Raw genomic sequence first — 72,089 nt, forward strand, 5'->3', positions numbered from 1 at the left:
GTATATTCAAGAGGCGTATCGCCAATTACATGACACATCCATCTATACCCCCCTGGATAGGGATCCCACTAACATAATCAAGAATATGATCAAAGATACCCTCACAAAATACTGCGAGGAGGGTGTATTAGATCAAAAGACTTGTGAATACCTTACTAAACAGAATCCTATTACTCCGGTATTTTATATCTTGCCAAAGATCCATAAAAATTTGGACAATCCACCAGGCAGATCTATTGTCGCCTCGACAGAATCTGTCCTATCACCAATTTCAAAATTTATAGAAAAGATCCTCACACCTCTGATCCAACAAACCCGTTCCTTCCTACTGGATACGGGTAAATTTTTAGAACTTATCCAAAACCTCACCACTATTTCAAAAGAAGCGTTTTTGGTGACATTTGATGTCAAGGACCTATATACATCGATACCGCACATTGAGGGGATAAAATCGGTCAGGACCCTACTCACATCCTCCAAGATGGATCTAGTACAAATTAATCTCTGCTGTGACTTACTTTCTATCATTTTGACTAAGAATTTTTTTCTGTTTGAAGATCAATTCTTTTTACAAACGCGTGGGACCGCCATGGGCAGTAACGCAGCACCTCCATATGCTAACTGCTACATGGCTGACTATGAGGAGAGTTCCATTTACACCAACAACCTATTCCAGACCCATGCCTTAGTGTGGAAGAGATATATCGATGATATATTTTGTATCTGGGATGGCCCAGAAGAAACGTTGAAAACTTTCTTTCTTTTTCTAAAAACATCATGGCCTGGTCTTGATTTTACAATGTCGTATAATCAGAAAGAGGTTAATTTCTTAGACACACTAGTCTGTAAGAATGATGAGGGAGAACTCTCTACAGACCTCTTCACAAAACCAACAGACCGCAACAGTCTCCTTCACTACCACAGCTTCCATCCCACCAGAATGAAAAATTCCATTCCCAAATCGCAATTTAAAAGGGTCCATAGGATAGTCTCTGACAAAACTAAACAGACACAACGATTGGATGAGATGCGTTCCAAATTCCTTGAAAGAGGCTATCCGCCCCCAACTCTAAACACATCAGAAACCATCCCCACTACCAGAGCCAATGCTAAAGATCGCATTCCGTTTGTCCATGACTACCATCCCCTGTCATACATTCTACATAGGTCCATAAGACGCTACTGGCACATCCTAGGGACAGCTCACCCTAGGATTAAGGAATTTAAGGAACCTTTCCTTCCCTGCTTCAGGAGACCACGGAACATTAGAGACAAGTTAGTTAGGGCTGATATAGGCACAACACAACAGACGCCAAAACAACGTTTTCTCACCAACCCGAAATATGGGACATTTCCTTGTTTGCAATGTACACAGTGCAACAACGTCACGAGAGGTTCTACCTTTTACCATCCCCACAATGGGAAACAATACAATATCAAAGGATACTTCACTTGCGACACATCTTTTGTGGTCTATTTACTAAAATGTCCGTGTGGATTGTGTTATATTGGAGAAACAACACAATCCATAAGAGACCGAATCTCCAAACATAAATCCACGATCAGATGCAAAAATACATTGTTGCCTATTCCACATCATTTCATAACACAAGGACATACTGTCGCCCAACTCAAGTTTCAGGCTTTGGAGCAGGTTACACCGCTACGTAGAGGGGGCGATAGGGTGAACCTGCTCAAAAAGAGAGAAGCATATTGGATCCATGAATTGCAGACCTTAACCCCTATGGGTCTAAATAGAGAGTATGATATTGGATCTTTTATGGCTTGATGAAACAATTTCATTGTTTTTCTAGTCTCTCTGCTGCATTGTTATGTATGTGTAATCTACTCCTCTATTCATTGTACTAACTATATATTTCTTTTACAGAATCGTCTATATTAATTTCTTGTGATCAAGATCAGCACACCCACTCTCACTCTTTTCAACTGTCACCAGGAGTATAAACTAGCGGTACACCATCACGCCTGTTTAGGATGGCACATTCACTTATATCCTGTGTTAAACGCCACCTTACAGACTCACTATCGTAGTAGCAGGTTATTATTCTCTCTGCGCATGCTCCGGGTGGAGCGCATATCTCCGCCCACCTTCCCTAGATGGAACGCACTATGTTATACAGGCACCCGACGTCACTTCCGGTCAGACGCTTCCTGTAGCGCGTCTCCTTCTAGCGCGCCTTTTTAAGGCTGCCCGGGTGAGCTCTCCTCACCTTCTGAACTAGCGGTGGACACCGCGTCCCATACAGCCTATCACCGGGTAAGTTATGTGTGCGCACAGCAAGTATTTCGGAGATCGCACAAACCTGCTTTCTTTTGCATTATGGCTATCATTATTTTAACCCCATAGTGCCGATCTCAGGCCCCTTTATCTACTGCAGCAAGCAGGGTAGGTAACGCCTATTCCTCACTACTCATTGTAGTCACATCTCGGCCAGTATAATATAGGAGTCTTGTGTTATTCCTTTTTCGTGCCACCACAGGTTTCCGCTCACTATTACTATTGTGACCCCCTATAATCTGGGATTCTTGAGAGGGTAGGTACTTGTCCATTGCATGACACGTCGGTCTCACTAATAGCAGTAACACGCTCATTGACCTCACTCAGTTAGAGCACGTCTCTTATCTTCATGCTAGGATTTACTATGATGCTTGGACATTTAATTTGGTTATCTTCTTATAAATCTCGTGCTCCTGTACATAACCATACACTGCTAGGTTCATGTATTAATCTGCCTATCTTTGACCCACATATGGGTGTAATATGTAAATACTTTATTTTGATTTTGTTATATATATTATTTTTTCTGTTATAGTACATTGATGAAGGTCTATGTTTGACCGAAACGTCTACTGAGCAGATGTGCCAGACATGGGATGTGAGTGTGGTTGCCTAAGCCCAGAGCTGCCACCAGATTTCGGCCATTGTCACACACTACCATGCCTGGCTGGAGATTCGCTGGCACAAACCACACGTCGCTGTGCTGCTTGATGGCATTCCAGAGCTCCTGCGCTGTGTGGCTTCGATTCCCCAAAGAAATTAATTTCAATACGGCCTGTTGACGTTTGGCCACTGCTATGCTCATATTGGTCATAACAGGTAAGCGTTCACGGGTCCATGTGGAGGAAGACTGTGACGGCTCCTGCAGCGCTGATTCAGAGGAACTGGAGTATGAGGAGGAGTCAATGTGTACAGACTGGATTCCTTCCTTCCCTGGAGTTGGCAGAACACGTACAGTGCCACTCTCAAGATCTGTACCCGGCTCCACAACATGTACCCAATGGGCAGTGAGGGAAAGATATCGTCCCTGTCCATGGTTACTGGTCCACGCATCGGTGGTCAGGTGGACCTTGCTACTGACAGCATTTAGTAGCGCATGTTTAATTTTTCCCTCCACATGCTTTTGCAGGGCAGGGACGTCTTGCCTGCTGAAATAAAAGCGGTTGGGCACGTTATATTGTGGGACTGCCAATGCCATGAAGTTACGGAAGGTGTCAGTCTCCACCAACCTGAATGAGAGCATTTCAAGGGACAGTAGTTTTGCAATGCCAGCATTCAGAGCCTGTGCTCGGGGGTGGTTTGCCGAGTATGAGTGCCTTTTCTCCGATGCCTGTGGTACCGATGGCTGTAGACTGGCCTAGGAGTGTGAGGATGACAGGTAACTTGGTGCTGTGGGTGGAATGACACTGTGTCTCTGTACAACAGTGACAGAGGTTCTTCCATGGCGATCCTGTGAGGAAGCCGAACCAGCTGTGTGTGAGCTGGAGGAAGAGGCTACAACACGAGCTGAAGAGGTGGTAGGTGGCGCTGTAGGTTGGCTTAGGTCTTCAGTGTGTCTTTGTAACTCCACCATGTGCTTGGTCCGCACATGTTTCCACATATTTGTGGTATTGAGGTTGCTGACACTTTTCCCTCTTTTCACTTTCTGATTACACAGCTTGCATTTGACAAAGCAAATGTCATCTGCAACTGTGTCAAAATAGGACCAGGCACTGCAAGTCTTGGGAGCGCCCAATTTGGGTTTTGGAAGAGGCATGCTCCTAATGGGTGCTGAAGTGGAGGCTACAGGCAACCGAGTCTGCCCCCTCTCTCTTCCTCCTTTTTTGGCCATTCGGGGAATCTCTTCCTCAGAGCTGCTCCTACCACCTTCCTGTACCACACGCCATGATGGGTCAAGGACCTCATCATCTACACTACCCTCTTCAAATGACTGCTTCTCCTGGGTAGTCTCGACTGCACAGTACACACCAGAAAGTGGCACCTGAGTCTCATCATTAGATGCGTAATGAGTATACCCAAAAAGATAGAACATGGCCTATCTACATGACACTTCCAAAAAACCATGAAATCCAACATATGTGAACACGGAAGCAATAGTCATAAATCTAGTACAAAAATTCTTCATTATAGAAAATAATTCTCTTTAACCACAATAGTATAAAAAAGTCATATAAAAAATGGAGATGCACATGCAAAACCACAGTAGGTGCAGGTACGATACCACATCTAGTTGCAACTCTTAAATTTGCATACATGGATAAAATGTATATATTGGACTATTGCACATACATTTAGAGGACAACTGTACCAGATTAATGGCTAGTAGTAAAATATATAAGCCACCTTAGTGATTACTGGTAGGGACCAGAACAGTGCTATACACCCTATATTTAGATGCCAGTGCAAACTAGTATAGTTCTGACTACGCCCTATCAAACAGTCTTCACAATAGTAGCCGTACAATTCTCAATAAAAAGTGCTGCTGCATATACAATACATGTCTAAGCCTGACTCCATGTTGCATCCAAATGGTAATGAATAAAGGTGATACGTGACCTGTACGTGCTGTGCTGAGCCCCCATGTTCGCATATGTTAGATGCGTAATGAGGTGTGCTGACCATAGGCACTGGCCCACCCGCCTCTTCAGATTCAGAGAGACAAAGCTGTTGCGCATCACTGCATACTACCTCTTCTTCAAATTCTCGAATGCTGCTTGGATGGCCCCCTCTTTCCAAGCCAACAGATTCAGAGAACTGAAGCAGAGATGTCTCCTGTCCAGGGCTCTCTGACTGCCTGGGCAATTTGGCAGGTGGTGAAGAGACAGATGGGTGCTCTTCAGTGCTCTGGACCTGAGAGGATCTGGAACTAATTGAAGTCGATGCGTTAGCTCCCATCCATCTGACAACGGCTTCAATTTGTTCGTCCCGCAGCAGTGGGGTACGGCGAGCTCCTACAAAGCTGCGCATAAAGGACTGTTCCCTGTTAAAACTGGGGGATGCTGAGTCACTGGTGCCCGCAGCAGGCACAGAATCCCCACATCCTCTCACTGCAGAAACTCCACGCCCACGACCACGTGCCTCACCCCCTGCCTTCTTCATCTTGGTAGACTGATAAAGATAGGCAGAAAAGTACTAAGGGCTTAGTGTGCTTATTCCTGAACAGCTGCTAACAGGTATAAGAAACACTAATTTTATAAAGTGTGGACTAGACTTTAATATGAGCTAATGTGGCCTACACAACTGTAAAGTGGAGTGTTTGGTGTACTTTATTAACTTTTTTTTTTGCACAAAAAGACACTGGATGTGCCCAAAGATGTAAAACCGATAGTATCACAAACTTTTTGTAGCTATTACAATGCAATGGATGAGGCTTTAAAAAGGTAGGCTAATTCTAATCTGGATGGGGCTGCAGGGCACAAGCCAGCAGAAAGGCTTCTCTATCTACTCCTATATAGTGTTTGCAAGCAATCTAGCTGGATATGGATGGAACCACACTAATAGGAGAAATCAGGAAAAATGAGCAAGACTAATGCAAAAAAGGACAATGTATGAGGCAGTGACGCACGCTGAGCCGTGAACAGCGCTGCAAGGCAAAAGAAAGCTTCTCACACAGCGGGTGCTAAAGTAGCCTGGGTAAAGCACAATAAAGCAAATCGCAGCTCAAACTGTCCCTCAGAGTCAGAACAGCAGCGTCCTGTCCCTAAGTAAATTCACAGCAGAGTGAACCCAAAATGGCGGCGGCGGCTTTTATAGTGCATCATGACATCATTTCAGCAGGCAATGACAGCCATGCCATTAGTTAACATGCCTAACATGTATAACAGGATGTGCCCACACTTCTTAGGATTCCTCATTGGCTGAATAAAATCAAACTGGCTCATTGCATTATAGGAACTTCCGATTCCAGTATTCGATATTCTAAAAGTATTGGAACTGAGTATCGGAACTCCGATACCGCGAATATCGGCTGATACCCGATATTGCAGTATCGGAATACTCAACACTATTAAGGACAAGTACTGGTACTCTCCCCTTGCGGACATCAACCACCCCTTTGGCTGTCAGGATTGTAGGCCTACTGTCTGAATACACAGGTTCTACCAGGGTCTGGTAATCTTTACCTCTGAGGCCTATTACTGCCCGACACCATATTAACATTTCACTCCTGGGGGTATTGCAATGGGGATTAGATTACTCACTGTGACACGTCCAGCTTCTCCACCAGACAATTTTACCTGTTGTCTCTGCGCCAGTGCTCTGATTTCTTTTTGCAGGACACGATGCTCACTGGTACCAGCAGTCTCGGCCACCTGTTGTAACAAGACAATAACCTCAGCAAGACAATGTTCATTGACATTAGTACCTAAGGTCATCATGGGGTTACATTCATGTCGATCAATATCAACAGTCATCAGTCCTTGGGCCTTCAATTCTACCTGCCCCACCTTAATGGTGACCTCCTTGTACCCCAACTGTGGCAAAGGCTGACCATTACTGGCTACTTTTGTCAAATCACTATCTGGGCCACGGATGTCTGAGTCAGCCCAATAACGTTTATGGACAATTTAAGGCATAGTCGTCACCTGAGAGCCAGTGTCCAATAAAGCGCTCATCGGGATGCCGTGGATCACAATGGGGAGAACTGGTCATCCTCTGACGAATTTGTCCCGCCAATTTTGTGGGCCTGGTCATCTTATTCCAGGTGGTTGCCCCTCTGACCCAGGGGTCGCTCGTTTAAATAGCAGTACCTTGCAATATGTTCTGCCTTGTTGCAGGGGCAGCAGATGGGTCCTCCGTCCTGATGATATCGGTTGTTGTGTCTTCCTCTCGTCAGCGGGATCCTCTTCTGTCGTCTCCAGGGGATGTCTTTTGGTCTGGAAGACAGCTTGATCTCCTTTGGGGGTTCCTGTAGGTACTGAACGGTCTTGGCTAGTGCAGCTACGCTTTTAGTCAGTTCCTGCACCTGGAGGCATAGTCCTGTGGAGAGGTCATCATCCAGGATCTGAGCGTCGGCCTCAACAGATACCTTATGGCAGGGTTCCACCTCCTGGTGGTACATGAGGGCTGGACGCCTAGGGGGCACTGTGAGGTTGAGCTGAGGCTCATGCAGCACCCGGATGGCCCTGTCTTTAAACTGTGGAAAGTCCAGGTCAGTGTTTTGCAAGACCAGGATGCGTAGCTGAGTCCTGTGGGTGTAAGACAGGAGCCCTTCAATGAACTGTTCCTTTAAGAGCCTGTCCCCATCCTGCACGCTGTTAGGGTCAACCTGTTTGATGGCCCGTAGTGCCTCTTGCATATTAAGGGCATAGACCCGTATGCTATCCTGTGCCCATTGTTTGCATCCAAAAAAACCTCATTTTAATTTCTGCAGCGGTGGGGGTGTCAAAAGTGGTTTTAAGTTTGGTAAATATCTGCTGCACAGTTCATTTTTCCATATTTGGCCAGGATTTTACTTCTCCTAAGGCTGCGCCAATCAGTTGGCCAGTTAGGATGCTGACCTTTTGATGTTCTGTCAGGGAATAGACCTCAAATAGGCTGCAGAGCCTTTCCTTAAAGTCACTGAGTGTATGGCACTCCCCTGAATATTGTGGAAGCAAGGCCGCTCCTGGTATACAGGGCATGGATAGCGGTATTATGGGAGCCGTTACTGTGGCAGGGTCCATCCGGCTTGTAGTAGCTGCAGGCACTGTCGGGCCTAGTGGCATTACTGGACCCGCGGCTACGACCACCGCGCGGGTGTGGGTGCATCATTGGGCCTGCGGCTGCGACAACGCTAATTCTCCGCCTGGGTCAGACATGTCCCCTTGCTAACCTTGTAGAGGCCCAGTGTCTCTCCTGCACACCGTCTGCGGCGGTTCCTCCTGCGCATGGTGGGGTGCTCCCTGGTCCTCCTTCCAGCACTTTGCGGCATCCTTACATGCGGCGTTGCTGCACGGCCTCTTCACTTCCGGCTTTTCTTGGCATGAAATCCTGTTCATGACGCCAAAAGGATGAGTCGCCCACCAGGGCAATGGGGATACTCGGTACCGAGTCCGGTCGCTCTTAAAGGGGATGTCACGGTGCCTGCGACCTGATCCGTGGCCTGGGCACTCAATAAAAGGGGAAAAGTCTTTAAGGGGAATTTGGTGATAAAGTCAATTCATGACGCCACCTGTGGCTCTCGGTCAGAGGGACCAATGCTGCTTAAAAGGGTCCTCTGGGGTGATGTTGTTGCAGCAGCAAGATGGTGACGCTTCCCACAATTGAAGTGGGGACCCCAGGGCTCCCAAGGTGTATGGCAAGGATAGTAGGTTGCCGGTAAATAACGGATGACACAGAGTTGCAGTCTTTACCTGGTTTACTGATGGTAACAGGGTACCGGCAACAGGTGCAGGAGTCCAGGCAGCCTGAAAAAAAGTGGTAATCTCCCTTGGCAGGTCTGGTTGGGAGCCTTCCTCTATGCATTGGTTTTCTGGTCCCTTGATACCTGTAGTTCATTGGCAAGGTGCTCTTTTTTCTCTCCTGTCTTGGGACAGTACCTGCACAGCAGGAAGCTAGAGCTGTACTCTAGGGGGTCTCTGACATGGTGACTCCAGGCTCTATTTGCTGCTTTTCCACAGGTATGGTATGGACAATTAACATACAGTCCTATGCCCTCCAGTTCTACTGTGGGGTTATCCACTCATGTACGTTTTTATCATCCTTGTACGTTGTCATGTTTAATATTTCTATGATGAGATTTTTTCACACTTGTGTATTATTATATGTGATGTAATAAAGTAGTATTCTTTTGGATTACCGATATGCTCCTATTGTACTCCTTTTTCTATTAGCTATATGGAGTTGGTTCTTGTGTTTGGTGAGGGGTCTTTTGGCGCTATCTAGCGCCTTTCTCTCCTCTAGTGTTTATATTATGCTGCCTGGTTTTGTTACTATCATTGTCTCTGTGTTTATCACAGTTTTTTACAGGCCTATTATGGACTTCAGGGCACGCGATTCTACATGGCGTGCTCAAATTAATGATACCTTCAAGGATGGTTTTAACGGGGGTTTGGAGGGGTCGAGTGCTGATTTGCAGGAGACTATTGGGCGTTTTAAAGATCTCTTGAAAAAGAGGACAAAGGTTTGGTGGAACCACGCATATTTTGAAAAATATCTGGAAGGGGGACTCATCCCTCGTGGATTGAGAATCCAGGTTTTTCCCTCTTTTCCTATTACTGATGAAGATTTTAAAAATAAGTGGGAGGAACTTTCGAATACCTGCTCCTTTGGTTTTATGGACTTATTGAAGGGCTTGGACTCTTCCAAACTTGGGGAGATTGAAGCAGAGATTGAGGCTATTCAAACCAAACTTAAAAAAGATATGTCTGGGGATGCCATTAAAAAACTTAATGATGATGTGGACATAGAAATGCAGAAATGGGTTAATGAAATTCAAGGATTAAAGGCCAAAAAGTTCAAACGGGATGTTAACGACAAACAGACCTCCAACGTCTATAGATGGCGGGGCCTGGATGATCGGTCACGTCCCCGTTTTAGAAACTTCTCAAGCTCCAGATCCCGCTCCAGATCAACACGGTCTAATGCTCCATCTGAGGATAGGTATACCCCACGTATGGAGACCAGAGGTGAACAATCTGGATCCAATCCACATGCTAAAAAAATCGTCACACGGCAGGCTTCCAAGGCCATGACTGCGGCCAGCAAGCAACAGGGAACAAGTAATCGTACAGACCTTCAGGTACTAAATCTATCGACACGGTCCCTCTCGGATGTCCAGATTGAGGTTCTAAGCAAGGGGTTAAATTTCTCTCCGACTAATTCTTTTGATTTTTTCTCAGCTGTGAAGGACCTCCATCTGTTCTCCCGGAAACTTGTTTTAAAGAAATTACATTATAAAAACCATCATGCCCAGGGGCCTGCATCTGAGGCGGAGAGGGAGGCATTGCAGGCTTTGGAAGATCTCTTAGAGGAACAATCCAGTACTCCTCAAGGTAGGTTTCCGCCTGCATGCATGCCCAGATCGACTAGGTTCCCCCCTTTGTCTCTGTGTCCAGCTGTGGACATATTTACTCGATTGGTCACTGAAGATTTTAAACGTCTATCTTCAAGACGTAAATTTGACAATCTCTCATTCAAACAGAGAAATGCAATTAGGGAGTTACAGTCCTTTAAGGACATTGTCATTAAGCCAGCAGACAAAGGGGGGAACATAGTCATCTGGCCGTGCGACAAATATGAAAAAGAGGCCTTCCATCAGCTGAGGGATACTACTACCTATACGAAGCTGACTTATAATCCTCTATCTTCCTTCGCTTCTCAGCTGCAGGCCATCCTTGGGAGGGCTTTTGATGAGGGGATCATAGATAGGAAGGTCCTGGAGGGTCTGACGGTGAGGTCGCCGAAGGTACCAACCTTCTATTTGCTTCCAAAGATCCACAAGGACGCCGTCAATCCACCGGGGCGTCCGATCGTGTCTGGTATTGAGGGATTATGTGATCCCATCTGTAAATTCATCGACTTTTACCTTAAGCCACTGGTCGAGGTATTACCATCTTATGTCAGAGACACGACGGACGTCCTTTCACGGGTTGACGGCGTCCTTGTGGACCCTGGCGTCCTCCTGGTCACCGCCGATGTGCAGACCTTATATACGTGTATCGATCATGAACACGGTCTAGCTGCAGTCCGCCTCTTCTTGGGGACCTCCGACTTGGGTGGCCCCATGTGTGAGTTAATCCTCGAGCTGCTGCGCTTTATCCTGACCCACAATTTTTTCATTTTTAAGGACTGGTTTTACCTGCAGAGGCGTGGCACAGCCATGGGCGCGGCCTGTGCACCTTCGTACGCCAATCTCTTCCTGGGCTCATGGGAGAGGTACATTTTTGGCGACGGGGGTGTGCGGGCCGCGGACCGTGTGCTGTGCTGGCTCAGGTATATCGATGATGTCCTGTTTTTGTGGGGGGGTACGGCGCAGCAGCTCGGGGATTTTATGAGTCAACTTAATGAGAATACTTTTAACATCAGATTGACATATAACTTTGATCCGCAGCAGATCGATTTCCTGGACGTCAGGCTGGAGGTCGACGATATGCGTCGGATCCAGACTGACGTCTACAGAAAGTCGACTGCAGTCAATGCTCTTTTGTGTGCCGATTCTGCACACAACTATACCACCATTGGGGCTATCCCGGTCGGACAGTTCCTAAGAATGAGGCGGATCTGTTCTACGGATGAAAAGTTTTTTGCACAGGCTGGTGTACTTGAGGGGCGCTTCATGGATCGCGGATATAGCCGCAGAAGCATTAGACGAGGCTTTGAGAGGGCTAGGAGGACACCCCGTAGGGACCTATTGTACATAAATGATGGCGAACGGAGGAGGAAAACTGACCCAGACAAGACCAGGTTTATCGCAACATATAATCACGAATGATCCAATATGAGGGACATATTAAAGAAACACTGGTCGGTTTTGATGACTGAGCCCTCTCTAGCCCAGGCTTTGGGCGACTTCCCGCTAATGACCGCTAAAAGATCCCCTAACCTTAGTAGCTTGCTGGTCCGCAGTCATTATGTCCCCCCCATGGTTAATCCCTTTGGATCAAGGGGCCCGTCGCTTGGCTCGTTCCAATGTGGTCACTGCCTGGCATGTGAGAATATCGAGAGGGCCACAACTTTTAAATCTTCCAATGGCAGTAAAGAATTCTCAATTAGGCAGCACATCACGTGTAGTACATCCAACGTGGTTTATTATGCCACATGTGTGTGTCACTTAATCTATATTGGACTAACATCTAGGGAGCTACGGGTACGCGTTCGTGAACACGTTAGGGACATACGGGCAGCGCGGGCCTTGGACGATGCCTCTGACCTGAAGACTATTCCCCACCACTTTAAACAATTTCACAACTGTGATGCGGGGTCTCTTCGGGTCAGGGGCATCGAGAGTATCCACCTAGGAGCTAGGGGTGGGAATTATAAGAAGACTCTTGCCCAGCGGGAAGCAGGTTGGATCATTCGGCTTGATACCATGACACCTAAAGGACTGAATGAGTCCTTAAGTTTTTCCTCTTTCCTCTAAATTATCCGTGGGTCTCCACCTATCGTTGTGCTTGGTCCCCTCTCAGATTTAGAAAGTCTTTGATGTTGCTACTGGTTCACCTGCTGTAACATTATAATGTGAAATTCATTTACATTCGTTGCCCCTCCATTCTTTTTACATCTCCCCCTTTTGAGTGGGCCCCGTTTGGGATCCTCTGTGTGTTTTAGGTTTTATTGTGTTTTAATTTGTTATTTATGCATTTCTATATGTTTATTGTTTCTTTTAGTTATTTGCGGCAATAACCGGGTTTTTCTAATCATACGGGCCGAAATGGACCTCTCCTTCAAACTTTATGGGAACGTCACCACCTCATCCTCAATATATAAACGACTACACGAGTTCTGTGTGTAATGTGGCTCATTTCGTTGAGACTGGACAAGTACCCTGGATCCCATGTGGTGTTCTAATTTATTGTTGAATATTTATTTTTGAGAGTTGGTATGCTTGTTTTGTATCCCATATTGTGCCTTTTCCATCCTCCTGTTAGATCCGGCGCTGGGGTTCATAGTAGTGGGAGGCTTTACATCCCTTAGCCGATTGACGGCGGTGGTGCGCATGCGCTGTGTCTCTCTCCTCGCTCCTCGTCGCGGCGTCTTTCTTGCATTGCGCGTGCGTCCTGGCCTTTTTCCCAGGCGCCCTCGCGATGCATGACGCTGTCGGCGACGCGGTGCTTGGTGTGTGGGACATGCGCATGCACCGACGATCCCGTTGCCATTGGCTGGGAGATCACATGTGATGCCTTTTGTGGGGGCAGGCCGGCCCTATTTAATGATGTCAAACCCGGATAAACACTATCTATCCTTGACAAAGCTATTCAACTTGTGGGCGAAACGCGCGTCGGGGGTCGCGTTCGTGGATCGCATCCGGTGCGCCTGGCTCTGGGCCTCTATACTGGTAAGCGCTGCTGAGTATAATCTCTATCACTATCATGCCATTGGGCCTTGTGGATTCACATCTTACATCTATAGCAGCATGCTTTGATTTTTCAGCTGGTGTATTGGTCCCATAGTCAGTGCACACCGGGGGGTTATCCACTCATGTACGTTTTTATCATCCTTGTACGTTGTCATGTTTAATATTTCTATGATGAGATTTTTTCACACTTGTGTATTATTATATGTGATGTAATAAAGAAGTATTCTTTTGGATTACCGATATGCTCCTATTGTACTCCTTTTTCTATCTACTGTGGACCTTGCAGTTATCCACAATCTTGGGCTCCCGGTGCCCGGTTTCTTTCCTCTGGCTCACAGGAGGCCCAATTGCAGCCTCCTTGAGCTTATAATCACTCCTCTCCCTTCACTGTCTGCTCCAGACTATACTCACTCATCCTCCAGACCAGGATGGATATCAGGAAAGTTCCCCTAAAACAGGGTTTTGAGCTCCCCATTCTGGCCTGGCGTTAGAATATGTTGTGGCAGATTTACCTGCCAAAGTGATCCCACTTGTCTCCAGGCATGGCAATACCCTCCCCGAGAGGAAGGCAGCATCGCTGTGGTACCCGAACTCCTGGGGTGCCTCACTACCACCCAATAACCTGCCTTACAACAACATGAAAACTCATATCAGGCATCATAGCCACCAAGCTACAGAACCATATGAACATGAGTTCAGCTCAGAAATGCATTGGGACCAACTCCTGAGGCTCTAAGCACCAGCTCCTAGTAGATAGAAAAGTCACTCAATACTCAAGATCCAGACAGACCAATCTCAGGACAGCCTGGATTGACTACAGGAAAGCCTATGACTCAACGCCACACACATGGATCTGTGAATGCTTGGTTCTCTACAATGTCAATAGGAAATTCCGAAGCTTCCTTAGATACTCACTGGGGCTATGGAGAACAACATTGGAAGTCAACTCAAGACAACTAGTACAAGTGACCATCAAATGCAGCATATAACAAGGGGATGTACTGTCCCCATTGCTGATATCTATAGGCTTGAACCCCCTCAGTCAGATAATTACAGAGACTGGCTAAGGATACAAGTTCAAGAGTGGAAGCACCATCAGCCACCTTCTGTATATGACATTAAGCTGTATGCGAAAAACAAATGAGACATCAATTCACTGATCCACCTGACAAGGATATACAGCCGTCTGGAGAAGTGCAGCCATTTGGTAGTAAAGAGAGGCAAGGTAGTCAAGACCGATCGAGTGGAATTACCAGCTGGACACATAGCAGATGCACATACATGCTACAAGTACCTCAGCATCCCACAGAGATACGGTAACCATTTTGAGGTGGCCAGGAAAGCAGCAACATCCAAATACCATCAAAGGGTAAGACAGGTCCCGAAGAGCCAGCTCAATAGGAAGAATAAAATCCGTGCCATCAATACATATTCCCTGGCAGTTATCAGATACCCTGCTGGCATATGCAGCGCCCCAGAGATCTGGTCATTGCAGTATGACACTCTGCTGCTAAGGGGAGTGATGGTACGTCTGATGGCACTGAAGGAATTCTACTGACCAGGTTTCACCAGCACACATTACACTTCACACTCCGGCCACTAGGAGGAGAAAAAGGCTTTATTTACTGGGCCACTCCTCACACTGGTAAAACTAGGGGTTGGATAGGAAGTTAGTCAGAAGCTGACTGGCTTGGATTCAGGCAACATACCGTGGCAGGGGGTGTTGCAGGGAGAAGACACAGGGTGGTCTCTGTCAGGTGTGGGAACCTGGCAGGTGCCTAGCGAACAGAGCAGAATGTTACGGAACCGCGCCTGCACACCCCGCGGCGGTATCCTAAGAAAGTGACACGAAGGGAAGGATATTGTGGAACAGTGAGAAACGAGATCAAGCACAAAGGAGAGCCAGTAGGAGTCATGCCGTGAGACCGAGGCAACAGCCTACTAAGGCGCGTAGCCGGTGGCCGGAACACCGCGGGAGTAACTGACTCTAGTCCTTACTTCGAACTCCGCAGGACAGTTAATTATAGGTTGGCTGTCTACCTTAAATTTCCTACGAAGACATAGGGGGCAACGTGTGGAGAGGGGCGTCTCTAGGGTCCCGGAAGAACTCCGAGCCTTCCCGTCATATGGGTGCGTCCTAGCCATAACATACCTGGGGGACGAGAAACTAGTAACATCTGGAACAAGCGAGAGAGAATTAGAAAGAATGAACGAACGAGAACAGCAGTTGTGAGGACTATTCCGAATGCTCAGCAGGGTAGCACTACAACACACAGGCGCTAGTGGTAGGCACTGATTTCCACCTGCAAAGGGAACTCTGGATGTGCCCATCGGACCGGCCGGTCTCAGAAAGCCCTGTTAAACATGCTCTGGATTGCGGATCCTGAAGTCTTCAGTAAAGAGGTGAAGAGACTGCAACCTTGTGTACTCGTTATTGTCTGCACCTCACACCATCACTATCTACCTTACTGGGAAGCCCTGGGGACATACTTCACCTGTGGGAAGGTATACCATCCAGCTGCCATTCCATCACCCCAACGGACCCCACAGCAGCGTCGGTCACCCTGACCGAACACCACAGGTGGCATCACGAATCCCTGACAGCCTGTACCACCTTTATTGGACGCCCCTTAGCAGGGTCGCGGACCAGGTCTAGCCACCGTGACAGCCTCAGAACCGAACCAGAGAGGCCCGGTAACGAGAACTCGTGGCCCTGTGTCTGGGGGCGCTTCACATAGTGTGCTGGCCAAAAGAAAAGATGGAAGCTGCAGATATGAAGACATGAAAGCTCTTCACAATGCATGGAGGTCTCCACCATAAATCTAACACCCAAAGATTGTAAACCAACAGAACGGAGGGTGGTCGAGGCTTGATAAGCATCCAGGCCACCATCATGGATGAAACAAGGAGTATCCAGGAATACATCAGAAAAATGGTACCAAAAGATGAGATGCTGAGAGAAAGCCTAAGGCAGCAAAAACAACAGATCTGGAAAGAAGAACAGGAATATGAAGAGACAGACTGACAAGCCGCTGCACGGGATGTACCATCGACAGATAATGGAGGTGGCTGACATGGAGAAATCCTACCAAAAGCTAGACTCCAAAACAGCACAGAGGCACTAATCATAGCCGCACAAGAGCAAGCATTAAGTACCAGATCCATAGAAGCAGGAATTTACCACACAACACAAAGCCCAAGGTACAGACTATGCAAAGAAGCCATCCATAACCTGTCTCCTCCATATATCTCTGAACTAATCTCCCAATATCTTCCCTCACGTAATCTCCGGTCCTCCTAAGACCTCCTTCTCTCCTCCACACTTATTCGCTCCTCACCCAACCACCTCCAAGACTTCTCTCGAATATCCCCCATCCTCTGGAATTCTTTGCCCCAACACGTCTGACTATCAACCACATTCGGATCCTTCAGACGGAACCTGAAAATCCACCTCTTCAGGAAAGCCTACAGCCTGCACTGACCCCGCTGCCTCCTCACCACTACCGAAGCTACCACCTCACCAACACTGGAGCTCCTGCAACCCTCAACCTATTGTCTCTTTCCCCACCATCCTGTAGAATGTAAGCCCGCAAGGGCAGGGACCTCTCCCCTCTGTACCAGTCTGTCATTGTTTACTGTAAGTGATATTTGTATTTTGATTTAACCCCTTCTCATGTACAGCACCATGGAATTAATGGTGCTATTTAAATAAATAATAATAATAATAATAATGTAACACTATTATGCAGCATACGAGCCACCTTTACTGGTGTGTTTGTCACGCCCAAACTGATTGACCTTGGAATGAGCCGACTTGTTCACTCCAATATTTTGCCTGTATGTCCACCTTTTGGCTTCTGAATGAATGGATGGACTTTCTTTATTTTGCATTTTTTGTTTCATATTTGTATTAAGAAGACAAGGATTGTCGTTGGACCTCCATTTGGACTAAAGCGGACTCGTATGTATTTTATTTATTTTTAATTTTTTTTATAAATGAGGGAAAGAGGGAAATTGTTAGCGATCTCTTTTTCAAAGGAAGATTTTTTTCAGTGTATTTTTTTTTAAATAAAGATTTTTTCTTTTGTGTTTTTTTCTCTTTTTACTGGGTTAGTAATGAGGGTGTCTAATAAATGCTTCCCCATTATTAACCTCTGGACTATGTCAGCCAACAAAACACATAAAATCAGTCCCAAAATATTACTCTGCTTGCCAATGTCTAAGGAGGTGGTGGGGACCCCATACCTCCCAACCGTCGCAGATCCAGCGGGACTGTCACGATTTTGACAGTCTCCCTCGCTGTCACGGCCGGGACAAGTATGTCCCGCACTGGTTGGGAGGTGTGGAGAATTTATGACTCCATTACCGATGCCATTTTATAAACGCCGCCTAATAAAAACTAAGTAGGTTTTTATATTCGGAAAAGTGGCCGCCCTCAGTGATGTCACTAGAACATCTGGAGACAAACCTGTGTATTACAGCGCGCGCTCTTGTGTTTAGAATTCTGTTAGGGAATGAACCGCTGGAGATTGATTGCTGGAGACTTCTTTGACTGACAGGCCCATCCACCAATCAGCTGCTCGCCGAGCTCCATGGACAAATTAGAGGAGAAGGGCTGAGCGGCAGATAGGAAGGATGGAACGGGAAGAAGAGTCGGTGGAGTTTCGTAAGGCAAGTGTTACATTGCATACCTTCTCATGGAGCTGCTTACTGAGCATAAAGTTCTGTGTGTGGTGCATCTGCATGTCCCGCCATGGAGGTGTATGGAGTGGAGCCGTGTGTGTATGAGGTGTATGGAGCGTAGCTAAATGTGTACGAGGTGTACGGAGCAGAGCCGCATGTGTACGAGGTGTATGGAGCAGAGCGCATGTGTACGGAGCGGAGCCGTGTGTGCAAAGTGTACGGAGCGCAGCCGCGTGTGTAGGAGTGGCTATGTGTGGCCATTATATGGTACGAAGTATCATGTACGGCTATATACAGTATGGAGCATCATGTGCGGTCATTATACAGTATGGAACATCATGTGCAGCCAATATACAGTATGGAGCATCATGTGTGGTCATTATACAGTATGGAGCATCATGTGCAGTCATTATACAATATGGAGCATCATGTGTGGCTATTATACAGTATGGAGCATCATGTGTGGCCATTATACAGTATGGAGCATCATGTGCGGTCATTATAAAGTATGGAGCATCATGTGTGGCCATTATACAGCATGGAGCACTGCGTGGCCATATTTTTTTGTTTATAATTATTCTTTATGAAACAGTGTGATCAGCAGTGCTAAATGGGTGTGGTTGGGATGTGGATATGGGTGTGACTAGTTATGAATAGGTGTGGTCAGAGGCGTGACCTGAAATTTTCCGCGCCGCAAACTTGCAGGTAAGCTTGCAGTGTTTTAAGTCAGATCCCTGATCTGACAGAGTGCTGTGCAAACTGTCAGATCAGCGATCTGTGATGTCCCCCCTGGGACAAAGTAAAAAAGTGAAAAAAAAAATTTCTATATAATGAAAAAAAAAAAATTATTATCATAAATACATTTCTTTATCCAAATAATAAAAAAAAAACAATAAAAGTACACATATTTAGTATCGCTACGTCCGTAACGACCCAACCTATAAAAGTGTCCCACTAGTTAACCCCTTCAGTAAACACCGTAAGAAAAAAAAAAACGAGGCAAAAAACAGCGCTTTATTATCATTCCGCCGAACAAAAAGTGGAATAACACGCGATCAAAAAGACAGATATAAATAACTATGGTAGCATCATCTTGTCCCGCAAAAAACAAGCCGCAATACACCATCATCAGCAAAAAAATAAAAAAGTTATAGTCCTCAAAATAAAACGATGCAAAAATTATTATTTTTTCTATAAAATAGTTTTTATCGTATAAAAGCGCCAAAACATAAAAAATTATATAAATGAAGTATCGCTGTAATCGTACTGACCCGAAGAATAAAATTGCTTTATCAATTTTACCAAACGTGGAACGGTATAAATGCCTCCCCCAAAAGAAATTCATGAACAGCTGGTTTTTGGTCATTCTGCCTCACAAAAATCGGAATAAAAAGCGATCAAAAAATGTCACGTGCCCGAAAATGTTACCAATAAAAACGTCAACTCGTCCCACAAAAATCAAGACCTCACAAGACTCTGTGGACTCAAATATGGAAAAATTATAGCTCTCAAAATATTTTTTGCAATAAAAAGTGTCTTTCAGTGTATGACCGCTGCCAATCATAAAAATCTGCTAAAAAACCCGCTATAAAAGTAAATCAAACCCCCTTCATCACCCCCTTAGTTAGGGAAAAATAAAAAAAATGTATTTGCAGCGCCCCAGAGATCTGGTCGTTGCAGTATGACACTCTGCCGCTAAGGGGAGTGATGGTACGTCTGATGGCACTAAAGGAGTTCTGACCAGGTATCACAAACACACATGACACTTCACACTCCAGCCACCAGGGGGAGTGGTTCTATCTAGTAGGCCACTCATCACACTCTGGTAAAACTGGGGGTTGGACAGGAAGTTAGACAGAAAGAGCCCGGGAGAGTTCGAGAGAGGACCTGTCAGGGGTGGGATCCTGACAGCGGTCTAGAAAGAGAACAGATCGTTACGGAGCCTGCACTACCTTGCGGCAGTATTCTAAGAAAGGACACGAAGCAAAGTTGATTGTGGAGAAGTGAGAAGCGGGATCACAGTGTAAAGGAGATAGAGCCAGTAGGAGTCGTGCCGTGAGACCGAGGCAACATCCTTCTGAGGTGCATAGCGGTGGCCGGAGCACCGAGAAAGTAAGAAACTTTACGCATTACTTCAACATGGCAGGACAGTTAATTATAGGTTGGCTGTCTCACCTAAATCACCTAAGCAGACAAGGGAGGCAACTGTGGGAGAGGGACGTCTCTAGGGTCCCAGAATAACTCCAGGCCTACCCGTCATACGGGTGCGTCCTAACCATATCATCTGGGGGACGAAGAGAGAGAGAAAGAACAACGAACACAGACACAACAGTTGTGAGGACTATCCCGTGGTGCTCAGCAGGGAAGGACTACAACACACAGGCGCTAGTGGGTAGGCACTGATTTCCACCTGCAAAGGAAACTCTGGATGTGCCTTCGGACCGGCCGGTCTCAGCCAGCCCTGTTAGCAGTGCTCTGGATTGCGGATCCCAAAGCCTTCAGTAAAGAGGTAAAGAGACTGCAACCCTGTGTCCTTGTTATTCATCGCGCCTCGCACCACGCATCACACCATCACCTTTCATTGGGCGCCCCTTAGCAGGGTCATGGACTGGGTCTAGCCACCGTGACGATCCCAATACAGAGACTGAGGGGCCCGGTATCGAGAACCCGTGGCCCTGTTTCTGGGGGCACTCCAACTTGGTGTCACGAACAGGATCTGCTTAACCCCTTACCGGCATCGGACGTACTATACCGTCCGATGCCGGCTCCCCTGCTTTGATGCAGGGCTCCGCGGTGAGCCCGCACCAAAGCCGGGACATGTCAGCTGTTTTGAACAGCTGACATGTGCCAGTAATAGGTGCGGGCAGAATCGCGATCTGCCCGCACCTATTAACTAGTTAAATGCCGCTGTCAAACGCAGACAGCGGCATTTAACTACCGCTTCCGGCCGGGCGGCCAGAAATGACGTCATCGCCGACCCCCGTCACATGATCGGGCATCGGCGATGCGTCTGGATGGTAACCATAGAGGTCCTAGAGACCTCTATGGTTACTGATCGCCCGTCGCTGTGAGCGCCACCCTGTGGTCGGCGCTCACAGCACACGTGCAATTCTGCTACATAGCAGCGATCAGCAGATCGCTGCTATGTAGCAGAGGCGATCGTGCTGTGCCTGCTTCTAGCCTCCCATGGAGGCTATTGAAGCATGGCAAAAGTTAAAAAAAAAGTTTAAAAAAATGTGAAAAAAATAAAAAAAACATAAAAGTTTAAATCACCCCCCTTTCGCCCCAATCAAAATAAATCAATAAAAAAAATATCAAATCTACGCATATTTGGTATCGCCGCGCTCAGAATCGCCCGATCTATCAATTAAAAAAAAGTATTAACCTGATCGCTAAACAGCGTAGCGGGAAAAAAATTTGAAACGCCAGAATTACGTTTTTTTGGTCGCCGCGACATTGCATTAAAATGCAATAACGGGCGATCAAAAGAACGTATCTGCACCGAAATGCTATCATTAAAAACATCATCTCGGCATGCAAAAAATAAGCCCTCAACCGACCCCAGATCATGAAAAATGGAGACGCTACGAGTATCGGAATATGGCGCAATTTTTTTTTTTTTTTTTTTTAGCAAAGTTTGGAATTTTTTTTCACCACTTAGATAAAAAATAACCTAGTCATGTTTGGTGTCTATGAACTCGTAATGACCTGGAGAATCATATTGGCAGGTCATTTTTAGCATTTAGTGAACCTAGCAAAAAAGCCAAACAAAAAACAAGTGTGTGATTGCACTTTTTTTGCAATTTCACCGCACTTGGAATTTTTTTCCCGTTTTCTAGTACACGACATGCTAAAACCAATGATGTCGTTCAAAAGTACAACTCGTCCCGCAAAAAATAAGCCCTCACATGGCCAAATTGACAGAAAAATAAAAAAGTTATGGCTCTGGGAAGGAGGGGAGCGAAAAATGAACACGGAAAAACGAAAAATCCCCCGGTCATGAAGGGGTTAAGCCTGAAAGAATCAGGTCATGTGTGCCTTAGAACTGTGTTGAATTGTACTTGAACTGTGATCCCTTGCAAAGACTGTGTATTGCTAATTGCCGCCAAAATCCGCCATTGCCGCGCCGAGTGGGGCGCGAGGGGAGGAGCCATTGTTTCATGGGCGGAGCCGGCCGAAAAGAGCGCGGAACGAAAAGGCGCGGTGAAGTGCCGATTACGGAAGTGGAACTCCGACCCCGGGGGAGTTAGCAGGAAGGAAGAAAGGCCATGTCAGATCCAGGAGAAGCGGCGGCCACAGCCGTGGAGGCACTTCCAGACCCCGTAGTAGACACAGCCACGGGCCTGGTACCACCGCCGGAAGCCGCGGGGCCTGCCACTCCCATCGGCCAGCTGGACACTGCTGCAGCCACAACAGCCATAATGCCCTTCTCCATGCCGTACCTACCAGGAGCCACCTGGCTCCCGCGATACTCCGGAGAAGCCCACATGTTCACTGACTTTAAAGAGGGGATTTGCAGCCTGCTCGAGTTTTTTCCCCTGACAGAGCCTCAGAAGGTTCATATGATAACTGGACAGCTCTTTGGCGCTGCTTTGAGAGAAGCGAAGTCCTGGCCCGCCGCGGATAAGAAAACTGCATAGCAGGTCCTTGCAAAGCTAAAAACTACCTTTGACACCCGCACCGCTTCGGAAATTAAATTGACATTCTATGGGTGCAAGCAGAGGCCGCAGAATAGCTTATGGGACTATGCCCTCAATCTTCAGGAGGCACTGCGGGCCATCAAGCAGAGTGACCCCAGCAGCATGCAAGATGAAGATAAACTCCTGAAAGAGCGGTTCATCGACGGGCTCCTGTGCAGTAACCAAAGGGCTCAGCTATATTTCTTAGCCATGCAGAACCCAGACCTGACCTTTGTGCAATTCAAAGATAAAGCCATCCAAGCGCTCCCAGAGCGACAGCCCAGCCATGCTGTACTTCCCAGGCGTCAAGCCCTCACGTACCACCAGGAGGTGGTGCCAGAAACACCCGTCTCTACTGAAGCCGATGCCCAGACTCTGGATGACGACTCCCCTGCAGGACTACGCCTCCAGATGCAAGAGCTGACCAAGAGCGTTGCTGCCCTAGCCCGGACCATCCAGTCCCTACAGGAGGCCCCCAAGGAGAAGATCCAGCTGGCTTCCAGACCGGAGGATGTCCCCTGGCAGCGACAGAGGAGGATCCCGTCGACCAGAGGCCGAGACGACGATCGCTTCCATCGGGATGGACGACCGATTTGCCGCTGCTGCCACCAAGTGGGCCATCTTGCGAGGTACTGTCCTTTAAACGAGCAACCCCTGGGGCAAAGGGCCAACCCCCAGGAATAGGACGATCAGGCCCACAACATTGGAGAGCCAAATACGTCGGAGGGCGAGCAGTTCTCCCCATCGTGATCGACGGTATCCCCATGAACACTCTGTTGGACACCGGTTCCCAGGTGACGACTATGCCCTACGTCCTCTATAAATGCTATTGGGAGGACACCGACATTACCCCTGGCCCCGATGACGATTTCACCATCATAGCTAGTAATGGTCAGTCACTGCCACAAGTGGGGTATAAGGAGGTCACCATCAAAGTGGGGCGGGTAGAATTGGAGGCCCAGGGCATTGTTATTGTTGATATTGATCGATGTGAATGTAACCCCATGATGACTATCGGTACTAATGTTATAGAAAATTATCTTGCAGAAGTTATTGTCTTGTTGCAGCAGGTAGCCGAAACAGCTGGTTACAGCGAACAGCGTGCCTTGCAGAAAGAGATCAGAGCTCTGATGCAGAGACAGCAGGTGGAGTTGACCGGTGGTGAAATTGGCCAGGTCACAGTGAGTGATTCAAACCCCATTGCGATACCCCCCAGGAGTGAAATGTTAATATGGTGTCGGGCAGCCATAGGCCTTAGGGGTTAAAATTATCAGGCCCTGGTAGAGCCGGTGTATTCAGATAACAGGCCTACTCTCCTGATAGCCAGAGGGGTGGTCGATGTCCGCCAAGGGAGGGTGCCAGTACGTGTCCTTAACTGTGGGGAGGAAGAAGTCCACTTGACCAAATATGCCACACTTGCCAAGCTGTTCACTGTTAGTAATAATGTAATACAGGCACCTGGGCCCTTGGTTCCGTCCGAACCAGCGGAGGACAATGGCTCTGCAGGACAGTCAAAAGATTGGTGGCGGGTGGTTCATGAGTATGAGCGGGTATTCAGCAAGCACCCTCTAGATTTCGGGCAGGTAAAAGGGATTCAACATCACATCCCCACAGGAGATCACCCGCCCATAAAAGAGAGGTACCGTCCTGTGCCCCCAGCTCATTATCAGTGTGCCAAGGACATGTTGCGACAGATGAAAGAGGCTGGGGTAGTGAGGGACAGCTGTAGCCCCTGGGCAGCCCCATTAGTTCTCGATAAGAAGAAAGATGGCACCATGGGGATGTGTGTGGATTATAGGCAACTAAACCGCATTACACATAAGGATGCATATCCCCTACCCAGGATAGAGGAGTCCTTGGCTGCCTTAAAGTCCGCTAACTACTTTTCTACCTTAGATCTTACCAGTGGGTACTGGCAGGTTCCCGTGGCGGAGGCAGACAAGGAAAAGACGGCCTTCACGACACCGATGGGCCTCTGCGAGTTCAACTACATGCCTTTCGGATTGTGCAATGCTCTGGGAACGTTCCAGAGGATGATGGAGTGCTGTCTGGGGCATAAGAACTTTGAAACCATGTTGCTATATCTGGACGATGTCATTGTCTTCTCCAAGACCTATGAAGACCACTTAAAGCACCAGGCCGAGGTGTTTGAAGCTCTGTCCAATTTTGGCTTAAAGGTAAAACCATCCAAATGCCATCTGCTAAAACCCAAAGTGCAGTACCTGGGCCATGTGGTGAGTGCCGAAGGAGTGGCACCAGACCCTGACAAAGTCACGGTGATCAAGGACTGGCCGCAGGTCCGGCAATTCCTCGGGTTGGTGGGTTACTACCGGAGGTTTATCAAGGACTTCACCAAGAAGGCCGCGCCATTGCAAGACCTGTTGGTGGGCCAGTCCAAGAAACACAAGGGCAAAAATGCCCCATTCGACTGGAATGACGAACTGGAAGGATCGTTCACCTGCTTAAAGTCAGCGCTGACGGGAGAAGAGGTGCTGGCTTACCCTGAGTGCGACCAGCCATTTGTATTGTATACGGATGCCAGCAATGTGGGACTGGGAGCCGTGCTATCCCAAGTCCAGAAGGGTAAGGAGCGAGTAATCGCGTATGCCAGCAGGAAACTTCGCCCCACTGAAAGGAACCCTGACAACTACAGTTCCTTTACGCTGGAGTTCCTCGCCGTCGTTTGGGCCGTGACAGAGAGGTTCAAGCACTACCTGGCCTCCGCGAAATTCACTGTCTTCACAGATTATAACCCATTAACGCACTTGGACACAGCAAAACTCGGTGCCCTGGAGCAGCGGTGGATGGCCCGGTTGTCCAACTACGACTTCACCATCAAATACCGGGAGGGGCACAAGTATGCGAATGCCGATGCATTGTCACGCATGCCTCACTTGCCCAAAATGGAGGAAGACCCAGAAGCATTTGAAGAGGTGGAACTGCCCACTTTCCATCGCCCCAAGGTGACTCAGTGTTCTCATCAGGTGGAGAATAGGCGCAAGAGTAAACAGGGCGCCCCATCGAACCCCCTGCCCCATCATGGGTGGGCAGAGAACCAGGATGGTGACCCTGCGGTCCGTCGGGAGAAAGAGCTCCTGACGCAGGCAGGATTGCATCCCGGCCCGGATGATCCATCGGAGACATTACAGCTGTGGAAGGAGAGGACCAAGCTGTTTATTCACGATGGAAAGCTGTGCCGGAGGAACATCGACCCACGCACTCTTGAATTGGTGTGGCAGATCGTGGTCCCAAGACAAGATGTGCCCATGGTCCTGGGGGCATACCACGATGGGATGGGACACTTCGGATGGAAGAAGCTGGAGTGGCTACTCCGTGGGAGGTTCTACTGGATTGGCATGAAGAAAGCCATTGAGAAGTGGTGTCGAGAGTGTGGCCCCTGTAGCCTACGCAGGAAGGATCGTGACAGCCAACGGGCGCCCTTGCAACCCATCGTCACCAAACGACCGCTCGAATTGGTTGCGTTAGACCACGTGAAGTTAACGCCCAGCCGGTCAGGCTATACCTACGCTCTCACCATCGTGGACCACTACTCCATATTCCTGGTTGTCGTGCCGTTCAAGGATTTAACGGCTAGGACAGCTGCCAAAACCTTCCAGCAGTACTTCTGTAGACCCCATGGGTACCCGGAGAAGGTACTAACCGATCAGGGGCCAGCATTTGAGGCAGAGGTGTTCCAGGAGTTCTGTGATCTGTACGGGTGTAAGAAGATCATAACCACGGTGTATCATCCACAAACCAACGGGATGTGTGAGAAGATGAACCAGGTAGTAATCGTCTTGCTGAAGACCTTACCTGTGGAGGAACGGAACTTGTGGCCCTTGAGGGAGGTCTAGTAAGTTACCTGTGGACCTGGACATGGGGGTCCTGACCCCCGAAGATATATCGCCAGATGCGGATTGGGATACGGAGAGGCAGCAAAAGTACCGCAAAGTACAGGAATGTGTGGAAAGAAGCCTTGCCAAAGCCAGACAGAAACAAGAAAGGGACTACAACCAGCATGCCCCTGTGGCTCCCTTGTCCCCTGGAGAGCAAGTACTCAAACGGAAGAGGAGGCTACACAAGCTGGATGACCAATGGGATGCGGAACCATATACCATTCTGCCATCTGATTTCGACAATACAAAGGTCTGTCTCATCAGCAAAGATGGAGGGGAAACCTCAACGGCAATATCCAGGGACCACCTTAAGATATGCCCTGATAAACTGAGAGATGAGGAAGCCGACCCTGGGACGACTCCGGCCGCGGAAGGAGAAAAGATGATGCACACTGTTCTTGGTGACTTTCCCCAGTCTTGGACGCAAATAAATCAGGCCATTGTGGTACCTGTCCTGACGTTTTGCCAACTGACCCCGCCAGAACTAGATGTGGAGCCAGGTTATCCAGATCCGCCATCACAACAGACCTCACCAGAAGATGCCATGCCAACTGCTGAACCGGCAAGTCTTCCCTCCGCTAGTGGTGAATCTGCCATGCCCATCGGTAGTAGTAGCGGTTTTGAGAACTCCAACGTGCCGCTACTGCCCAGACTCACTAGGAGTGTAGCTAGAAGACAGTGCACTACACCAGCGATAGCAAACTTAGCGGACCCTGTTAGGCACATAACAGCCCCTGCACTGCGGAGGTCCACACGTAGCACCCAGAATCAGACTCCCCTTCGCTACAAAGCTTGGAGATACTAATGGTAAGTGCTATTGTTTGTGTAAATATCTTTGTTACAAGTTTAAAAATGGACAATGGAGTAATGGACAGTGAATTGCTCCAAAAACTTTACAGGGGCCCCTTTGTTTACCCGGGGTTCCTGCTGCTTTAAAGTGGCACCCAACTGAACTGAGAGTCATGAACTGTGTGTGACCAAACTTTTGCAACGTTATGTTTATTTATTCATAATGTTTCACAAATTTTATATGTTTTATGTTAACATGTATCGTTGTTCTTCTTCCCAGTCCAGAAGTACTGGATTTAACCGGGGGGGGGAGTGCACCGCCCCAGAGATCTGGTCGTTGCAGTATGACACTCTGCCGCTAAGAGGAGTGATGGTACGTCTAATGGCACTAAAGGAGTTCTGACCAGGTATCACAAACACACATGACACTTCACACTCCGGTCACCAGGGGGAGTGGTTCTATCTAGTAGGCCACTCTTCACACTCTGGTAAAACTGGGGGTTGGACAGGAAGTTAGACAGAAAGAGCCCGGGAGAGTTCGAGAGAGGACCTGTCAGGGGTGGGATCCTGACAGCGGTCTAGAAAGAGAACAGATCGTTATGGAGCCGCGCCTGCACTACCTTGCGGCAGTATTCTAAGAAAGGACACGAAGCGAAGTTGATTGTGGAGAAGTGAGAAGCAGGATCACAGTGTAAAGGAGATAGAGCCAGTAGGAGTCGTGCCGTGAGACCGAGGCAACATCCTTCTGAGGCGCATCGCGGTGGCCGGAGAACCGAGAAAGTAAGAGACTTTACGCATTACTTCAACACGGCAGGACAGTTAATTATAGGTTGGCTGTCTCACCTAAATCACCTAAGCAGACAAGGGAGGCAACTGTGGGAGAGGGGCGTCTCTAGGGTCCCAGAATAACTCCAGGCCTACCCGTCATACAGGTGCGTCCTAACCATATCATCTGGGGGACGAAGAGAGAGAGAAAGAACAACGAACACAGACACAACAGTTGTGAGGACTGTCATGATCCCAATGGCAGGGGATCACTAAAGGACAAGCACAGATACAAACAAGCTCTAGGGCGATGGAACCTGAGCTGACCGCGACCCTGAACCTAACACACAAATAAAAGTAGCCGGGGAACGTGCCTACGATGATCCTAGACGTCTCGCTCCAGCCGAAGATCTAACTTCCCCTATTAGAAGAAACACAAACCTCTCTTGCCTCCAGAGAAATCCCCCACAGAAATAGCAGCCCCCCACATATAATGACGGTGAAATGAGAGGAAAGCACATACGCAGTATGAAAACAGTTTCAGCAAAATGAGGCCCGCTAAAGCTAGATAGCAGAGGATACAAAAGTGAACTGCGCGGTCAGCGAAAAACCCTTCAAAAAACCATCCTGAAATTACTTGAACTCATGTGCCAACTCATGGTACATGAGGAGCAATTTCAGCCCACTAGAGCAACCAGCAGCAAGAATCACATATCTGCAGGCTGGACTAAAAACCAAATAAAGCAAAACACCAAAACAGGAAATTCCAAACTTAGCTTGACCAGAAGGTTCTAGGAGCAGGAAGCAGAGGTAACAAGACACACTGGATACATTGATAACCGGCGAGGAAATGCCAGCAAAGCCAGGTTAAATAGGAAACTCCCATATGCTGATGGAACAGGTGGAACCCAGAAACCCAGCAAAGACAAGTCACCCAGTACCATCAGTAACCACCAGAGGGAGCCCAAAAACAGAACTCACAACAGTACTCCCCCCTTGAGGAGGGGTCACCGAACCCTCACGAAAACCACCAGGGCGACCAGGATGAGCCCTATGAAAAGCGCGAACCAAATCATCAGCATGAACATCCGAGGCAACCACCCAAGAATTATCCTCCTGACCATAACCCTTCCACTTGACCAAATACTGGAGTTTCCGTCTGGAAACACGAGAATCCAAGATCTTCTCCACAACATACTCCAATTCTCCCTCCACCAGCACTGGAGCAGAAGGCTCAAGAGAAGGAACAACAGGTACCTCATACTTCCGCAACAACGACCGATGAAACACATTATGAATAGCAAACGATGCCGGGAGATCCAAACGAAACGACACAGGGTTAAGAATTTCCAAGATCCTATAGGGACCGATGAACCGAGGCTTGAACTTAGGAGAAGAGACCTTCATAGGAACAAAACGAGAAGACAACCACACCAAGTCACCAACAAGAAGTCGAGGACCCACGCGGCGACGGCGATTAGCAAACTGCTGAGCCTTCTCCTGGGACAACTTCAAATTGTCCACCACATGACTCCAAATCCGATGCAACCTATCCACCACCATGTCCACTCCAGGACAATCAGAAGGTTCCACCTGACCAGAGGAAAAACGAGGATGAAACCCCGAATTACAAAAGAAAGGAGAAACCAAGGTAGCAGAACTAGCCCGATTATTAAGGGCAAACTCGGCCAGCGGCAAAAAGGTAACCCAGTCATCCTGATCAGCAGAAACAAAACACCTTAAATAAGTTTCCAAGGTCTGATTAGTTCGTTCAGTCTGGCCATTCATCTGAGGATGGAATGCAGACGAAAAGGACAAATCAATGCCCATCTTAGCACAGAACGTCCGCCAAAATCTAGACACAAACTGGGATCCCCTGTCAGAAACGATGTTCTCAGGAATCCCATGCAAACGAACCACATTCTGAAAAAACAGAGGGACCAACTCAGAGGAGGAAGGCAACTTAGGCAAGGGTACCAGATGAACCATTTTAGAAAAGCGATCACACACAACCCAGATGACGGACATTTTTTGAGAGACAGGGAGATCCGAAATAAAGTCCATGGAAATGTGCGTCCAAGGCCTCTTCGGGATAGGCAAAGGTGACAACAATCCACTGGCCCGAGAACAGCAAGGCTTAGCCCGAGCACAAACCTCACAAGACTGCACGAAAGAACGCACATCCCTCGACAAGGAAGGCCACCAAAAAGACCTGGCCACCAAGTCTCTAGTACCAAATATTCCAGGATGACCTGCCAACGCAGAAGAATGGACCTCGGAGATGACTCTACTGGTCCAATTATCCGGAACAAACATTCTCTCAGGCGGACAACGATCAGGTTTAGCCGCCTGAAACTCCTGCAAAGCACGTCGCAAGTCTGGGGAGACAGCAGACAAAATCACCCCATCCCTAAGGATACCAGAGGGCTCAGAATTTCCAAGGGAGTCAGGCACAAAACTCCTAGAAAGAGCATCCGCCTTCACATTCTTTGAACCTGGCAGGTATGAAACCACAAAATTGAAACGAGAGAAAAACAGTGACCAACGAGCCTGTCTAGGATTCAGACGCCTGGCAGACTCAAGGTAAATCAAATTTTTGTGATCAGTCAAGACCACCACACGATGTCTAGCACCCTCTAGCCAATGACGCCACTCCTCAAATGCCCACTTCATGGCCAAAAGTTCCCGATTACCAACATCAAAATTCCGCTCAGCCGGCGAAAACTTTCTAGAAAAAAACGCGCATGGCTTCATCACTGAGCCATCGGAGCTTCTCTGTGATAAAACCGCCCCTGCTCCAATCTCGGAAGCATCAACCTCAACCTGAAAAGGGAGCGAAACATCTGGCTGACGCAACACAGGAGCAGAAGAAAACCGGCGCTTAAGTTCCTGAAAGGCCTCCACAGCCGCAGGAGACCAATTAGCAACATCAGCACCCTTCTTAGTCAAATCCGTCAAAGGCTTAACAACACTAGAAAAATTAGTTATAAAACGACGATAGAAATTAGCAAAGCCCAAGAACTTCTGTAGACTCTTAAGAGATGTAGGCTGCGTCCAGTCACAAATAGCCTGAACCTTGACGGGATCCATCTCAATAGTAGAAGGGGAAAAAATATACCCCAAGAAAGAAATCTTCTGGACTCCAAAGAGACACTTTGAGCCTTTTACAAACAAGGAATTGGCCCGCAGGACCTGAAACACATTCCTGACCTGCTGAACATGAGACTCCCAGTCATCAGAAAAAACCAAAATATCATCCAAATACACAATCATAAATTTATCCAGATATTCACGGAAAATATCGTGCATAAAGGACTGGAAGACTGAAGGAGCATTAGAAAGTCCAAAAGGCATTACCAAATACTCAAAATGGCCCTCAGGCGTATTAAATGCGGTTTTCCACTCATCACCTTGCTTTATTCGTATAAGATTATACGCACCCCGAAGATCAATCTTAGTGAACCATTTAGCCCCCTTAATGCGAGCAAACAAATCAGTCAACAATGGCAAAGGATACTGATATTTTACGGTAATCTTATTCAAAAGACGATAATCTATACAAGGCCTCAAGGAACCATCTTTTTTGGCCACGAAAAAAAAAACCTGCTCCCAAAGGGGACAAAGATGGACGGATATGTCCCTTTTCCAAGGACTCCTTAACATAATCCCGCATAGCAGTATGCTCTGGCACTGACAGATTGAACAAACGACCTTTAGGAAATTTACTGCCTAGAATTAAATTTATAGCACAATCGCAATCCCTGTGAGGAGGAAGCGAACTGAGCTTAGGCTCCTCAAAAACATCCCGATAGTCAGACAAAAACACAGGAATCTCAGAAGGAGTAGATGAAGCGATAGAAATCGGAGGTGCATCATCATGAACCCCCTGACAACCCCAGCTTAACACAGACATTGATTTCCAGTCAAGGACTGGATTATGAGTTTGTAACCATGGCAGACCAAGTACTAGAACATCATGCAAATTATACAGTACCAGGAAGCGAATCACCTCCTGATGAACGGGAGTCATACGCATGGTCACTTGTGTCCAGTACTGAGGTTTATTCATAGCCAAAGGTGTAGAGTCAATTCCCTTCAAAGGAATAGGGACTTCCAGAGGCTCCAGACTAAACCCACAGCGATTGGCAAATGACCAATCCATAAGACTCAGGGCAGCGCCTGAATCCACATAGGCATCGACGGAAATGGATGATAATGAACAAATCAGAGTCACAGACAGAATGAACTTAGACTGTAAAGTACTAATGGCAACAGACTTATCAACCTTTTTTGTGCGTTTAGAGCATGCTGATATAACATGAGCTGAATCACCACAATAAAAGCACAACCCTTTTTTCCGCCTATACTTTTGCCGTTCACTTCTGGACTGAATTCTATCACATTGCATTATCTCAGGTGACGGTTCAGACGACACCGCCAAATGATGCACAGGTTTGCGCTCCCGTAAACGCCGATCAATCTGAACAGCCATAGTCATAGACTCATTCAGACCAGCAGGCGCAGGGAACCCCACCATAACATCTTTAATGGCCTCAGAAAGGCCATCTCTAAACTTTGCAGCCAGAGCGCACTCATTCCACTGAGTAAGTACCGACCACTTCCAAAATTTTTGACAATAAATTTCTGCTTCATCTTGCCCCTGAGAGAGGGCCAACAAAGCTTTTTCAGCCTGAATCTCTTGGTTAGGTTCCTCATAGAGCAAACCCAATGCCAGAAAAAACGCATCCGCATTAAGCAACGCAGGGTCCCCTGGTGCCAATGCAAATGCCCAATCCTGAGGGTCACCCTGCAGGAAAGATATAATTATCTTGACTTGCTGAGCAGGGTCTCCAGAGGAGCGAGATTTCAAAGAAAGAAACAACTTGCAATTGTTCCTAAAATTCAGAAAACGAGATCTATCTCCAGAAAAAAACTCTGGGACAGGAATTCTAGGTTCAGACATAGGAGCATGTACAACAAAATCCTGTATATTTTGAACCTTAGTGGCAAGATTATTCAGGCTGGAAGCCAAACTCTGGACGTCCATGATAAACAGCTGGGATCAGAGCCATTCAAAGATTAATAGGAGGAGGAAGTAGCCAGGCTGCAATAAGGCTAGGCAGCAAACTCTGAGGGAAAGAGAAAGAAAAAAAAAAAAAAAAACTTCCTCAGACTACTTATCCTCCTACTTCAGCCAATACAATTAACACTTTGTGGCCGGTTATACTGTCATGATCCCAATGGCAGGGGATCACTAAAGGACAAGCACAGATACAAACAAGCTCTAGGGCGATGGAACCTGAGCTGACCGCGACCCTGAACCTAACACACAAATAAAAGTAGCCGGGGAACGTGCCTACGATGATCCTAGACGTCTCGCTCCAGCCGAAGATCTAACTTCCCCTATTAGAAGAAACACAGACCTCTCTTGCCTCCAGAGAAATCCCCCACAGAAATAGCAGCCCCCCACATATAATGACGGTGAAATGAGAGGAAAGCACATACGCAGTATGAAAACAGTTTCAGCAAAATGAGGCCCGCTAAAGCTAGATAGCAGAGGATACAAAAGTGAACTGCGCGGTCAGCGAAAAACCCTTCAAAAAACCATCCTGAAATTACTTGAACTCATGTGCCAACTCATGGTACATGAGGAGCAATTTCAGCCCACTAGAGCAACCAGCAGCAAGAATCACATATCTGCAGGCTGGACTAAAAACCAAATAAAGCAAAACACCAAAACAGGAAAATCCAAACTTAGCTTGACCAGAAGGTTCTAGGAGCAGGAAGCAGAGGTAACAAGACACACTGGATACATTGATAACCGGCGAGGAAATGCCAGCAAAGCCAGGTTAAATAGGAAACTCCCATATGCTGATGGAACAGGTGGAACCCAGAAACCCAGGAAAGACAAGTCACCCAGTACCATCAGTAACCACCAGAGGGAGCCCAAAAACAGAACTCACAACAGAGGACTATCCCGTGGTGCTCAGCAGGGAAGGACTACAACACACAGGCGCTAGTGGGTAGGCACTGATTTCCACCTGCAAAGGAAACTCTGGATGTGCCTTCGGACCGGCCGGTCTCAGCCAGCCCTGTTAGCAGTGCTCTGGATTGCGGATCCCAAAGCCTTCAGTAAAGATGTAAAGAGACTGCAACCCTGTGTCCTTGTTATTCATCGCACCTCGCACCACGCATCACACCATCACCTTTCATTGGGCGCCCCTTAGCAGGGTCATGGACCGGGTCTAGCCACCGTGACGATCCCAATACAGAGGCTGAGGGGCCCGGTATCGAGAACCCGTGGCCCTGTGTCTGGGGGCACTCCATATTTATTTCCATTTTCCCAATAGGGCTAGGGTTAGGGCTAGGGTTAGGGTTAGGGATAGGGTTAGGGTTAGGGCTAGGGTTAGGGCTAGGGTTAGGGCTAGGGTTAGGGTTAGGGCTAGGGTTAGTGCTAGGGTTAGGGTTGGGGCTAGGATTAAGGCTACAGTTAGGGTTGGGGATAAAGTTAAGGTTAGGGTTGGGGCTAAAGTTACGGTTAGGGTTTAGATTACATTTGCGGTTGGGAATAGGGTTGGGATTAGGGTTAGGGGTGTGTCAGGGTTAGAGGTGTGGTTTAGGGTTACTGTTGGGATTAGGGTTAGGGGTGTGTTTGGATTAGGGTTTCAGTTATAACTGGGGGGTTTCCACTGTTTAGACACATCAGGGGCTCTCCAAACGCGACATGGCGTCCGATCTCAATTCCAGCCAATTCTGCGTTTAAAAAGTAAAACAGTGCTCCTTCCCTTTCCGAGCTCTCCCGTGTGCCCAAACAGGGGTTTACCCCAACATATGGGGTATCAGCGTACTCAGGACAAATTGACAACAACTTTTGGGGTCCAATTTCTCCTCTTACCCTCGGGAAAATGCAAAACTCGGGGCTAAAAAATAATTTTTGTGGGAAAAAATGTTTGTTTTATTTTTACGGCTCTGCATTATAAACTTCTGTGAAGCCCTTTGTGGGTCAAAGTGCTCACCACACCTCTAGATAAGTTCCTTAGGGGGTCTACTTTCCAAAATGGTATCACTTGTGGGGGGTTTCAATGTTTAGCCATATCAGTGGCTCTCCAAATGCAACATGGCGTCCCATCTCAATTCCTGTCAATTTTGCATTGAAAAGTCAAACGGCGCTCCTTCCCTTCCGAGCTCTCCCATGTGCCCAAACAGTGGTTTACTCCCACATATGGGGTATCAGCGTACTCAGGACAAATTGTACAACAACTTTTGGAGTCCAATTTCTCCTCTTACCCTTGGGAAAATAAAAAATTGGGGGCGAAAAATAATTTTTGTGAAAAAATATGATTTTTTATTTTTACGGTTCTGCATTATAAACCTCTGTAAAGCACTTGGTGGGTCAAAGTGCTCACCACACCTCTAGATAAGTTCCTTAGGGGGTCTGCTTTCCAAAATGATGTCACTTGCTGGGGGTTTCAATGTTTAGACACATCAGGGGCTCTCCAAACGCAACATGGCGTCCCATCTCGATTCCAGTCAATTTTGCATTGAAAAGTCAAATGGCGCTCCTTTGATTCCAAGCTCTGTCATGCGCCCAAACAGTGGTTTACCCCCACATATGGGGTATCAGCGTACTCAGGACAAATTGTACAACAACTTTTGGCATCTATTTTCTCCTGTTACCCTTGGTAAAATAAAACAAATTGGAGCTGATGTAAATATTTTGTGAAAAAAGTTAAATGTTCATTTTTATTTAAACATTCCAAAAATTCCTGTGAAACACCTGAAGGGTTAATAAACTTCTTGAATGTGGTTTTGAGCACCTTGAGGGGTGCATTTTTTTAGAATGGTGTCACACTTGGGTATTCTCTATCATATAGACCCCTCAAAATGACTTCAAATGAGATGTGGTCCCTAAAAAAAATGGTGTTGTAAAAATGAGAAATTGCTGGTCAACTTTTAACCCTTATAACTCCCTAACAAAAAAAAATTTTGGTTCCAAAATTGTGCTGGTGTAAAGTAGACATGAGGGCAATGTTACTTATTAAGTATTTTCTGTGACATATCTCTGTAATTTAATTGCATAAAAATTCAAAGTTGGAAAATTGCAAAATTGGCCAAAATACGCAAGCTTCACGTCAAATAAACACGTTCGGTCTCGCATGAGAGGTGTTCACACCTAATAGGCTGTGAACCAGACACTATGGAGTACCATTGTGTGAACAACGCCCTATGTGGGCCTTTATTGTGCAATTGTATACTGGGCAGTCACCCCCTCCAGGAGTGGGTATGTGGAGAGTGGCTGTTGATCTGGTATTTTGCACCTGTATTGCTAACATCTTGCTTTATGGGCTGGCTGCACCCTGCAGTGCATTTGTTCTAAGATCTGGGCAGGTAAGTGTTGCTGCCTTTTTTTTCTGCTGTTGAAAATTGAATTTTTGTAGACCTTGAGTCTCTAGTGGCTTTGCTATTTAGCTTAGTGTAGGACTCGTAAGCGTGGGGACCCTTGGCGTGGGTTACGAGCTTGCGTATTTTGGCCAAAATATCAACCAATACCTCACTATTTTTGAATATTTTTTGCACTAAATTTTTCGGGGTGCAGCCAAGCGCAAACACTTTCGGTCTCGCATGAGGGGTGTTCGCACTGGGATGCATTGAGAGTGTACTGGCCAGCCGGCCTAATCGAAAAGTAGGGGCGTGACTAATACGCTGTGAACCAGACACTATGCAGTACCATTGTGTGAACAACGCCCTATGTGGGCCTTTATTGTGCAATTGTATACTGGGCAGTCACCCCCTCCAGGAGTGGGTATGTGGAGAGTGGCTGTTGATCTGGTATTTTGCACCTGTGTTGCTAACATCTTGCTTTATGGGCTGGCTGCACCCTACAGTGCATTTGTCTAAGATCTGGGCAGGTAAGTGTTGCTGCCTTTTTTTTCTGCTGTTGATTATTAAAACAGTGGACTCCTGAAAAAATGATGCGAGACACCCCTGTGTTTAATAACCAGCAAAGGCTAAGCAAACAGCTGTGGACTGATATTAATAGGCTGGAAAGGGGCCATGGATATTGAACACCTCCAAGTCTAACAACACAAACCCTCAGCCACCCCAGAAATGGCACATCCATTATGTGTGCTAATGCTGGCGCTTAGCATCATCTCTTGTAGCTTGCTCTGGTGCATTGGCAAGCAGGATAATATTTTGGGGTTGATAGCAACTTTGTAATGGTAGCTGACATCAAACCCAGGGGTTATTAATGGACTGGCGACACCCCTTTTACTAACCTTGCAGTGAAAATTAATAAACACACACACAGCAAAAAATCCTTTAATTATATAAAACACTCCCTGAGTAATCCTTACTAGCGTCAACCTGGAGTTGGGGATCATCATGGAATGTGGGATGCATTTACAGCAGACTCCTTTTGGAATATTTGATTTTTTAAAGGTAATAAATAAGCAAAAGAAAGTCAGGGAGTGCTTTGTACAATTAAAAGACTTTTCTCTGTGTGTTTTTTGCTTTAAATTTACGAGGTTAATAATGGGTGTGTTTAATTGACTAGACGACTCTCCATTACTGACTCCTGGGCTTAATGTCAACTGACATTAACGCCAAAACCATTATCACCTTTTTAATGCACCAGGGCATGTGGGAAGACAGCGTGTGACAACGTGAGAACTGTGATACCCAGCGGCTGCGACCAGTGGTTACTTCAGTAAGATTACTTCCTGTCAAATCCGCTGTTTCCCACTTTGTCACACAGATGACAGCGTGGGAACTGCATGGTGGTTGTGTCCTCCATCCTCCATTCTGGCCAAACCTGACGGACCCGAAAATCCACATGTCCGCCTTTTCCCAGTGAGCATCTTGAACCCACAGGTGCTTCACAGGATTTCACTTTGCTCTTTTAGCCCCAATTTTTTTCATTTTCACAAGAACAGCAGGAGAAAATGGACCCAAATTTTTTTGTGCAATTTCTCCTGAGTACACCGAAACCCCATATGTAGTCGAAAACTACTTTTGAGGCACAGTGCAAAGCTCAGAAGGGAAGAGGCATTCAAATTTTGATGGAATGGTTTGAGGGTGTCATGTCGGAGCCCCTGGCGTGCCAGAATAGCAGAAATCCCCCATAAGTTAACTCATTTTGCAAACTACACCCCAATAAATTTATGTAGGGGTGCAATTAACATTTTGACACCACATATGCCTCATAAAATATTATACCATTGGGCGGTGAAAAAAGAATAATAACATTTTTACCACTAAAAATGTTTTTTAGCTCCAATTTTTAATTTTCTAAAAGCTAGAAGGAAAAATTGACCTCAGTTTGTTGTGCGCCAATACCCGGGAAATAATTTTCAGGTACAGTGCAAAGCTCACAAGGAAAGGAGTGCCATATTATAGTGAAATGAGTAAAAATAACACCAAACTTTGTCTCACAATTTCTGCTGAACGAAGAAATAATTCATGCATGGTTGTACAGTACTGAGGGTCAGAGCGCTATTTGCCTCCTGGAGGTCACAATTTCCTAGAATAGTTTGTGGACTACATGTACAGAACTCTTTAGTGGCAGAAGGGCAAAATCCCCCTTCAAGTTATCCCATTTTGGAAATTATACCACTTTGGGAATTTAGCTACAGGTATAGTGAGAATTTTGACTCTATGGGTGTTTACCAGAAACCAGCAGCAGTGGATGTTGCTGAGTAAAAATTGAAAACTGCACTTGTAGTACTTAGTATGTAGTATTCTCCTATATGTTGTAGTGTCCAGTATGTAGCTGTGCCCAGCTCATACTAAATTAAGCACTACAGAAATGCGCTCATGTGGAAGAAAAATGTGGTTTAGGCTCTCTGAGGCTCAGAATGGAGTGGGGCATTTGAATTTCAGAGTTCAGAGTTTGCTGAGTTTCTTTTGGAGGGTGAGGAGCAATTTTTCTTTTCCAAAGCCTTTGTACTACCAGTAACATGAAAGCCCTCAATATTTCCATTATCAGATGACGGACATGAGTGGGGACCCCCTGTTTTTGTGGATTGATTTGAAGCTTTTGTTGAGAACATTTTGGATCACATTTATCCTGTGCTCTATGCTAAGCACTTACTTTGGAGTTTCCATCTAATTCTTCGATTGACATGTGAGTCGCCCCGAGGGCTAGGGGGTCACTCGGTACCGGGTCCTGCTGTTCACAGGGGGAAGTCATGGTGACTGCGACCCGGTCCTTAGCCCTGGGCGCCCATGTAAAAGGGATAAAGTTTATGTTCGTGACGCCACCTGTGGTGTTCGGTCAGGGTGACCGACGCTGCTTTAAGGGGTCCGCTGGGGTGATGTTATGGCAGCTAGATGGTGTACCTTCCCACAGGTGAAGTATATCCCTAGGGCTTCCCGGTGTGTAGATGGTAGGTGGTGAATGGCGCGGAGAAGAACGAGGACACAAGGTTGCAGTCTCTTTACCTTTACTGAAGGCTTCAGCATCAAAAGTCCAGAGCACCAGATCACAGAGACAAGCAAGTTCCCTGTGTAAGTCAGGTGGGAGCCTACCACTCTCCGCTTTCGGTCTCTAAGTCCCTGCTGCCACTAAGTGTCTCAACAAGGTTTTTAATCGTTCTGCTGTCCTAGGACAGGTACCTGTATGTCAGGCAGCTCGGGCCGTGTGAACTGGGGTCTGTTCTCGGTGACTCCAGGCTCCTAGGTGCTGCTGTGCCTCAGGTAATTATGGGCAAAGTCCTTGTAGAACAATACCCTCTGGTTCTGCTCTGTGTTTTATAATCCACAAAAGCTTCAGGCTCCCGGTACCCGGATTCTTGCGCTGATACTCTTCAGAGGCCTGCTCATGGCCTCCTGGAGCTCTCTCTTTCCTCTGTGCTCCACTCCTGTCTGTCCTCACACACAGACTCCTACTACAAACTGAGCTCTCTCCGCCTCCAAACCAGGACCTTTATTGAGGGAAGCTGCCCTAAAACAGGGCTTGGATCTCCCCCTCCTGGCCAGGAAGTGGAGGGTGTTGTGTGTGTGTAAACCTACCAAAGGAAGGCTTACTTGTCTCCAGACATAGCACTATCCTCCGCGTGAGGAAGACAGCACTACTGTGGTACCCGAACTCCTGGGGTGCCACACATGATTCAGATGATACCCCCAAGGGATTAATTCACTATAAGGAGGCAACAGAGTTACTCTGGACTCTGCCTGGCCTCTGTTCAGCGTTGTTCTTCTTTCTGAAGTGCACAAAACTGTGCACGCCTACAAATACGGACGTGGCCATATCATAGACCAGATGGCATCCACAATGCCTCCATCTGAGTTATTATAGGGAATTTTCCACTTGGGTTTTGTCTCTATCACGTATTTCAGAGATTTGCACAGAAACCCTGGTGTAAGTGCTCAGCGCAGAGCACAGGAAAAATGTAAGCTGAAACCTACTGCAATCTTTAGGAAGCAGAATGACAAAAAGAAAAGAAGGTGAAAAATTGGTTTTATTTATTTTTTATGCCATTCCTCATGTGGTGTAAGCGATTAGACAACTTTATTATTTTGGTTGGTGCGATTACAGCGATACCAGATTTATTTATTTTTTTTCTGGTTGGCTGCTGTCACACACTAAAAAACTATTTTTACTGCTTTGCATTGCCATATTTTGAGAGCTATAGCTTTTCCATATTTCTGTCTACAGAATCATGTGAGGGCTTATTTTTTGCGGTACGAGGTGACTTTTTTTGGTACCATTTTCGGGACATAAAGTTTTTTTATTCCTTTCTATTGCAACTCTTGGGATACAAAATGAACAAAAAACAGCTATTCAGGGATTTTTTTGGGGGGTTTGTTTGTTTTTATTTTTATGCCGTTCAGTGTGTGATAAAATTGAAAAGTCAGCTTTATTCTTCGGGTCAGTACGATTACAGCAATAACACATTTATATAATTTTATAATGTTTTGGAGCTTTTAAACAATAAAAATTATTTATGCTGTTAGGGCTGGCGGAACGCACTGAGTAAATATGGAGCTAATATTGGTGCGTTCGCAACCTGTGGTCCACCGTGTTGGAGTGGAACCTGCTGCTAGTAAATGGTGGCACTATATGGCGGTATTACGCCTGAACAGACACAGGTTCTGTCACCCGGTCTGTATAGAAGTGAACTCTGTTGCTTGACAGAGTCGCCGGGATAAAAGATAACGCTGTGCCCTGTTAACCTCACAGAAGATCACAGCTCCCTAATGGAGCAGGTAGCATATAGTGGTCATACAGTCAGCAACAGCACTCAAACAACTCCTCTCCGCAGGTGCCGGAAGTCTAGTGGCTATCCGCCAGCCCTGAATTCATACACACAAACTCCTCTCTGGAGGTGCCGGAATTCTAGTGGCTATACACCAGCCCTGAATTCATACACACAAACTCCTCTCCGCAGGTGCCGGAATTCTAGTGGCTATACGCCAGCCCTGAATTCATACACACAAACTCCTCTCTGGAGGTGCCGGAATTCTAGTGGCTATACACCGACCCTGAACACATGCTGACACAGACGACAAAGTAGCTAAGCTCATACACACATGAACTTAAGTTGCTACTAGCGCATGGCCGTGCGGCCATGCGAACCTTTTATATAGGATTCTCTCCAGGACCTTCCTAGTGGTCCAACAGGAACTGCTTCAGGACCTGAGCATGTGACCCCGACCTCCAATGAGAGGTCATCCCTTGGGCATGCTCAGTAGAGGAAAAGCAGGACTTAGTGCCAGGAGCATCTGCTCGCCGCAGAACAGTGCTGGTTACAATGGCTGAGCCTGGAAGATCAGCAGTAACCCAGTGCACAGTATCTGCCTGAGCCAAACGCTGGGACTGACGTCTCCCCTGAGCATGCTCCATTGCGGCTGGAGAAAAATGGGAGACCGCAGCGGAGGTGGTTCAAAATTCCCCCTGTGCAGCGGCGGGAACTGGACACCTAACATATGCATCGCTTCATTCTGAGAGCTCTAATTTTTTTATTTTTCCACTGATAGAGCTGTATAGCAGCTGGTTTTTTGCAAGACAAAATTAAATTTTCAGTGATATAATTTTTATTTACATTAGTCTTTTTATCACGATTTATTCCACTTTATGATGAAAAAGCACCCCCAAAATCGAGGGTGAGGTTAGCCCACCAGCATAAGGGGCTTATCTATAGCATTCTGGAATGCTGTAGATAAGCCCCCGATGTATCCTGAAAGATGAGAAAAAGAGGTTATATTATACTCACCCAGGGGCGTTCCCGCTGCTAGTCCGGTCCGATGGGCGTCGCAGTCCGGTCCAGTGCCTCCTATCTTCATCAGATGACATCTTCCTCTGGTCTTCACGCTGTGGCTTTGGCACAGGTGTGCTTTGCCCTTTTGAGGGCAGGGCAAAGTACTGCAGTGCGCAGGCATCGGGCCTCTCTGACCTTTCCCGATGCCTGCGCACTGCAGTACTTTGCTCTGCCCTCAATAGGGCAGACAAAGTACGCCTACACCGGAGCCGTAGCATGAAGACAAGAAGAGGACGTCATCCTATGAAGATGGGAGGCCCCGGACCACGACGCCCATCGGATCGGACCGCCCGCCCAGGTGAGTATAATCTAACCTCTTTTTCTCATCTTTTAGGATACATCGGGGGCTTAGCTACAGCATTGCTGTAGATAAGCTCCTGATGCCGGTGGGCTTAGCTCACCGTTGATTTTGGGGGTGACAGGTTCCCTTTAATTTTTTATGGTGTTCTCTGCATAGGTCAACTAGTGTGACAGTTTTATAGGTCAGGTCTAGTGATGAGCGAGTGTGCTCGTTACTCGTGATTTCCAAGCATGCTCAGGTGTTCTCTGAGGATTTTGTAGATTTTGTAGATTATGTTTGTGTCGCCGCAGCTGCATGATTTGCGGCTGCTAGACAGTCTGAATACATGTGAGGATTCCCTAACAAATAGGCAATCCCTGCATGTGTTCAGGTTGTCTAGCAGCCGCCCGCAAATCATGCGGCGATATAAACATAATCTACGCCCAAAATACTTGGTGAACGCCCGGGCATGCTCGGAAATCTCGAGTAACAAGCACACTCACTACTTTTTTTATTAACATTTTTTTTTTACATAAAAATACTAATTTATGGGTGCAATCCTTTTTTATTATTATTTTGAAATTTTAAAAAATATATATTTTTACAATTTTTTTATTTACTTTTTTTTTACTTTTTTACTCTGTCCCTTTTGTGGGATTTTCACTTTTACCCCTCTGATCACTGTTTCAAGCACTGCTAAGCACCAACATTGCAATGCTTTATAAACTCAGTGCTGCACTGATACAAGCCCATGGTCTGCACATGATCTAATGGGCTTGCCGTAGCCTGCTGACTTCAGGTCACCATGGCAATGATTGGGCCCTCATGATTACGTTGCAAGGGCACCGATCAGAGGGTAGCTGAACACTGGGTGACATTCGCATTTGAACAGCTACTGTGCGTGCAAAATTGCAATGACGTAACCAGTATGTCCAACGTCAGGAAGTTATTCACTTCCATGATGTACCCAGTAAGTCCAAGGATAGGAAGTGGTTAAGGACACAATTTTACAAGTTGACCCCAAAATGCTTTCAATGACTAGCAAAAGCTGCCTTTATGTTAATGTAAAAAATGTTATGCCATCTCAAAAAATTGTGTGAATTGTCATGGAGATTATGACGTGAATTCTATGCAAAATAATTATTATTAATATGATGCTGAAGAGATACACTGCATAAATGTTTTCCTAGAACCTTTGTTGGTATTCTCAAGCTGTTACTCGTAAATGATTGGATTAAATGATTGGAAGAACAGAACTAATATAATAAAGGAAAGATTTAGCATATCATTAAAAGCAGTACCTGTAATTACCTGCAAATGCCAACAATCAGCCTCATTAGCCTGCCATTTGTTAATTAGCGCTGAGCCATCTGTACCTGCCCACTGCCTTCCACCTGTACATGATATCCTGCAGTCCATAGATAGTATCTGAACACTATACTAAACAGTCACATTAATCTCTAATCCCATTTTCCCTAATCACCACCATTATCAGCTCGTTTTCAAACAGTACTTTGTATTTAGCTCATTATCACGTACAGATGAATAAACACAGCTGAACACAATCGAGGCGGGAGAACATTCAGACCCTGAAGGATTCCGGCACAATCTCTTTATTGGTAGATAAATGAAATGAGTGTCCCATCTCCTACTGTGGAACTGCGCAATATGTTTCCATTTATTGGTGAGAAATGTACATTGAATGTGATTTCCTTATTGGAAAAATTCTAATCGCTTAACCCATTTGTAATCATTGGTTGTTGAAGCCTCTCGGGAAAAGATTCTGGACTAATCCTGAAATAATTGTTAAAGGGATTTTCTTAACATCAATATTGAGAAGCACACCTCTTTTCAACCTCACAACTTCCTGGTTACTGGATGGGGAGGAGGATGGCAAGTTATAGATGCTATCCAGCAAGCGATCGCCAAAGATCCTGGACAGCCTCAGTGCAAGGCTATGTGCGCATGTTGAGTTTTTGCTTGCAGAAATTTCTGCAAGGTTTCTGCATCTCTTGGCAGGAAAAAGGCTGCAACAAAACCGCACATTTTTTCCGCAATTTGATGCGTTTTTGGTGCGTTTTTGCATGCATCTTTGTATGCGTTTTTGGTGCGATTTTGTATGTGATTTTGGTGCATTTTTGCTTGCGTTTTTACATGCGTTTTTGTACAGCAATGAAGACTTTTTTGAGCTAAATAAAGATATTTTTAAAAAGTTTTGTGATGTCATTTCTTGGCTCAATACTGCCTTTTTCATGCTGATGCAGAGTGGCATCAAGGTAATGGGATTAGGGCACCTGCTGTCAGTGACAGCAGACATAAGGTACCGTTACACTAAACGACTTACCAATGATCACGACCAGCGATACGACCTGGCCGTGATCGTTGGTAAGTCGTTGTGTGGTCGCTGGGGAGCTGTCACACAGACAACTCTCTCCAGCGACCAACGATCCGGGCATAGACTTCGGCATCGTTGAAACTGTCTTCAACGATGCCGAAGTCCCCGGGTAACCAGGGTAAACATCGCGTTACTAAGTGCAGGGCCGCGCTTAGTAACCCGATATTTACCCTGGTTACCATTGTAAAAGTTAAAAAAAAAACAAAACACTACATACATTCTGATGTCTGTCATGTCCCCCGCCGTCAGCTTCCCGCACTGACTGTGTCAGCGGCAGCCGTAAAGCAGAGCACAGCGGTGATGTCACCGCTGTGCTCTGCTTTACGGCCGGCACTGACAGTCAGTGCAGGGTAGCTGACGGCGGGGGACGTGACAGACATCAGAATGTGAGTATGTAGTTTTTTTTTTTTACTTTTACAATGGTAACCAGGGTAAATATCGGGTTCCTAAGCGCGGCCCTGCACTTAGTAACCCGATGTTTACCCTGGTTACAGGTGAACACATCGCTAGATCGGCGTCACACACGCCGATCTAGCGATGATAGCGGGGTGACCAAAAAAAGGTCCTGATCATTCCCCATGACCAACGATCTCCCAGCAGGGGCCTGATCGTTGGTCGCTGTCACACATAAAGATATCATAGTAACATAGTTAGTAAGGCCGAAAAAAGACATTTGTCCATCCAGTTCAGCCTATATTCCATCATAATAAATACCCAGATCTATGTCCTTCTACAGAACCTAATAATTGTATGATACAATATTGTTCTGCTCCAGGAAGACATCCAGGCCTCTCTTGAACCCCTCGACTGAGTTCGCCATCACCACCTCCTCAGGCAAGCAATTCCAGATTCTCACTGCCCTAACAGTAAAGAATTCTCTTTTATGTTGGTGGAAAAACCTTCTCTCCTCCAGACGCAAAGAATGCCCCCTTGTGCCCGTCACCTTCCTTGGTATAAACAGATCCTCAGCGAGATATTTGTATTGTCCCCTTACATACTTATACATGGTTATTAGATCGCCCCTCAGTCGTCTTTTTTCTAGACTAAATAATCCTAATTTCGCTAATCTATCTGGGTATTGTAGTTCTCCCATCCCCTTTATTAATTTTGTTGCCCTCCTTTGTACTCTCTCTAGTTCCATTATATCCTTCCTGAGCACCGGTGCCCAAAACTGGACACAGTACTCCATGTGCGGTCTAACTAGGGATTTGTACAGAGGCAGTATAATGCTCTCATCATGTGTATCCAGACCTCTTTTAATGCACCCCATGATCCTGTTTGCCTTGGCAGCTGCTGCCTGGCACTGGCTGCTCCAGGTAAGTTTATCATTAACTAGGATCCCCAAGTCCTTCTCCCTGTCAGATTTACCCAGTGGTTTCCCGTTCAGTGTGTAATGGTGATATTGATTCCCTCTTCCCATGTGTATAACCTTACATTTATCATTGTTAAACCTCATCTGCCACCTTTCAGCCCAAGTTTCCAACTTATCCAGATCCATCTGTAGCAGAATACTATCTTCTCTTGTATTAACTGCTTTACATAGTTTTGTATCATCTGCAAATATCGATATTTTACTGTGTAAACCTTCTACCAGATCATTAATGAATATGTTGAAGAGAACAGGTCCCAATACTGACCCCTGCGGTACCCCACTGGTCACAGCGACCCAGTTAGAGACTATACCATTTATAACCACCCTCTGCTTTCTATCACTAAGCTAGTTACTAACCCATTTACACACATTTTCCCCCAGACCAAGCATTCTCATTTTGTGTACCAACCTCTTGTGCGGCACGGTATCAAACGCTTTGGAAAAATCGAGATATACCACGTCCAATGACTCACTGTGGTCCAGTCTATAGCTTACCTCTTCATAAAAACTGATTAGATTGGTTTGACAGGAGCGATTTCTCATAAACCCATGCTGATATGGAGTTAAACAGTTATTCTCATTGAGATAATCCAGAATAACATCCCTCAGAAACCCTTCAAATATTTTACCAACAATAGAGGTTAGACTTACTGGCCTATAATTTCCAGGTTCACTTTTAGAGCCCTTTTTGAATATTGGCACCACATTTGCTATGCGCCAATCCTGCGGAACAGACCCTGTCTCTATAGAGTCCCTAAAAATAAGAAATAATGGTTTATCTATTACATTACTTAGTTCTCTTAGTACTCGTGGGTGTATGCCATCCGGACCCGGAGATTTATCTATTTTAATCTTATTTAGCCGGTTTCGCACCTCTTCTTGGGTTAGACTGGTGACCCTTAATATAGGGTTTTCATTGTTTCTTGGGATTTCACCTAGCATTTCATTTTCCACCGTGAATACCGTGGAGAAGAAGGTGTTTAATATGTTAGCTTTTTCCTCGTCATCTACAACCATTCTTTCCTCACTATTTTTTAAGGGGCCTACATTTTCAGTTTTTATTCTTTTACTATTGATATAGTTGAAGAACAGTTTGGGATTAGTTTTACTCTCCTTAGCAATGTGCTTCTCTGTTTCCTTTTTGGCAGCTTTAATTAGTTTTTTAGATAAAGTATTTTTCTCCCTATAGTTTTTTAGAGCTTCAATGGTGCCATCCTGCTTTAATAGTGCAAATGCTTTCTTTTTACTGTTAATTGCCTGTCTTACTTCTTTGTTTAGCCACATTGGGTTTTTCCTATTTCTAGTCCTTTTATTCCCACAAGGTATAAACCGCTTACACTGCCTATTTAGGATGTTCTTAAACATTTCCCATTTATTATCTGTATTCTCATTTCTGAGGATATTGTCCCAGTCTACCAGATTAAGGGCATCTCTAAGCTGTTCAAACTTTGCCTTCCTAAAGTTCAATGTTTTTGTGACTCCCTGACAAGTCCCCCTAGTGAAAGACAGGTGAAACTGCACAATATTGTGGTCACTATTTCCTAAATGCCCAACCACCTGCAGATTTGTTATTCTGTCAGGTCTATTAGATAGTATTAGGTCTAAAAGTGCTGCTCCTCTGGTTGGATTCTGCACCAATTGTGAAAGATAATTTTTCTTGGTTATTAGCAGAAACCTGTTGCCTTTATGGGTTTCACAGGTTTCTGTTTCCCAGTTAATATCCGGGTAGTTAAAGTCCCCCATAACCAGGACCTCATTATGGGTTGCAGCTTCATCTATCTGCTTTAGAAGTAGACTTTCCATGCTTTCTGTTATATTTGGGGGTTTGTAACAGACCCCAATGAGAATTTTGTTACCATTTTTCCCTCCATGAATTTCAACCCATATGGACTCGACATCCTCATTCCCTTCGCTAATATCCTCCCTTAAAGTGGACTTTAGACAAGACTTTACATAGATACAAACCCCTCCTCCTCTCCGATTTTTACGATCCTTTCTAAACAGACTGTAACCCTGTAAGTTAACTGCCCAGTCATAGCTTTCATCTAACCATGTCTCGGTTATTCCCACTATGTCAAAGTTACCTGTAGATATTTCTGCTTCTAGTTCTTCCATCTTGTTTGTCAGGCTTCTGGCGTTTGCGAGCATGCAGTTTAGAGGATTTTGTTTTGTTCCAATCTCCTCACTGTGGATTGTTTTAGAAATGTTCTTACCTCCCTTCTGAGTATGTTTTCCTGGGTCGTCTTTGTTCGAGTCTAATGTTTTTCTTCCCGTCCCCTCTTCTTCTAGTTTAACGCCCTCCTGATATCGTTAGCGGGATCGTTGCTACGTCACAAAAAGCATGACGTTGCAAGGATATTGTTAACGAAATCGTTATGTGTGAAGGTACCTATAGCCCAATGGGAGCAGCAGTCTCATCGGCCCACGCCAGCTTTTTACTGCAGGTCACCGCTGCTGGTCACAGTGAGCTACGGGATCACGCTGACATCTGACAGCATGATCCCACAGCATTGTGATCGCCAGTATCGGCGGTAGCATTACAACGGGTGACAGCCACAGCTGCGGGGTCATGATTCTGCAGCGCTCTGACCGACAGCCTTACTTTGGGTAGCATTACCGCCGACAAGAACCACCACGACTGTATTTTCCATGCTGTCACACAGATGACAGTGTGGAAAACACCATAGAAAGACGGTAAAACGCAATACAAAAACTCAGCAAATCCACAAACATTTTTATTCCTGCATTTTTGCTGCAGATTTAACTGACGCAATTGAAGTCAATGGGTGCAGAAACGCAAAAAGAATTGACATGCTGTCGAAAAAAAACGCACTGCAAATACGCAAATTTAGTGATTATGTGCACAACACTTCAGGATTGTCATTTGATTACCTTCCATAAGGATACCATTGCATTTTTGGACCATGGACAAAAAGGCAACAAAAATGCATCAAAAACGCATGTGCACATATTCTAAGGGCTATCTCATACTGCCGTATAACAGTGATATCTCATGTTTTATCGGATAGCATTCTGATCAATGTTATATTATGTGGCAATGCAGACCTGTGCTTTTTTTCTCATTCCAATTCAGCATGAGGCTGGAGTCACACGCAATGTATGAAAAATCTGCCCGATTTTGTCTGCTGAGAATCGCACAAATGTTCTCCGTATGGTGATCCGTATCTCATCCGTGTGCAATGCCAGGATGCTTTTTTTTCACACACTTGCAAAATGAGCAAATAGTGGCTGGGCCTTTCCTGTCACCTTCCCAATGCCTGAGAATTTCTTGCAAGTCACACGCATGGTCCGTGTGCTGTGCGTTTTTTTCTCGCACCCATAGACTTGCATTGGCGTTTCTCAGCTGAGATACGCGGACAATCGCAGCATGCGTAATACGGACAAGAAAAAAACGCATGATAGCAGCTGCCCCATAGATTAACATTGGTCCGAATGCTATGCGATTTTTTATCACATTGCACTCGTCCGTATTACAGACTAGTGTGACCCCGGCCTGAGAAACCTATCGCAGCATGCTGTAAGTGTATCCAATTATTGGATCATGCCCAGCCATACAAGTCTATGGGTGTGCGTAAAACATTGCTCTGTACTCAGATGTCATCCGAATGCGGTCCGATTACAGCAGGCATGGGGAAGATGGAGAAATTAAGTTCTCCATGTCCTCCTCACCTGTGCTGTGATTCTCTCATGTCATGTGAAAAAATCGGATCACACTCACATGACACTTATGATATCAGCATAATCGTCCATATTCTCTTGCATGAGAGAATCGACAGCCGTGTGACCCCGACCTAAAGATGACTGTAGCAATGGCATGTGTTCCGTCACCACAACAGTGGTGGCATATCCCCATGACAATGAGCTACACAGAATAAAACTGAAAAAAATAACACATACAAGGAGACAGATTGAAAAAGTAAGTAAAGTAAAATGAAAACGTGCTTATGTTAATGTCTTTTGGATTTACCTACCCAATATCATAAAAATATCTCTATAAGGCTTATTAATGATCAATGTATGGATGGTCAATGGTTTTTATTAAATAGGATCAAATCCAAAAGATTTTTTCTGCTTTCCTCCAGTGGCATTTGCTTCTCTTTTCATCATGCTACAGTACTTATACTGACTAATAATATGGATCCATTCAAGCAAGACGACAGATAAAAATGAGTACGCGTCTGCAGGATCACTTTACTTAAAGGGATTGTATATGGTAACCCTAAAGACACTTGGGTCTGCGAGATCACTCTATACATAGGGATTGCAGATGGTAACATTATAAAATTTGCCTAGGAGAGTTCTACTCAGAATTGTAGGATGTGTTTAATCAAGACTAGGAGCTGAGGTGCTCTTTTGTATTTTAGGTTCATTGTAGCAATCAAAAATTATAGCAAGTGTTCATAAAATCCGCATTACTGCAGGTGACAAAGTGTTATCTGGCGTTCTATTCCATATTGAATATCACAAATCAAGTAAATGTTCATAGTCCTGAATATGAATACATTGTAACAAAAAATCAGAGGCTCTCGTAGTTAGAGTTTGTATCCATAGAAGTCTAGACTTGTTATAGATCTGTACGACTCAGATTTATACTGTAGCTGGGAGTTAGCATGGCGGCATTCTTTAATACTAAACTGACTAACGGAAATTAAATTACAAACTGACATGACTGGAATAAGCCACAATTCCCGGTCTGTTGCTTAGTTTTTAACAACTCAGTGACAGTTAAGCAAACATGGTGGCAAACTGGTTAATATCTGCGGTTTCTTGAGACAGTAACTTTGTGTCTTCCAAAGTATAAAGTATAATTTGTCCAAGGCTTGGCTCTGATCCAGTGATTAGAATTATAGCCGGAATGCAGAAGAATGCAGTTCTTCGTATAAAGAGGTCACTTGTCGCTCATGGCTAAATCTCCACATTAATACTGCACCATTTACACATGCTAAATGAAGTCATTACCTCATCGAGATTCGTAATTTGGGGTAATTTCAACCGGCTATTTGCTGGTTATGGACCAGGAGATGCAATGCACATACAGGAAAAGGGCAATAAAGCTGCAATGTTTAACCCTAAATCACTCACATGAAATAAACAGCCTAAAACAGTAAAAATAAAACTTCTACTACTACTACTACTACTACTAATAATAATAATAATAAAATGGGCTATATTGATACATTCGCATATGACAAGCCAACTAAAGAATGAATGTTTCCTACAACTTTTTTGGTGGCCATCTTATAAGGCTGGAAAATCTATTATCCATAGCTAGTCTACGCTACGTATGGACACAATTTGCTATGGTTTTGCATATCACCGCTCTTCAAAGGTGATTTAGCAAGAGCGAGAAGAAACTTCCATTAACTAACAGGTCAACCAAAACTTATACTAGAAATTATCATAAATTATGATTCAGATCTATGGGCAAACATACATTTTCTAATCTGGTGGACAGACAGCTAAAAGAAGTGTCACATGTAGAGGCCAAATAAAACTATACTGCTTTTGGAATATTTCTGTTGCGTCAACTTAACAAGGACTGTCTTGGTCAAGAATACCATGGAAGAGCCCATTTACTAATAAAGCTAACAAACGAAATTTCAATGATGGATGGTAGATTTGAAGAGATATTCTCAATTTGCCTTTTGTGCAGCTTAGAGCTATACAGTTTCCTTACTTTCTGATTTGATTGGGGGAATAAGGATGACCTTGAATGACAGTTCTGATCCAAAAGCTTGGTCCTGCTACTGCACATTTTATGGTCTGTCTCTGTTCTGAGTTTACAATATTATCGCTATACACTATATTTGCACATAGGGGTAATATGGCATTTGAACAAGCACATACATCAGGAAAGTGAAAGCCGTGATTAGGAGAACTGCTCTGGAAACTGCTCATGGTAATTTACAGGACTGAAAACAACTCAGAAGATGCAATGGAAGGTGATGGAGATGAGGTCTTTGAACACATGCTGAACATTTTGTAAGATAAAAGCTCTTACAGAAGGAGAATGACAGCAGATAGAAAAAAAACAAGTCAATTGCAAAGCTGCTGATTTTCATTCTAACTTACTGAAGCAATTTAATAACATAGTAACATAGTAACATAGTTATTAAGGTTGAAGGAAGACTATAAGTCCATCTAGTTCAACCCATAGCCTAACCTAACATGCCCTAACATGTTGATCCAGAGGAAGGCAAAAAAAAAACCATGTGGCACAGAGTAAGCTCCACATTGGGGAAAAAAATTCCTTCCTGACTCCACATACGGCAATCAGACTAGTTCCCTGGATCAACGCCCTATCAAGGAATCTAGTATATATACCCTGTAACATAATACTTTTCAAGAAAGGCATCCAGTCTCCTCTTAAATTTTAGTAATGAATCACTCATTACAACATCATACGGCAGAGAGTTCCTTAGTCTAACTGCTCTTACAGTAAAGAATCCACGTCTGTTATTATGCTTAAACCTTCTTTCCTCCAGACGTAGAGGATGACCCCTCGTCTCTGTCTCAGGTCTATGACTAAAAAGATCATCAGAAAGGTCTTTGTACTGTCCTCTCATATATTTATACATTAACATAAGATCACCCCTTAGCCTTCCTTTTTTTCCAAACTAAATAGCCCCAAGTGTAATAACCTATCTTGGTATTGCAGACCCCCCCAGTCCTCTAATAAACTTGGTCGCTCTTCTCTGCACCCGCTCTAGTTCAGCTATGTCTTTCTTATACACCGGAGACCAGAACTGTGCACAGTATTCTAAGTGTGGTCGAACTAGTGACTTGAATAGAGGTAAAATTATGTTCTCCTCATGAGCATCTATGCCTCTTTTAATGCATCCCATTATTTTATTTGCCTTTGTAGCAGCTGCCTGACACTGGCCACTGAATATGAGTTTGTCATCCACCCATACACCCAGGTCTTTTTCATTGATGGTTTTGCCCAGAGTTTTAGAATTAAGCACATAATTATACATCTTACTAGATTGTGGCCCGATTCTAACGCATCGGGTATTCTAGAATATGCATGTCCCCGTAGTATGTGGACAATGATGATTCCAGAATTCGCGGCAGACTGTGCCCGTCGCTGATTGGTCGAGGCAACCTTTATGACATCACCGTCGCCATGGCAACCAATATGACATCATCGTCGCTGTGCCCGTTGCTGATTGGTCGAGGCAACCTTTATGACATCATCGTCGCCATGGCAACCATTATGACATCATCATCGCTGTGCCCGTCGCTGATTGGTCGAGGCAACCTTTATGACATCATCGTTGCCATGGCAACCATTATGACATCATCGTCCGTCACTGTGCCGCGGCCTCGACCAATCAGAGATGCGGGATTTCCAGGACAGACAGACAGACAGACAGAAAGACAGACAGACAGACAGACTGTTGTGAATTCTGTTGTCGGGCTCCCTCCTGTGGTCATGAATGGTACTTCGGCTGGTTCTATCCATGGAATTCCTCTGGTGGCTGTGGGTGTTTCTGAGTTTCCTTCCACAGGTGACGAGGTTAATTCGTTAGCTGGTTGCTCTATTTAACTCCACTTAGATCTTTGCTCCATGCCACCTGTCAATGTTCCAGTATTGGTCTTGTTCACTTCTGGATCGTTCTTGTGACCTGTCTTCCCAGTAGAAGCTAAGTGTCTACTTGTTTTTCTCTGGTTTGCTATTTTTCTGTCCAGCTTGCTATTTTGTTTTGTTGTCTTGCTTGCTGGAAGCTCTGGGACGCAGAGGGAGCGCCTCCGCACCGTGAGTCGGTGCGGAGGGTCTTTTTGCGCCCTCTGCGTGGTCTTTTTGTAGGTTTTTGTGCTGACCGCAAAGCTACCTTTCCTATCCTCGGTCTGTTCAGTAAGTCGGGCCTCACTTTGCTAAATCTATTTCATCTCTGTGTTTGTATTTTCATCTTTACTCACAGTCATTATATGTGGGGGGCTGCCTTTTCCTTTGGGGAATTTCTCTGAGGCAAGGTAGGCTTTATTTTTCTATCTTCAGGGCTAGCTAGTTTCTTAGGCTATGCCGAGTTGCATAGGGAGCGTTAGGAGCAATCCACGGCTATTTCTAGTGTGTGTGATAGGATTAGGGATTGCAGTCAGCAGAGTTTCCACGTCCCAGAGCTCGTCCTTTATTATCAGTAACTACCAGGTCATTCCGTGTGATCTTAATCACCAGGTCCATTATTGTCCTGATCACCAGGTCATAACAGTACAGGTGGCCCAAAGTACTAATGCATCTCAATAGAGGGATAAGAGAAGTTCTGAGACCATTTTTTTTTCTTTGCAGTGTGTTTTGTCTCTCTTTTCCCCTTTACATCTGGGTGGTTCAGAACACAGGTGTAGACATGGACATTCAAGGTCTGTCCTCTTTGATGGATAATCTCACTATAAGTGTACAAAACATTCAAGATTTTGTGGTTCAGAATCCGATGTCAGAGCCTAGGATTCCAATTCCTGATTTGTTTTTTGGTGATAGATCTAAGTTCTTGAATTTCAAAAATAATTGTAAATTGTTTCTTGCCTTGAAACCTCGCTCCTCAGGTGACCCTGTTCAACAAGTAAAGATCATTATTTCTTTGTTACGTGGTGACCCTCAAGACTGGGCATTTTCCCTTGCGCCAGGGGATCCGGCATTGCGTGATGTTGATGCGTTTTTCCTGGCGCTTGGATTGCTTTATGACAAACCTAATTCAGTGGATCAGGCAGAGAAAATCTTGCTGGCTCTGTGTCAGGGTCAGGATGAAGCGGAGATATATTGTCAGAAGTTTAGAAAGTGGTCTGTGCTCACTCAGTGGAATGAATGTGCCCTGGCAGCAATCTTCAGAAAGGGTCTCTCTGAAGCCCTTAAGGATGTCATGGTGGGATTTCCCATGCCTGCTGGTCTGAATGAGTCTATGTCTTTGGCCATTCAGATCGATCGATGCTTGAGAGCGTAAAGCTGTGCACCATTTGGCGGTACTATCTGAGCATGGGCATGAGCCTATGCAATGTGATAGGACTTTGACCAGAGCTGAACGGCAAGAACACAGACGTCGGAATGGGCTATGTTTTTACTGTGGTGATTCCACTCATGCTATCTCCGATTGCCCTAAGCGCACTAAGCGGTTCGCTAGGTCTGCCACCATTGGTACGGTACAGTCTAAATTTCTATTGTCCGTTACTCTGATTTGCTCTTTGTCATCCTATTCTGTTATGGCATTTGTGGATTCAGGCGCTGCCCTGAATTTGATGGACTTGGAGTATGCCAGGCGCTGTGTTTTTTTCTTGGAGCCCTTGCAGTATCCTATTCCATTGAGAGGAATTGATGCTACGCCTTTGGCCAAGAATAAGCCTCAGTACTGGACCCAATTGACCATGTGCATGGCTCCTGCACATCACATATCCGCTTTCTGGTGTAGCATAATCTGCATGATGTGGTCGTTTTGGGGTTGCCATGGCTACAGGTCCATAATCCAGTATTGGACTGGAAATCTATGTCTGTGTCCAGCTGGGGTTGCCAGGGGGTACATGGTGATGTTCCATTTTTGTCTATTTCGTCTTCCACTCCTTCTGAAGTTCCAGAGTTTTTGTCGGATTATCGGGATGTATTTGATGAGCCCAAAGCCAGTGCCCTACCTCCTCATAGGGATTGCGATTGTGCGATTATATTAATTCCTGGTAATAAGTTTCCTAAGGGCCGATTGTTCAATTTATCTGTGCCAGAACACACCGCTATGCGGAGTTATATAAAGGAATCCTTGGAGAAAGGCCATATTCGCCCGTCGTCATCACCGTTAGGAGCAGGGTTCTTTTTTGTGGCCAAGAAGGATGGTTCTTTGAGACCTTGTATTGATTACCGCCTTCTCAATAAAATTACAGTCAAATTTCAGTATCCTTTGCCGCTGCTGTCTGATTTGTTTGCTCGTATTAAAGGGGCTAGTTGGTTCACCAAGATAGATCTTCGAGGGGCGTATAATCTTGTGCGTATTAAACGAGGCGATGAATGGAAAACAGCATTTAATACGCCCGAGGGCCATTTTGAGTACCTGGTTATGCCATTCGGGCTTTCCAATGCTCCATCAGTATTTCAGTCCTTTATGCATGACATCTTCCGAGAGTACCTGGATAAATTCCTGATTGTGTATTTGGATGATATTTTGGTCTTTTCGGATGATTGGGAGTCTCATGTGAAGCAGGTCAGAACGGTGTTTCAGGTCCTTCGTGCTAATTCCTTGTTTGTGAAGGGGTCAAAGTGTCTCTTTGGAGTTCAGAAGGTTTCATTTTTGGGGTTCATTTTTTCCCCTTCTACTATCGAGATGGACCCTGTTAAAGTCCAGGCCATTTACGATTGGACTCAGCCGACATCTGTGAAGAGCCTGCAAAAGTTCATGGGCTTTGCTAATTTTTATCGGCGCTTCATCGCTAATTTTTCTAGTGTTGCTAAATCGTTGACTGATTTGACCAAGAAGGGTGCTGATGTGGTCAATTGGTCTTCTGCAGCTGTAGAGGCTTTTCAGGAGTTGAAGCGTCGTTTTTCTTCTGCCCCTGTGTTGTGCCAGCCAGATGTTTCGCTCCCTGTCATGATCCCAATGGCAGGGGATCACAAAAGGACAAGCACAAAAACAAAACAAGCTCTAGGGTGATGGAACCTGAGCTGACCGCGATCCTGAACCTAACACACAACTAGCAGTAGCCGGGGAACGTGCTTACGATGATTCCTAGACGTCTCGCGCCAGCCGAAGGATTAACTTCCCCTATCAGAAGAAACACAGACCTCACTTGCCTCCAGAGAAACACCCCACAGAAATAGCAGCCCCCCACATGTAATAACGGTGAAATGAGAGGAAAGCACATACGTAGTTATGAAAATAGAATCAGCAAAAATGAGGCCCGCTAAAGCTAGATAGCAGAGGATACAAAAGTGAACTGCGTGTTCAGCGAAAAACCCTTCAAAAAAACCATCCTGAAATTACTTAAACTCATGTGCCAACTCATGGAACATGAGGAGTAATTTCAGCCCACTAGAGCAACCAGCAGCAAGGAATCACATATCTGCAAGCTGGACTAAGACAAAAAATTAAGCAAAACGTGGAACAGGAAAATCAAAACTTAGCTTGTCCTGAAGATAACAGACGCAGGGAGCAGAGGTAAAAAGACACGCTGATTACATTGATAGCCGGCGAGGAAATGACAAAAAATGCCAGGTTAAATAGGAAACTCCCATAACCTGATGGAACAGGTGGAGACCAGAGACCGCAGAGAACACAAGTCACCAAGTACCATCAGTAACCATCAGTAACCACCAGAGGGAGCCCAAAAACAGAACTCACAACAGTACCCCCCCCTTGAGGAGGGGTCACCGAACCCTCACGAGAACCACCAGGGCGACCAGGATGAGCCCTATGAAAAGCGCGGACCAAATCGGCAGCATGAACATCAGAGGCAATCACCCAGAATTATCCTCCTGACCATAACCCTTCCACTTGACCAAATACTGGAGTTTCCGTCTGGAAACACGAGAATCCAAGATCTTCTCCACAACATACTCCAATTCACCCTCCACCAGCACCGGAGCAGGAGGCTCAAGCGAAGGAACAACAGGTACCTCATACTTCCGCAACAACGACCGATGGAACACATTATGAATAGCAAACGATGCCGGGAGATCCAAACGAAACGACACAGGGTTAAGAATTTCCAAGATCCTATAGGGACCGATGAACCGAGGCTTGAACTTAGGAGAAGAGACCTTCATAGGAACAAAACGAGAAGACAACCACACCAAGTCCCCAACAAGAAGTCGAGGACCCACGCGGCGATGGCGATTAGCAAACTGCTGAGCCCTCTCCTGGGACAACTTCAAATTGTCCACCACATGACTCCAAATCCGATGCAACCTATCCACCACCATGTCCACTCCAGGACAATCAGAAGGCTCCACCTGACCAGAGGAAAAACGAGGATGAAACCCCGAATTACAAAAGAAAGGAGAAACCAAGGTAGCAGAACTAGCCCGATTATTAAGGGCAAACTCGGCAAGCGGCAAAAAGGAAACCCAGTCATCTTGATCAGCAGAAACAAAACACCTTAAATAAGTTTCTAAAGTCTGATTAGTTCGTTCCGTCTGGCCATTCGTCTGGGGATGGAATGCAGACGAAAAGGACAAATCAATGCCCATCTTAGCACAGAACGTCCGCCAAAATCTAGACACAAACTGGGATCCCCTGTCAGAAATGATGTTCTCCGGAATGCCATGCAAACGGACCACGTTTTGAAAAAACAGAGGGACCAACTCAGAGGAGGAAGGTAACTTAGGCAAGGGTACCAGATGAACCATCTTAGAAAAGCGGTCACACACAACCCATATGACGGACATTTTTTGAGAGACAGGGAGATCCGAAATAAAGTCCATGGAAATGTGCGTCCAAAGTCTCTTCGGGATAGGCAAAGGTGACAACAATCCACTGGCCCGAGAACAGCAAGGCTTAGCCCGAGCGCAAACTCCACAAGACTGCACGAAAGAACGCACATCCCTCGACAAGGAAGGCCACCAAAAAGACCTGGCCACCAAGTCTCTAGTACCAAATATTCCAGGATGACCTGCCAACACAGAAGAATGGACCTCGGAGATGACTCTACTGGTCCAATTATCCGGAACAAACAGTCTTTCCGGCGGACAACGATCAGGTTTATCCGCCTGAAACTCCTGCAAAGCACGTCGCAAGTCTGGGGAGACAGCCGACAAAATCACCCCATCCCTAAGGATACCAGTGGGCTCCGAATTTCCAGGGGAGTCAGGCACAAAACTCCTAGAAAGAGCATCCGCCTTCACATTCTTTGAACCTGGCAGGTACGAAACCACAAAATTGAAACGGGAGAAAAACAGTGACCAACGAGAATGGTCATGAATGGTACTTCGGCTGGTTCTATCCATGGAATTCCTCTGGTGGCTGTGGGTGTTTCTGAGTTTCCTTCCACAGGTGACGAGGTTAATTCGTTAGCTGGTTGCTCTATTTAACTCCACTTAGATCTTTGCTCCATGCCACCTGTCAATGTTCCAGTATTGGTCTTGTTCACTCCTGGATCGTTCTTGTGACCTGTCTTCCCAGTAGAAGCTAAGTGTCTACTTGTTTTTCTCTGGTTTGCTATTTTTCTGTCCAGCTTGCTATTTTGTTTTGTTGTCTTGCTTGCTGGAAGCTCTGGGACGCAGAGGGAGCGCCTCCGCACCGTGAGTCGGTGCGGAGGGTCTTTTTGCGCCCTCTGCGTGGTCTTTTTGTAGGTTTTTGTGCTGACCGCAAAGCTACCTTTGCTACCTTTCCTATCCTCGGTCTGTTCAGTAAGTCGGGCCTCACTTTGCTAAATCTATTTCATCTCTGTGTTTGTATTTTCATCTTTACTCACAGTCATTATATGTGGGGGGCTGCCTTTTCCTTTGGTGAATTTCTCTGAGGCAAGGTAGGCTTTATTTTTCTATCTTCAGGGCTAGCTAGTTTCTTAGGCTGTGCCGAGTTGCATAGGGAGCGTTAGGAGCAATCCACGGCTATTTCTAGTGTGTGTGATAGGATTAGGGATTGCGGTCAGCAGAGTTTCCACGTCCCAGAGCTCGTCCTTTATTATCAGTAACTACCAGGTCATTCCGTGTGCTCTTAACCACCAGGTCCATTATTGTCCTGATCACCAGGTCATAACACAGACAGACAGACGGAAAAACCCTTAGACAATTATATATATAGATTACTTCTACCCAAGTGCATGACCTTACATTTATCCCCATTAAAGCTCATTTGCCATTTATCAGCCCAAGCTTCCAGTTTACATAAATCATCCTGTAATATAACATTGTCCTCCTCTGTATTGATTACCCTGCAGATTAGTGTCATCTGCAAATATTGAAATACTCTTTTAACCAAAGTATTCCATAAGAGATAAATAGATTGGGTGAGTATTATCACCTGTCATCCTCAATATGTTGGTCACCAGTAATGCCAATGGTAGAGAATGAGGAACATAAGTTTAAAAGTAACCGCTAAAGATTTTTAAGTGATAGTTAAATAAAATGAGGTCATAGAACATAAAGTAAATAGTTTAATTCAGTATAAGTGGTGTTGGGAGGTGGGGCATCAGAAGGATAATCCATTGGGTCACCAACACTTAAGACACAAGAAATAATTTGAAGTAAACATTTCTTAAAAGAATGGTAAGGTCAAATGAAGTCAAATGTCGCAGAAGATGAAGATTGTAATGAATCAGAGTCAGCTGACTACAAGTCTCATTAGCGTCACAAGGGAAACCAGGCGACAATGATGCAAGCTGCATTCAGCACCCGTCGCCAGTCAAAAGCGCTAACTATACTGGTTTTCCCAGGCACCGGTACATGTCAAACTGATGCTGCACATGGATGGCACACAGATGCCACACATATGTTCCACACAGACACAAGGTACTGGTTTTTCCAGCATCAGATATATCAGGACGTGTGCAGTAGGCCTTACCTTCTGAGACTGCCGATGCAACTTTTGATTAGTTGGGCTGGCATGACATCATCATTGTAGTAAAAACCAAAAATCTGACCAGTACCATTAAACAGGACGAAGCAAGTGTGAGCAAGTGCAAGCTGCTATAACATATGCCATATATTATTCAAAAGTCATAGGATTTATCTTTTTGATTGATATGTCACTGTAGTCTGTGATTTGTTTTTACCTCATTTTAACTAATAAATAAGGAATTTTTCTCTGCTGATTTGCATTTTGAAGTCTCTCAGGATTCTGAATGCCTCCTCCCCTGTCTAGTGTCAACTACTCGCCAGTAGGTTCCTTGTATTAGTGGGACGCCTAAGGAATTATACTGTTGAGTTACATCTTTGTCTTTTGTCAATTATGAAAATGATCAGGAACAATATCTGAATCAGGAACAGGCATTGTAACAAAAATCAGATACAGACTGATATATAAAAATCCAAATCTGGAATTGGATCAGAACTTTTATGGCTTGGCACAGGTGGTGAAGTTCACATTCGTTTTTTATTGATATTTTTGTGAAACCTTGGGACCATGGTCCTGGGGGGCTCCGAAGGGGGTCTGACTATGTGAGCCCCAGGCACCCATGGTAAGTCCCCTCAAACAGGGTTAGAATGGAATGCCTGGGGACATGGGTGCTACCTCCAGTTAGACCCCGGACACGTGGCAGCTGTCCCAGCGGGACAGACGGACAAGCAGGGTTAACAGATGTGGAGCTGACCCAGGTGGTACTGGCATTGTCCAGAAATACAGACAGCTGAATGGTGGGATGTAATGGAACTGGCGTAGACAGAATGGTCATCATCCAGGATAGCCGGGTAACAGGTAGCTGATAGTCTGCGGAGACAAACACTGTAAGCGGAGCACTGGCAGAACACTTCAGAAGATAAAGTACACACACATTCGCCAGAAGACTCGCTACACTCATCAGGAGGGCATTAAACTAGAAGAAGAGGGGACGGGAAGAAAAACATTAGACTCGAACAAAGAAGAACCAGGAAAACATACTCAGAAGGGAGGTAAGAACATTTCTAAAATAATCCACAGCAAGGAGATTGGAACAAAACAAAATCCTCTAAACTGCATGCTCGCAAACGCCAGAAGCCTGACAAACAAGATGGAAGAACTAGAAGCAGAAATATCTACAGGTAACTTTGACATAGTGGGAATAACCGAGACATGGTTAGATGAAAGCTATGACTGGGCAGTTAACTTACAGGGTTACAGTCTGTTTAGAAAGGATCGTACAAATCGGAGAGGAGGAGGGGTTTGTCTCTATGTAAAGTCTTGTCTAAAGTCCACTTTAAGGGAGGATATTAGCGAAGGGAATGAGGATGTCGAGTCCATATGGGTCGAAATTCATGGAGGGAAAAATGGTAACAAAATTCTCATTGGGGTCTGTTACAAACCCCCAAATATAACAGAAATCATGGAAAGTCTACTTCTAAAGCAGATAGATGAAGCTGCAACCCATAATGAGGTCCTGGTTATGGGGGACTTTAACTACCCGGATATTAACTGAGAAACAGAAACCTGTGAAACCTATAAAGGCAACAGGTTTCTGCTAATAACCAAGAAAAATTATCTTTCACAATTGGTGCAGAATCCAACCAGAGGAGCAGCACTTTTAGACCTAATACTATCTAATAGACCTGACAGAATAACAAATCTGCAGGTGGTCGGGCATCTAGGAAATAGCGACCACAATATTGTACAGTTTCACCTGTCTTTCACTAGGGGGACTTGTCAGGGAGTCACAAAAACACTGAACTTTAGGAAGGCAAAGTTAGACCAGCTTAGAGATGCCCTTAATCTGGTAGACTGGGACAATATCCTCAGAAATAAGAATACAGATAATAAATGGAACATGTTTAAGAACATCCTAAATAGGCACTGTAAGCGGTTTATACCTTGTGGGAATAAAAGGACTAGAAATAGGAAAAACCCAATGTGGCTAAACAAAGAAGTAAGACAGGCAATTAACAGTAAAAAGAAAGCATTTGCACTACTAAAGCAGGATGGCACCATTGAAGCTCTAAAAAACTATAGGGAGAAAAATACTTTATCTAAAAAACTAATTAAAGCTGCCAAAAAGGAAACAGAGAAGCACATTGCTAAGGAGAGTAAAACTAATCCCAAACTGTTCTTCAACTATATCAATAGTAAAAGAATAAAAACTGAAAATGTAGGCCCCTTAAAAAATAGTGAGGAAAGAATGGTTGTAGATGACGAGGAAAAAGTTAACATTTTAAACACCTTCTTCTCCACGGTATTCACGGTGGAAAATGAAATGCTAGGTGAAATCCCAAGAAACAATGAAAACCCTATATTAAGCGTCACAAATCTAACCCAAGAAGAGGTGCGAAATCGGCTAAATAAGATTAAAATAGATAAATCTCCGGGTCCGGATGGCATACACCCACGAGTACTAAGAGAACTAAGTAATGTAATAGATAAACCATTATTTCTTATTTTTAGGGACTCTATAGCGACGGGGTCTGTTCCACAGGACTGGCGCATAGCAAATGTGGTGCCAATATTCAAAAAGGGCTCTAAAAGTGAACCTGGAAATTATAGGCCAGTAAGTCTAACCTCTATTGTTGGTAAAATATTTGAAGGGTTTCTGAAGGATGTTATTCTGGATTATCTCAATGAGAATACCTGTTTAACTCCATATCAGCATGGGTTTATGAGAAATCGCTCCTGTCAAACCAATCTAATCAGTTTTTATGAAGAGGTAAGCTATAGGCTGGACCACGGTGAGTCATTGGACGTGGTATATCTCGATTTTTCCAAAGCGTTTGATACCGTGCCGCACAAGAGGTTGGTACACAAAATGAGAATGCTTGGTCTGGGGGAAAATGTGTGTAAATGGGTTAGTAACTGGCTTAGTGATAGAAAGCAGAGGGTGGTTATAAATGGTATAGTCTCTAACTGGGTTGCTGTGACCAGTGGGGTACCGCAGGGGTCGGTATTGGGACCTGTTCTCTTCAACATATTCATTAATGATCTGGTAGAAGGTTTACACAGTAAAATATTGATATTTGCAGATGATACAAAACTATGTAAAGCAGTTTATACAAGAGAAGATAGTATTCTGCTACAGATGGATCTGGATAAGTTGGAAACTTGGGCTGAAAGGTGGCAGATGAGGTTTAACAATGATAAATGTAAGGTTATACACATGGGAAGAAGGAATCAATATCACCATTACACACTGAACGGGAAACCACTGGGTAAATCTGACAGGGAGAAGGACTTGGGGATCCTAGTTAATGATAAACTTACCTGGAGCAGCCAGTGCCAGGCAGCAGCTGCCAAGGCAAACAGGATCATGGGGTGCATTAAGAGAGGTCTGGATACACATGATGAGAGCATTATACTGCCTCTGTACAAATCCCTAGTTAGACCGCACATGGAGTACTGTGTCCAGTTTTGGGCACCGGTGCTCAGGAAGGATATAATGGAACTAGAGAGAGTACAAAGGAGGGCAACAAAATTAATAAAGGGGATGGGAGAACTACAATACCCAGATAGATTAGCGAAATTAGGATTATTTAGTCTAGAAAAAAGACGACTGAGGGGCGATCTAATAACCATGTATAAGTATATAAAGGGGACAATACAAATATCTCGCTGAGGATCTGTTTATACCAAGGAAGGTGACGGGCACAAGAGGGCATTCTTTGCGTCTGGAGGAGAGAAAGTTTTTCCACCAACATAGAAGAGGATTCTTTACTGTTAGGGCGGTGAGAATCTGGAATTGCTTGCCTGAGGAGGTGGTGATGGTGAACTCAGTCGAGGGGTTCAAGAGAGGCCTGGATGTCTTCCTGGAGCAGAACAATATTGTATCATACAATTATTAGGTTCTGTAGAAGGACGTAGATCTGGGGATTTATTATGATGGAATATAGGCTGAACTGGATGGACAAATGTCTTTTTTCGGCCTTACTAACTATGTTACTATGTTACTATGTTACTATGTTACACACTAGCTGAAACTGGAAGCTAACAACAGAGGATGCTTGTTGCTCTGGCACCCTCCCTATGCTGGAGGAGCTAGAAAAAGTATTTACTAACACGCCATTGGTCAGAAGTACTTTTTGAAAAATGCGTGCTGTCTCTTTAAGAGATCGGGAGCTCGCGCATGCGACCTAATCGCTCTACCCGAGAACCAGCTGGCTGTGCACCAGGAAGCAGGGGGGAAAGAGGAAGCAGAGGCTGCAGAAGGACGGCGTGGGGCTGGCATAGAGTGGGAGTCCCAGCGGGGACCCCACGAAGATAAAGGACCGGGAACAGGTGTAACATCCTCTAAAACTGCTAAAAACAATTTTAAAAATTTCCATTTTCTTGTAGCTTCTCTAAGACTTGAACCCACAACCTCTATAACTGTAGGCATGAGATTAACTATTGAGCCATAGGTTCCAGTGAAATCACTGGCAGAATTTTGTATTCTTGATCTGCATTGCAGCCACCAGACCCACAGGCAGATTATATTGGCATATAGAGATTCATCTATGTACCAGTATATATGCCAATGTATGTCTATGTTCCTGCATTCTAGTGGGAGAATAAAACAGATTTTTATTCTTATAAAATTACTAAAAATTATGAAAAACACTTACGATAATGTCACTTATAATAAATAACAAATATCACAAAGCATATTTTTTGTCTCTGTAATAACAACCCACAAAACACAGATTATTAATGGTGATCAGAAAATGCCGTAAAATTGATGCAATTGATATTTTTTCTCTATTAAGGAGAACCTGTCAGAAGGATTATGCTAAGTAAACTATAGGCATTGTCATGTTGATGACACTGATGAAATTGATATATGGGGTGAACAAATCCTTCTTGTGGTTCTTGTGTAATCAGTAGAGGTGGGCGAGCCCGAACAGTAAAGTTTGGAGTCCATACCGAAAAACTACTATTGGCAGTGAGACTATTACCGCTGATCAGAGCGTAAGCAGCTGTGACCGGCACTGAAAAGTTTACCTCCAGTCACAGGGATGTAGGCTGATGTGAGTACTACTCCCATCAGCCTACGCCTGCTGCCGCTAATAACATTGACAGCAGAAGCCGCTGATGGAAGTATTCATCAGCCAGCACCTGAGCTATAAATAAACAATAAAAAATGAAGAGGATTCCCCTCTGTTTTTCATGACCAGTATGGCAAAACTCACAGCTGCGGGCTGCAACCCTCAGCTATCAGCTTTATCATGGCTGATTATCAAGAAGAGAGGGTCCCCACTCCATTTTTTAAATTATTTAAGTAAATAATTTACAAAAAATGGCATATGACCCTCCTATTTTTTGACAACCAACCAAGTTATAGCAGACAGCTGGGGGCTGCTATTCTCGGGCTGGTAAGGGGACATGTATATTGGTCTCCCTATCCTTAAAATAGCAGAGTGCTGCAACCCAGAAAAGGCGCATCTATTAGATGCGCCAATTATGGTGCTTTACCCGACTTTTCCCACTTGCCCCGTGCCGGTGGCAAGAGGGGTTAATATTTGTTGTGTTGATGTCACCTCTGTATTGTCAGGTGACATCTAGCCCATGGATTAGTAATGGAGAGGCATCTAAAAGGCACGCCCATCCACAACACATAAGTTCCTGTCCCACCTTGCAGGGAGGCATAGTACAACATTTCTAAAGCCAGGACAGAGCAAACAGATGGTCAGTTGGATAGCAGATAATGCTTCCAGCAGACATGGCAACACCACCCAGTCTTTTATGTGGTCCAGTCTCACCAGCCTAAAGTCTGGATAAGTTAATCTGCACTCTGATCCTTCTTCCTTCCACCATGTTGAGTTCCAGGAGACTAGTGATTCCACACTAGGAGACTTCAAGGAGCTGTTTACTACAACATTTCTTGATTGTGACATCTCAACCTGCATGCTCCAAGAAGGACAACATGACATGCTGTTAAGCGATGGACATAAGTTAGATCAGCCATGGCCTCAAGAAAATAGCGGTGGGGAATGTCAAATTTGGGATAAGGAGGATTTTTAAATAGAGTTCTGAGACAAACAAAATGGCCATTTGTAACCTATGCCATGCAGAGATCAGCAGGAACCTAACCACTAAGAACCTAACCACTACCAGCATGATGAGGCACTTGTCATCTAAGCACCGTGCTAGGTGGGCAGAACGCCTGGATACATGATTGGTGCCATCGGGTGACACCACTGCCTCTTCCCATGTGCTAGGTGCTTTCAAAACATATATTATTCAATATGTAAAATAGGTGACAAGCCACTGAGGGATCAGTGACCTGCCATAAGCCATACAGATGAATATGTAAGCAGATCACCATATAAAGACCCCCCCACAGCCCCGCCCCACCGCACGAGAATCTCATTAACTGAAAACTGCAAATAAAGATTAAACAACAGCCACAAGATGGATTTAATCAACTCAGGTATCATTTCAATTAGTAAAACGGCGCCAACTTGACAATGTCTGTAGGTTATTCAGCACAATCCTGCTGACAGGTTTCCTTTAACATGGTTATTGTTGTATTATGGTGGTACTTACAAAAAGCATAGAAAATAGTTCAGGATTAGATTACTCATCCATACAGTAATATGTGCTTTATGTAACATTTCTGTGGTACATAACAGTAGAAAAAAGCCTTTTGTAAATGTTGCTTGTTTCTTCATATACTTACCCATACACTAGTCCATATTTTACATTTTTGTAATACATGAGTAAATGTTTTTTGGGTTATATTTCTCAGCCATACAGTATTGCGTGTGTTTTTGGTACATTTCATTGGTATATACAGCTCTGGCAAAAATTAAGAGACCACCACATCAAAACCCTGTTATGGACAGCCCAATGCCCAGACCCGAACCCCATTGAAAACCTCTGGAATGTAATCAAGAGGATGATGGATAGTCACAAGCCATCAAACAAACTAGAACTGCTTACATTTTTGCGCCAGAAGCAGTGCGAAAGACTGATGGAAGGCATGCCAAGACGCATGAAAGCTCTGATTAAAAATCATGGTTATTCCACAAAATATTGATTTCTGAACTCTTCTTGAGTTTAAACATTAGTATTGTTGTTTCTAAATGATTATGAACTTGTTTTCTTTGCTTTATTTGAAGTCTGAATTTTTTTTTTTTTTTATTTTGACCATTTTTCTTTGTCAGAAGAAAATACAAATTTTTTGCTTGGAAATTCGGAAACATGTTGTCAGAAGTTTATAGACTAAAAGAACAATTTATATTTTACTCAAAAATATACCTATAAAGAGAAAAATTAGACAAACTGAACATTTTGCAGTGGTCTCTTAATTTTTGCCAGAGCTGTATCCCTCCAGAAACTTTCAAAATGTTATCGTTATTATATTGATAACCGATAGACTATTCCAACCCTAAAAAAAGTGTTCAAAATTTATCGGTAGTATATTGCCCGCCCATAGGATATTACATCTTCTTGGGTACATTTATTTGCTATATACAGTACAGACCAAATGTTTGTTTGTGACAAAACCTGAAGCAAAAGCTGATGCCAGCAAAGTGAATGGGAAAACTGAGGTGTCATTCACACGTTGAGTATTTTTGACATGCAGATTTGGTGCAGAAAATAATCTGCTGAATGACAATTCCCTATGCGTTTTTGCCCTGCATTTTTTTTATAATTGATGTCACTCAAATCAATAGAAAACACAGGTAAAAAAGTACCAAAAATAAGGCAAGAACGCGCATTTTTCCTGCCAAGAGATGCAGAAATGGTGCAGAAATCTTACCTAACGTGCACATACCTTTCTCGGTATTATATTGCTCACCCATAGACTATTCAATGGTCTGGAGTACATTTCCTTGGTATATAACCCTCAAAAATGCATAGCCTTTATGAGTCTAGGAGTACCAATACATGATAATTTGAACAGAATGTATACAAGGCCCTCCTATATGTCTAATACAGGATGTAGCTGAGTCCTTGGGAGTCCTTAATTTTAGGCAGTTCTTGCTTCCTGGATAAATTCAACTTAAATTTCCAATTTTTAAATAATAAAAAAAATTGTTTATTTAACCCCTTAATCCCATATGACGTACTATCCCGTCAAGGTGACCTGGGACTTAATTCCCAGTGACGGGATAGTACGTCATATGCGATCGGCCGCGCTCACAGGGGGAGCGCGGCCGATCGCGGCCGAGTGTCAGCTGACTATCGCAGCTGACATCCGGCACTATGTGCCAGGAGTGGTCATGGACCGATCCCGGCACATTAACCCCCAGCACATCACGATAAAACATGATCGCAGTGTTCCGGGGACATAGGGAAGCATTGCGCAGGGAGGGGGCTCCCTGCGGCCCTCCCTGAGACGATCGATACAAGGCGATGTAACATACATAGTAACATAGTAACATAGTTAGTAAGGCCGAAAAAAGACATTTGTCCATCCAGTTCAGCCTATATTCCATCATAATAAATCCCCAGATCTACGTCCTTCTACAGAACCTAATAATTGTATGATACAATATTGTTCTGCTCCAGGAAGACATCCAGGCCTCTCTTGAACCCCTCGACTGAGTTCGCCATCACCACCTCCTCAGGCAAGCAATTGCAGATTCTCACTGCCCTAACAGTAAAAAATCCTCTTCTATGTTGGTGGAAAAACCTTCTCTCCTCCAGACGCAAAGAATGCCCCCTTGTGCCCGTTACCTTCCTTGGTATAAACAGATCCTCAGCGAGATATTTGTATTTTCCCCTTATATACTTATACATGGTTATTAGATCGCCCCTCAGTCGTCTTTTTTCTAGACTAAATAATCCTAATTTCGCTAATCTATCTGGGTATTGTAGTTCTCCCGTCCCCTTTATTAATTTTGTTGCCCTCCTTTGTACTCCCTCTAGTTCCATTATATCCTTCCTGAGCACCGGTGCCCAAAACTGGACACAGTACTCCATGTGCGGTCTAATTAGGGATTTGTACAGAGGCAGTATAATGCTCTCATCATGTGTATCCAGACCTCTTTTAATGCACCCCATGATCCTGTTTGCCTTGGCAGCTGCTGCCTGGCACTGGCTGCTCCAGGTAAGTTTATCATTAACTAGGATCCCCAAGTCCTTCTCCCTGTCAGATTTACCCAGTGGTTTCCCGTTCAGTGTGTAATGGTGATATTGATTCCTTCTTCCCATGTGTATAACCTTACATTTATCATTGTTAAACCTCATCTGCCACCTTTCAGCCCAAGTTTCCAACTTATCCAGATCCATCTGTAGCAGAATACTATCTTCTCTTGTATTGACTGCTTTGCATAGTTTTGTATCATCTGCAAATATCGATATTTTACTGTGTAAACCTTCTACCAGATCATTAATGAATATGTTGAAGAGAACAGGTCCCAATACCGACCCCTGCGATACCCCACTGGTCACAGCGACCCAGTTAGAGACTATACCATTTATAACCACCCTCTGCTTTCTATCACTAAGCCAGTTACTAACCCATTCACACACATTTTCCCCCAGACCAAGCATTCTCATTTTGTGTACCAACCTCTTGTGCGGCACGGTCCAATGACTCACCGTGGTCCAGCCTATAGCTTACCTCTTCATAAAAACTGATTAGATTGGTTTGACAGGAGCAATTTCTCATAAACCCATGCTGATATGGAGTTAAATAGTTATTCTCATTGAGATAATCCAGAATAACATCCCTCAGAAACCCTTCAAATATTTTACCAACAATAGAGGTTAGACTTACTGGCCTATAATTTCCAGGTTCACTTTTAGAGCCCTTTTTGAATATTGGCACCACATTTGCTATGCGCCAGTCCTGTGGAACAGACCCCGTCGCTATAGAGTCCCTAAAAATAAGAAATAATGGTTTATCTATTACATTACTTAGTTCTCTTAGTACTCGTGGGTAGTGTTGAGCATTCCGATACCGCAAGTATCGGGTATCGGCCGATACTTGCGGTATCGGAATTCCGATACCGAGATCCGATACTTTTGTGGTATCGGGTATCGGTATCGGATACATAGAGATGTGTAAAATAAAGAATTAAAATAAAAAATATTGATATATTTACCTCTCCGGCGGCCCCTGGACTCAGCGCGGGTAACCGGCAGGCTTCGTTGTTCAAAATCAGCGCTTTTAGGACCTGAGAATCACGTCCCGGCTTCTGATTGGTCGCGGGCCGCCCATGTGACCGCCACGCGACCAATCACAAGCCGTGACGTCACCGCAAGCTATTAACGCGCTCATTTTTAAAAATGAGCGCGTTAATGGCTTTCATCTAGCATTTCATTTTCCACGGTGAATACCGTGGAGAAGAAGGTGTTTAATATGTTAGCTTTTTTCTTGTCATCTACAACCATTCTTTCCTCACTATTTTTTAAGGGGCCTACATTTTCAGTTTTTATTCTTTTATGTGCTCACCTTGTACCGAGCGTCTCCTCCCTGCAGGCCCCGGATCCAAAATGGCCACGGGGCTACTACCGGGTCCTGCAGGGACTACTTCCGGGTCCAGCGCAGGCACTGGTAACCAAGGAGCAGGGCAAGCCAGATTGCTGATCTGACACAGTGCTCTGCAAAGTGTCAGATCAGCGATCTGTCACTATACAGTGATGTCCCCCCTGGGACAAAGTAAAAAAAATTTAAAAATTTTTTTAGATGTGTAAAAAAAATTCCTAAATAAAGAAAAAAAAAAAATATTGCTCTCATAAATACATTTCTTTATCTAAATAAAAAAAATAAAAAAATAAAAGAACACATATTTAGTATCGCCGCATCCATAATGACCCGATCTATAGAACTGTCCCACTAGTTAACCCCTTCAGTGAACACCGTAAAAAGAAAGAAAAAAAACGAGGCAAAAAACAACGCTTTAATATCATACCGCCGAACAAAAAGTGGAATAACACGCGATCAAAAAAACGGATATAAATAAGCGTTGTACTACTGAAAGCATCATCTTGTCCCACAGAAAACGAGCCAACAAACAGCATCATCAGAGAAAAAGTAAAAAAGTTACAGCCCTCAGAATAAAGCGATGCAAAATAATTATTTTTTCTATAAAATAGTTTTTATCGTATAAAAAGCCCAAAACATAAAAAAATGATGTAAATGAGGTATTGCTGTAATTGTACTGACCAGAAGAATAAAACTGCTTTATCCATTTTA

Source organism: Ranitomeya imitator, chromosome 2 (genome assembly GCF_032444005.1).
Source record: "Ranitomeya imitator isolate aRanImi1 chromosome 2, aRanImi1.pri, whole genome shotgun sequence".
Classification (NCBI taxonomy): Eukaryota; Metazoa; Chordata; class Amphibia; order Anura; family Dendrobatidae; genus Ranitomeya; species Ranitomeya imitator.